Source organism: Crinia signifera, chromosome 2 (assembly GCF_055691185.1).
Source record: "Crinia signifera chromosome 2, ASM5569118v1, whole genome shotgun sequence".
Classification (NCBI taxonomy): Eukaryota; Metazoa; Chordata; class Amphibia; order Anura; family Myobatrachidae; genus Crinia; species Crinia signifera.
The window spans coordinates 319,482,546-319,554,634 of NC_139218.1; the positions used below are offsets into that span (position 1 = coordinate 319,482,546).

At 46.8% G+C, this 72,089-nt stretch overlaps 2 protein-coding genes across 2 annotated transcripts in view; both read left to right on the forward strand.

Annotated features, from left to right (window-relative positions):
• Nucleotides 1-1,813: 1,813 nt before the first annotated feature.
• DNAJC22 (DnaJ heat shock protein family (Hsp40) member C22) lies at nucleotides 1,814-26,283 on the forward strand. The gene is made up of 2 exons (XM_083169105.1): nucleotides 1,814-2,787; nucleotides 23,359-26,283. The coding sequence occupies exons 1-2, from the start codon at nucleotides 1,945-1,947 to the stop codon at nucleotides 23,542-23,544; spliced, it is 1,029 nt and encodes a 342-aa protein (XP_083025231.1). The 5' UTR covers nucleotides 1,814-1,944; the 3' UTR covers nucleotides 23,545-26,283.
• A 39,800-nt stretch (nucleotides 26,284-66,083) lies between these two features.
• The window catches only part of SPATS2 (spermatogenesis associated serine rich 2), an 84,848-nt gene continuing 78,842 nt past the window's right edge, over nucleotides 66,084-72,089 (forward strand). Inside the window, exon 1 of the mRNA XM_083169107.1 lies at nucleotides 66,084-66,231. The gene's annotated coding sequence lies outside the window, so the exon portion shown is untranslated. The remainder of the gene's footprint in view (nucleotides 66,232-72,089) is intronic.

The window sequence follows — 72,089 nt, forward strand, 5'->3', positions numbered from 1 at the left end:
TTGGAGCACTGTATCAATATCCTACTTAGATTTGGTCATTTACATAGAAGAAAGCCAAATGAGTGTAATTACTGCTGGAAGGTGCCCTGGAGGAGAAAACAACCACTGGTCGTCGCAGAGTTCCGTGTACCGCTGAGCCCCTGTTCCGGACGGGAGTCTTATTGGACAGAGTTGGACCTGCATATCCCCATCTGACCGTGCTGTTTTTGCCCCTGTGGAAAACCACCCATGCTGTTTTTATTGTCTGCAGATTGTAAGTGTGGATCTGTATTAAAATCTATTTTAAATCAAGGTTAACCTGCACATCTCAGTGTATTCTGTTTGTCACCCTTGTCGCACTATCCGTGTGGAAGGGTGTATATTGTTTCAGGTTGCCCTGAATGTGAACATTTCACAAAGATGTATTATAAATGGTGATATAATATCCCTTTTTTCTTGTTGGTTATACACTGAGCGCTAATTACTATTCACCACCCTGTTTGTCTTCCAAGTACTTTGAGGCAATCTATTGGATGTGTGCCTTTCTGGTGTATTGTTTAGCTGCACTGTGTATTTAATTGCGCACCAATCATTGTCAAAAAATTCTGTTTTCCACAGCCACAGGCCAGGCAGAGAGCAGTGACTGTCAGGCAGAGAATGAGAGAGAGAGTATTGGGCAGCCCGCCGGTCTTCAGAGCAGGTCCGCAGCCAATCAGGAGCAGCAGTGGTGGCTTCTGATTGGCTGCCTGACTGCAAGCACTGATTGGCTTGTGAGCAACACGAGATTTCAAATAGCCAGGAACCTGCTCTAAATATTGCTTGGCTGCCCACTCTGCTTGGCAATGAGCATTTAACTCCCCCTTGGCAATAAGGCTTTAACTCCCCTGTTGCAAGGAGCATGTATTCCCCATAGGCAACGAGCATGTAATCCCCCTAGGCAAAGAGCATGTAATCCCCGTGGCATAGAGAATGAAAACACCTTGGCATTGAGCATGAAACCCCCTTGGCATTGAGCATGAAGCCCCTGGCATCGAGCATGAAGCCCCTGGCATAGGAGCAAGCAATACCTAGCAATGAGCATGTAGGTAAGCGGCACTTATGTAATGGGCATCACGGTGTGGCGTAATGGGTATCATGGTGTGTGGCACAATGTGTAATGGGCATTACAGTATGTGGAAAAAGGTACAGTATAATGGGCATTATAGTGTGCGTAATCCTGGCGCAGTGTGTCTATGGGGTTCTACCTGGTGCAGTGTGTCGAAGAGGCTCTAGCTGGCACAGTGTATATAAGTGGCACTACAGTCTGGTGTAATGTGAATTGGTACTATGATGTGGCCACACCCTAGATTTTCCACATGCTTGCCTGCGCCTACTGTCCCTATTTTTAAGTATCAAATAATAGTCGACCAACATTGTAGCTCCTCCCACAATATTCACATGAGCGGCGCTAAAATCTATGCTTACCAAAAAAATTAGGCTTGGGCCGGTCCTGTGTATGAAGTATGAAATTAAAAATATTTACAGGTTTTAGGTGTTCCACAGCCAGTTTTGAGAATTCTATCAAATGTTCTACATTACTAAACTGTCCTGAGTTACATCTGAAGCCAAGCCATTATAAGGTGAGTGAGTAAATATGTAGGTATGTGAGACAACAGAATGTCACTGATTACAGGTTAGATGCTATTGGTATATAGATATAAAGAATGATTTGCATGTCCTGTATGGTGATTTATCAATGTGTGTTTGGGGGCAGGGCTAGTCATAGCAAGATGTGACCTTTGGGACAATCACTCCATGTGTTCCGTGCTGTGTAGAGCAAAGTCTGTGTGCATGTCTGAGTAAGGCAGATTAGCATGAGCTACTGCAGATCGCACAGTACGGCAGCGTGACTCCTCTTCTACACAAAGCAACATGCCCAAAGAACTCATTCTCCGCAAGTAACATGGTGAAGTGTAGTTTTCTATAATGGGAAAACGACTAATAGTGGCATATGGTCTATGGGCCATAGGTGGCCCCATGGGTCTACACCACATATACCTGGGCCGAGACAGCCACGCCATGCTGTTGATGCTTACTTTGGGAGGATTTGGTATGGGATGGATGTGGGACTTCTGGAAGATTCCTGGACTTGTATCACAATTCAATAAAAAGGATGAAAAATCAAATGAAGAGAAAGAAGGAAAGCCGCCTGCAAGTCCCTCTCGCTTTATGGCGCAAGTAACTACTGGCATTTATTTTGGTCTAGCGGCAGCCATTGGACTATCTAACCTCACCAGTTATTACATGGTAGCATTGCCACTTGCTGTTACTTTGGGGGTGCATCTTGTGGCAAGTGTGGGTGAGCAAACCTCTAACCTGAAGAACACACTTGTAGCTGCATTCCTGACATCACCAATATTTTATGGCCGACCAATTTCTATGATCCCAATCAGCCTCTCTGCAAGCATCTCCTCCCAGCAGAACAGATATTACCGGCGGCAGCAACGAAAGCATGAAAACCTCAGCGTGCGTCTGTATCGTATTGGGCTAGCTTACCTGGCTTTTACTGGCCCACTAGCCTACAGTGTCCTGCTTAACACCAGCCGCACTGTCAGCTATGTAGCTGGGTGCATTGGATCCTTGCTTGATTGGCTGAGCATTTTCCCCAGTGTTAGTGCATTGATGGAGCGATTTCTCCTCCTACCATACAGGGTTTGGGGACTTTTCTTCGGCGGAGGGGGCTTCCAGGACAAATACTACAAAGAGTGGGAAAAGATTTATGAGTTTGTTGCCAGCTTCCAGAATGAAAAGGAAGAGATGGCCTGCAAGGTAAGTAGTGATCTTTGCATTCAATCTTTCCTTCATTTTATAGCATTTTTGATTATAAATGACTTAACCCTTTGAGTGCTAAGGGAATTTGTCAAAATAGGTGTGAAAATTGCCAAGCAAACTGTTTTATTAAACCCCTTAAACCCCTTTTAGTGCCAAAGTCGCTGTGAGAGAGCCTCAAAATATGTTAGAAATGACAGCGCCACTCACAGCGACTGGTCTTTTTTGGGTGCAATATTTCACCAAACTTCAATGAATTGACTTGGCCGTATTTGTATTTATTTATACTAAAAGAAGCGATGCTGGCCTTTTTTTAAGTTATTTTGAGGATCGTTCACAGCATTGTTGGCACTCAAAGGGTTAAGCAGAAAATAACCAACAGTAGTGGTGTATTTAAATGATACTGAAAGTGTGAGTTTGCACCTTATCTTTCTGATCGTCAGCAAACATTATCACAAGAAGTCATTACAGCTCTGAGACAATAAACTTTGTAATTGCATGTGTTTTATATGTATATAGGGGGTGATTCAGGTTGGTTCTGATATTTCTGAATTCGGTCCGGGAACCGATGATGCAGGTTTGCGCATGCATAGCGGCAAAAATACGCATGTGCAGATCCGCTGTGCAAACATCCTTCAGCAAGTATCAGACTCACCGAGGTGTTCGCACAGAGCGGGATGGGCAGGGGGCCCAGAAAAATGGTGGGTGTGCCCAGAAAAATGCTTGCTATCCCCATGAAAATGCAGGCGTGTCAAAGCCTGCATGGGGTGGGCAGCTGACGCCACATGACATCAGCGCCCATGTCCGACTCAAATACAAGTCAATCTACATTACTTTTTATTTATGAACGAGTAAAAAATTGTTTGATGGTCGCCACATGCGATTGGATGTGTAAGCATACAAATCTATTTGCATGCCGGCGCAGACATTCGCATGCAGGCACGGACATTCACGGGCCGGGTGCAGGGGTTCACAGGCAGCATTTACCAACTCACTAAGCAGCGAAAGAACGCTACTTAGCAAGCGGGTCTGAATCAGGTTCATAATTCAGTCCATGCGTTTTGTGCAAAAGTTTAAAAATACAGAAAACAATACAAGAATTTGGTGAAATATGAGGATAGATGAGACACAAATCATCAATGTAACAGAAGCAAATTGAATTTGGTAAAACCATTTTGCACAGCAGGAGGGAGGAGTGCAAAATTAAAATACGCTTTAAGCTGTGAAGTGCCCAGTGGTGTCACTAGGGTGCCGGCCACACTGGGTGAGATCACCTGAGGGGGGAAACCAGAATGGAAGAGATGTTCTGCTATTATGGTGTCATCCTCTCAGATTGTGTCGCCGTGCCACTGGGACCAGGGAGAGGCTAGGGGCTGCCGGAGCAGTGGGAAAGCCCCCAGTTTGATAGGTACAAGGAGGTCGCAGATGTCTCAACACATGGCAACACTACTAGGTGTGTCCAACCTTATTTCTACAGTTCCCTGCTTGGCTCCACACCCTAACTGCTTGCAATGAGAGGTGCTACCTTGCTAATACTTAGTATAGTACTAGAAGAAAAAAGGGATACAGGTGCACCATACACTCATTACTACTCAAAAGAACAATATATATATTACAATTAATATTAATACTTCTCTTCTAGCATCTCTGAGGTCCTTCCGGGTTTCATGAGCCTCCTGGATGATTTGGTAGAGTAGGCAAGTTTTCAGCAGCCCCTTTTTTGGTGTGACAGTTACCGCAACATAGAGGAAAAATTTGCAAGAAATAATCAGGCGCTTAGAAAGTAGCTGGAGTTCTAAATTAAGAAGCTGATCAATACGTTGTAGTCAGTCCCCACCTGAGAAAAGACGACAACAGTCACGCGCAAGGCATGTGAGCAGTGCTAAAACATAAAAAAAACAGTGGCAAGTGTTTGGCACGATATTAAATGTTACTTTCACTAAAATATAAGACAACATAAAAATCAAACATAAAAATCAAATACGTATGTGCGTAGGGGACGGACCCCTGCGATGGCGGTCGCCATCTTGGATCGGATTATAGGCTGAAATCCCTATAGGGAGGTGAAGAAAGGAAGTCCAGCTTTGCTGGACGACTCCAAGTGATTCCAAGAAGAAGGGGAGGCACTGGAGGTAGGAGAAACACTAGGGGGCACGGCTGAAGGAAGAAAAAGGCTACTTTTTTAGCTTCCTTCCCCGCTGCAACAAGTCTCTTCCTGCTCCTTGTGCTGGTTCCATTTCTCTCCAATGCTGCGGAGCTGAAGCAAGGCTGAAAGCAAGGCTTTTTCATACAGTACAGAGAAAAGTTTCTCCTTGGGCAGCGCTGTCCCCGCTGATCGCAGAGGATCATTGCAGCAAGCAGATAAGTACATAGTATATGCAATTGCCTGACATTGTGCACTGTGGTTTTATCATGACTGAAGGCTGTAGTCCTGCTGCTGTGGGGGAGGGAGCGCCTGCCTTGTTAGTAAACTGCAAGTTTTTTGGTATTAAATTGACATGTGAACAGGTGGATCAGGGGGATTTGTGCCCCTCATGTGAGTCTGTGCCCAGTGGAGCACAAGCCCAGAGGCCTGAGCAGTTTGAAACTGCGTGGGCAGCTGCGTTGGGGAGGTCTATGAATGCCCTGGTGATGGCTTTAAATAGGCAGAGAGATGACCTAGTTAAATCTCCTGGCCCTTTTTCATCCTCACAGACTTCTGGGGGTTCTGTATCCCCATCACAGGGGGACCCAATAATGTTACAGTTCATGCAGGACACTGCTCAGAGCATCCAAAAAATGAATGCATTTATGGAACAGTTTGCCAAGTCCTCTGAAAGTAATTCTCCTAGACACCCTTTATCTCCACCTCCCCTGTTAAATTTAGACTCAGATGAGGAGGGTGTGTGTGCAGAGGATACCATTTGGAACCAGTCAGAGGAAGTTAAAGCCTCTGTTCCTGGAATTGAGGATTTGATTCTTGCGGTTAAACAGACGTTGAACTTGTCTGAGGAGGATAAAGTGCCTACGCTTTGTGATACGGTGACGTTTCCCTCGATGAGGGCATGGTTTTCTTGCTACGTGAGGCATGGAAATCTCCTGTCAAAAAGCTCCTTATGTCAAAGAGGTTTGCTAACATGTATCCAATGCCAGAGGAACATGTAAAATTATGGGACAAAGTCTCTTTAGTAGATGCACGTGTGGCCAGGTTGTCAAAAGCCACGGCATTGCCAGTTTAAGGCGGTGCAGCCTTTAAAGATCCAGTGGACAAAAAGGTGGAAGGATGTCTTAGGGCGGTATTTGAAGGGGTGGGTTTTACACTTCGCCCTATTATTGCCTCTGCTTGGGTATTCAAGGCCATGATTAAATGGGCTGAGGCCTTAGGAAATCAGCTCCAGGCTGATTCGGAAGCATTCACACTGGCTGAAAAGCTCAGGTGTGCAGCGGAATATACCTGTGAGGCTGGGAAAGAAGGGGCTAGAATGGCATCAAAAGTATCAGCCACTTCGGTAGCTGCAAGGAGAGCCCTCTGGCTTAAAGCTTGGGAGGCAGACAGCGAATCCAAGAAGTCTCTTGAGACATTGGCCTTTAAGGGAGAGCTCCTTTTTGGAGCAGAGCTAGAATCCATCATAAATCAGGCCACATAAATCAGGGAAGAGTAACTTTCTTCCCACTACTTCAAAAGATTCAGGAGCCAAGTTTGGGGCTTTTAAGCCATCCTTTTTCTCCTCCTTTTAGTGGGGGGGGTTCTAACAGAGGACAGGCAGGAAGAGGAGAGTTCCCAGCCAGTAAGGGAAGGGCCACAAGATCCTGTTTCGGGGCTTTCGCTAAGAAACATGTGTCCAAAGTAGAGGCTAAGTCCTCGGCATGACGGGGTGGAGACTCCCCGTTCTGGACTCAGAGTGGGGGGGTCGCCTCCTGCTGTTTCGGGACAAGTGGTCTTGCCACTTCGGATCCCTGGGTTTATTCCATCATTTCCCAGGGTTACAAGATAAATCTCAGGGGGCCTCCTCCAAGAAGATTTCTCCCTACTCCTTTACCATGAGAAGCTCGCATGTGACAAGCACTAGTGGGAGCAGCAACATCACTTATAGAGAAAGGGGAAGTGGCCCGGTACCTCAGGAGGAAAGGAAGAAAGGATTTTATTCAATTATTTTCCTGGTTCCCAAACCAGATGGATCATTCTAAATTTAAAGTCTTTAAACCTGTATCTATGGGTAGATCATTTTCGCATGGAATATATGCGATCAGTGCTAAGCATAGAATCAGGAGAATTTCTGGCGTCGGTGGACTTCCAAGATGCATATTTGCATGTGCCTATCTTCAGGGAACATCAGTTGTTACTACGGTTCGCGATAGGGGAGACCCATTTGCAGTTCCAGGCTCTGCCTTTTGGTCTGGCCACAAAAGTGATGGCTGTCATGGCAGCGGCCCTCAGGCTGAAAGGTATAGTATTATCCCTTACCTCAATGACCTCCTGTTCAAGGCGGAGTCAGCGGAGAAGTTACAGGATCATTTGGCAGTTGCAACAAAGTTCTTTCAAGATCAAGGGTGGTTGTTGAACCTCCCGAAGTCTAATTTGATGCCCACGCAGAGACTTTAGTTTCTGGGGGTGATTTTGGACACACACTTGCATCGAGTGTTCCTGCCAGAATCCAAGGCAGCGGACATTCGTCGCTTGGTACTATTGATCCTGCCGTCTCCAAACCGGACAGTTTGGCAGGTGTGAAGCTATTAGGCAAGATGGTAGCAACCTTCGAGACACTGCAGTTTGCACGGTTTCACTCAAGGATTTTTTCAGTGGAACATTCTCTCTTGTTGGTCAGGGAACTCAAAGACCATGAAGCAAGAAAGGATGTTACTGTCTCTGGAGACAAGGGAGTCTCTGCTCTGGTGGTCGATCTGGAGACGCTGCAGTTAGGGCCTTCCCTTCGCTCGTGGAAGTGGCTTGTCACAACTGACGCCCCAGTTTCAGGGGCTGGGGGGGCGGTGGTCCTACATCTGAGGTTGCAGGATCTGTGGTCCAGGGAAGAATCCAGACTCCCATCCAATACATTGGAACTCTGTGCGGTTTGGAACACCCTTCAACAGGCAGAGGATTTCATGAAGGGATCACCAGTGCGTGTACAGTCGGACAATGCCATGGCTGTGGCGTACTTAAATCATCAGGGCGGGACTCGCAGCAGGATGGCATTGCTGTAGGTCACGAGAATTTTCAAGTGGGCAGAGGTGAACATTCCTGCTCTGTGGGCCGTGTTCATTCCGGGGATCTGCAATATAGAAGCGGATATCCTCAGCAGAGAGGAGCTGCTGGAGGGGGAGTGGGAGCTTCATCAGGAAGTCTTTCAGGAGACAGTGTCTCACTAAGGGCTCCCAGAGATAGACCTGATGGCATCCAGGAACAACTGTCAGGTTCCCAGCTTCTGCTCTTGGACCTGGGATCCGACCACTTGGGCAGTGGATGCCATGACAGTTCCATGACATTTCAACCTGGCCTATGTGTTCCCTCTGTTCCCCATGATTCCGCGGGTACTAGAGAGAGAGTGAGGTCCCAGAAAGTGCAAACTATTCTGATTGCACCGGACTGGCCCAGGAGGTCATGGTATTCGGACATACTGCGGTTGTCGACGGACTATTGGCGCCTTCCTATTCGACCAGACTTTCTCAAACAAGGACCATTTCTACACCTGGACCTAGCTGGGCTCAATTTGACAGCCTGGCTTATGAAACTGCCCTATTAAGAAAGAAGAGGTTTTCGGAAGCAGTCATCCAGACTATGCTCAGGGCTCTTAAGCCTGTGTCAGTAGCTAATTATCATCGTAGATGTGTCGGCAAAAAAGTCCACAATTCATCGGCGGGGGCCGGTCCGGATCAGAGTCTTAGACCAATGGACAATTTAAGTTGAGCAATAATTTTCCCCGTTCTTGACTAGTTTCTCCCTCGTGGTATAGTGAGGGTTTCCCTTTTACAGGGAGTCATGAGAATTAAACCCCCGTATAGGCAGCCGGTGGTGCCTTGGGATTTGTTTTTGTTACAGAATCCTCCTTTTGAACCATTAAGGTCTGCTGACCTTAAATTTGTTTCTTGGGCATTCCTTTCTGTGCTTTCTATTTTTAGATTTGTGTGTGCTCCTGGAGGGGCCCAAGTAGGGGCCCACTCTGCTGCTTTGGTCAGGGCCCATAAAGGTGTTAAGATGGACCTGCATTTCACTTGTGTGGGGTGAGTCCATTAACTTTTTTCTACATATTGTGTAGCTGACAACCTGAAATCTGGATCCTATATTGCAGTGGTCCTCAAACTATTTTGCTCTGGGACCCCATCAGACAATAAAAATAATTTCACGACCCCAGCAAGTGACTGCAGAAGGTCATCACATCACGTGTGTGGTCAGCAGACAGCACATACATGGCAGCATTGTGGAGGCACAAAATGGTGGGAGGAGTCTAAAATAACAGACAATTCAACAAATTTTTCAGACTACTCGAATCACTGACTGAGATTAGAAGTCATCACCCTGATGGTCAGCAACATGGAGTCGTGACCCCATGCTGAGACGGCCAAGACCCACAGTTTGAGAACCGCTGCTGTAGTGTATACACCACTTACATTGCTATTGGTAGACTGCATTCTGTTATTTCATTCGGTACTTGTTTCCTAGCACGGCCACACCAATTTACATCGGGGTGGTCGTGTCGGAAAAATCGCGTGGATCGCATCGCATGCGATTTGGTCGCATGCGATGCGATCGACGCGACCGACCCGATTTTTTGATTGAATGAAATGTAAATCGGGTCCCTGGGACCCGATTTTACATTGGATTCAATGTAAAATATTCCCAACCCCCCCAAATTTCACGGCGTAAACCCCACCCCACGATAGACGCCAACCCGAAGCGTGGCGAGCGCAGCGAGCCCCGCGAGGGGACGCGTATACCTGTGAAGTTATACGCGTCCCCTCGCGGGGCTCGCTGCGCTCGCCACGCTTCGGGCTCGGTGGCTCGCTGCGCTCGCCACACTATTCTATTCTCAACTCCACGCCGACGTGGATAGTAGGGGAATGAAAAGGTCGGAGGACGCGCACCGCCGCCCCTCACGAGCTCTCTGCGCTCGCCACGCTTCGGGTTGGCGTCTATCGTGGGGTGATGACGGGGACATCTATAATGTGAAATGGGTCATATTGGCCCATTTCACATTTTTCACATTTTCTCACGATTTCAATGTTAAAAAATATTTTAACATTGAAGCCTATGGAAAAATCGGGGGCATCGCGTCGGTCGCGTCGGGACCAATGTTAATGGTCCCGACCGACGCGATGCCCCCAATATTTTACCTTTCCCGACACGATCCTCACGATTTCAATGTTAAAATATTTTTTAACATTGAAGCCTATGGAAAAATCGGGGGCATCGCGTCGGTCGCGTCGGGACCAATGTTAATGGTCCTGACCGACGCGATGCCCCCGATATTGTGCCTTAGCCGGCAAAATGGACCTGATTTCAAAGGAAATCGGGTCCATCGTGTGGATCGTGTACCTTAACTTAAAGGTACACGATCCACAAGATTGTGGCCGTGCTAGGAAACAAGTACCTTTCATTCTTCATTTATACACAAAACTAAGGGCAAGCGGTATGGCCACTGCCAAAACTACACCCTTATGCAGTTCACAGAAGTGCCTGGAGAGGGAGCCCACTGCTTAGGAAGGTGAAGGATGCCCATCTTTTTGCTCCCATTCTTGTTGTGTGACATCAGAACTTCAAGGACATCTTTGAATAAGGGGATGTAGGCATTCAGAATACAGACATCACTGAGGATGCCAACACCAGCATCATAGAAACATAGAAACATAGAATTTGACGGCAGATAAGAACCACTTGGCCCATCTAGTCTGCCCCTTTTTTTAAACATGTTACCTCAAACCATATTTGATCCTTATTTTTTGTAAGGATATCAATATGCTTATCCCAAGCATGTTTAAATTGTACTACTTTATTTGCGTCTACCACCTCTGATGGTAGGCTATTCCACTTATCTACTACTCTTTCTGTGAAGTAATTCTTCCTCACATTTCCCCTGAATCTTCCTCCCTCTAGTTTCAGTGCATGTCCTCGTGTTCTGTTGCTCCTCTTCCTGTGAAGAATGTCTCCCACCCAGGGGCGGATTGGGATGTAAAACCAGCCCGGGAAATTTATGGAAGCAGCCCTGGGGGCGGGGTCTGCTGAGGGGGTGGAGTCTGTCAAGTGGGGGCGGATCACTACTAATAGAATCTGATTCAGAGTTGCATGCAGTTGCGGCCTTCCTTGTATTTTTTGATGCAGTTGCAAATGCGACTTTATGCTAATGCTGCTACGCTGCCACCATTGGCTGCATTATTGAAACTTTCACCAGCCCTATTCTAGGTGCAGATGATCCATCTCAGTATAGCCTCCAATGCGTGCAAATCAGCTTCTCTGTATGCAACCACTATCAGCAACTCGCCCATCAGCAACTCTGTACGGACACCATAACATTGGCCACCAAATACATAAATAAAAAGCATTGACCCCACAGGAAAAAAAACCTGACCAACAACAGGAAATAAAGAAAATAAAAACATATGCCCCCACACAAAAAAACACACCGGCCCCCAAAGAAAAAAACAAACATTGGCCCAAACAGAAAACAATACACGTTGGTGGCCCCAACAGGAGAAAACATTAAACGCTAGGCCCCACAGCAATAACATAAGAAACACATTGGGCTCCACAACAGCAAAACGAATCATTGAGAGGTGCCAAAAATAGAAAACAGCTATGACATTTTACAATATCTATCTACATAATATCACAACGGCTCACACATATATAATCTATGGACTGCTGCACACCAGTCTGATTGAAGGGTGCAAATGAAGATTCAAATCATGGTGCATAAAAACCATGATTTGGTTCAATTCCATGTAAAAGACACAAATAGAGCTGAAAGCTTTGCAGTTTACCGAGTCAGCCACAATGAGGGCCAATATGCAGAACACCGTAATGCCCATTACACATTATGCCACACCGTAATGCCCATTACACATTATGTCACAACGTAATGCCCATTACACATTATGCCACACCGTAATGCCCATTACACATTATGCCATGACGTAATGCCCATTACACATTAGGCCACAACGTAATGCCCATTACACAATATGCTGCACACTTTAATGCCCATATGACATTATGCCACACATTATGCTATGCATAATGCCCCAAGTACTGCTTATACACGTAATGCCACCAGTAGTGCCCTTTACACAATGCCTCATTAGTGCAATTGGTCCATACACACTGTACAATTTTGTTTGACCAATTTCTTCATTTTGGCCCTTCTGAACGAAATTGGTCAAAATATCTAGTATGTTGAAGTATTGCCTAGGGTGCTGAGAAGTCTTACACCAGCCCTGCTTATACTAGATATAATGCCCGCAGTAGTAGAACCCTTACACACACATAATGTTCACAGTAGCGGCTCGGTTTACACATAATGCCCACTGTTGGCCACAGTAGCAGCATTGCTTATACATAATGCCCACTGTTAGCCAAAATAGTAGACAGTAGCAGCGCTGCGTAACTCCCGCACCAGTTGCTGACAGTAGCAGCGCTGAGTAACTCCCGCACCAGTTGCTGACAGTAGTAGCACTGTGTAACACCAACACCAGTCACTGACAGTAGCAGCACTGTGTAACACCCGCACCAGTTGCTGACAGTAGCAGCACTGCGTAACACCCGCACCAGTTGCTGACAGTAGTAGCACTGTGTAACTCCCGCACCAGTTGCTGACAGTAGTAGCACTGCGTAACACCAACACCAGTCGCTGACAGTAGCAGCACTGTGTAACACCTGCACCAGTTGCTGACAGTAGTAGCACTGCGTAACTCCCGCACCAGTTGCTCACAGTAGTAGCACTGCGTAACACCAACACCAGTCGCTGACAGTAGCAGCACTGTGTAACACCCGCACCAGTTGCTGACAGTAGTAGCACTGCGTAACTCCCGCACCAGTTGCTCACAGTAGTAGCACTGCGTAACACCAACACCAGTCGCTGACAATAGTAGCACTACATAACACGTAACTCACCATATGCCGACAGTAGTAGTGCTGGATAATGCCCTTTACCAGTTGCCGACAATACTAGCCCTGGGTAACACCCGTACCAGTTGCCGACAGTAGTGACGCTACATAATGCCCATACCAGTTGCCGACAGTAGTGACGCTGCATAATGCCCTCACCAGCTGCTGACAATCGTAGCACCGCATAACACACTCACCATTTGCCAACAGTAGTAGCCCTGCTTAATGCCCATACCAGTTGCTGACAATACTAGCCCTGGGTAACACCCGTACCAGTTGCCGACAGTAGTGACGCTGCATAATGCCCACAACAGTTGCCGACAGTAGTGACGCTGCATAATGCCCACACCATTTGCCGACAGTAGTGATGCTGCATAACGTCCACACCAGTTGCCGACAGTAGTGACGCTGCATAATGCCCACACCAGTTGCCGACAGTAGTGACGCTGCATAATGCCCACACCAGTTTCCGACAGTAGTGACGCTGCATAATGCCCTCACCAGTTGCCGATAGTAGTGACGCTGCATAATGCCCACACCAGTTGCCGACAGTAGTGACGCTGCATAATGCCCACACCAGTTGCAGACAGTAGTGACGCTGCATAATGCCCTCACCAGTTGCCGATAGCAGTGACGCTGCTTAACACCCACACCAGTTACCGACAGTAGTGACGCTGCATAATGCCCACACCAGTTGCCGACAGTAGTGACGCTGCATAATGCCCACACCAGTTTCCGACAGTAGTGACGCTGCATAATGCCCTCACCAGTTGCCGATAGTAGTGACGCTGCTTAACGCCCACACCAGTTGCCGACAGTAGTGACGCTGCATAATGCCCACACCAGTTTCCGACAGTAGTGACGCTGCATAATGCCCTCACCAGTTGCCGATAGTAGTGACGCTGCTTAACGCCCACACCAGTTGCCGACAGTAGTGACGCTGCATAATGCCCACACCAGTTTCCGACAGTAGTGACGCTGCATAATGCCCTCACCAGTTGCCGATAGTAGTGACGCTGCTTAACGCCCACACCAGTTGCCGACAGTAGTGACGCTGCATAATGCCCACACCAGTTTCCGACAGTAGTGACGCTGCATAATGCCCACACCAGTTGCCGACAGTAGTGACGCTGCATAATGCCCTCACCAGTTGCCGATAGTAGTGACGCTGCTTAACGCCCACACCAGTTGCCGACAGTAGTGACGCTACTAATAGAATCTGATTCAGAGTTGCATGCAGTTGCGGCCTTCCTTGTATTTTTTGATGCAGTTGCAAATGCGACTTTATGCTAATGCTGCTACGCTGCCACCATTGGCTGCATTATTGAAACTTTCACCAGCCCTATTCTAGGTGCAGATGATCCATCTCAGTATAGCCTCCAATGCGTGCAAATCAGCTTCTCTGTATGCAACCACTATCAGCAACTCGCCCATCAGCAACTCTGTACGGACACCATAACATTGGCCACCAAATACATAAATAAAAAGCATTGACCCCACAGGAAAAAAAACCTGACCAACAACAGGAAATAAAGAAAATAAAAACATATGCCCCCACACAAAAAAACACACCGGCCCCCAAAGAAAAAAACAAACATTGGCCCAAACAGAAAACAATACACGTTGGTGGCCCCAACAGGAGAAAACATTAAACGCTAGGCCCCACAGCAATAACATAAGAAACACATTGGGCTCCACAACAGCAAAACGAATCATTGAGAGGTGCCAAAAATAGAAAACAGCTATGACATTTTACAATATCTATCTACATAATATCACAACGGCTCACACATATATAATCTATGGACTGCTGCACACCAGTCTGATTGAAGGGTGCAAATGAAGATTCAAATCATGGTGCATAAAAACCATGATTTGGTTCAATTCCATGTAAAAGACACAAATAGAGCTGAAAGCTTTGCAGTTTACCGAGTCAGCCACAATGAGGGCCAATATGCAGAACACCGTAATGCCCATTACACATTATGCCACACCGTAATGCCCATTACACATTATGTCACAACGTAATGCCCATTACACATTATGCCACACCGTAATGCCCATTACACATTATGCCATGACGTAATGCCCATTACACATTAGGCCACAACGTAATGCCCATTACACAATATGCTGCACACTTTAATGCCCATATGACATTATGCCACACATTATGCTATGCATAATGCCCCAAGTACTGCTTATACACGTAATGCCACCAGTAGTGCCCTTTACACAATGCCTCATTAGTGCAATTGGTCCATACACACTGTACAATTTTGTTTGACCAATTTCTTCATTTTGGCCCTTCTGAACGAAATTGGTCAAAATATCTAGTATGTTGAAGTATTGCCTAGGGTGCTGAGAAGTCTTACACCAGCCCTGCTTATACTAGATATAATGCCCGCAGTAGTAGAACCCTTACACACACATAATGTTCACAGTAGCGGCTCGGTTTACACATAATGCCCACTGTTGGCCACAGTAGCAGCATTGCTTATACATAATGCCCACTGTTAGCCAAAATAGTAGACAGTAGCAGCGCTGCGTAACTCCCGCACCAGTTGCTGACAGTAGCAGCGCTGAGTAACTCCCGCACCAGTTGCTGACAGTAGTAGCACTGTGTAACACCAACACCAGTCACTGACAGTAGCAGCACTGTGTAACACCCGCACCAGTTGCTGACAGTAGCAGCACTGCGTAACACCCGCACCAGTTGCTGACAGTAGTAGCACTGTGTAACTCCCGCACCAGTTGCTGACAGTAGTAGCACTGCGTAACACCAACACCAGTCGCTGACAGTAGCAGCACTGTGTAACACCTGCACCAGTTGCTGACAGTAGTAGCACTGCGTAACTCCCGCACCAGTTGCTCACAGTAGTAGCACTGCGTAACACCAACACCAGTCGCTGACAGTAGCAGCACTGTGTAACACCCGCACCAGTTGCTGACAGTAGTAGCACTGCGTAACTCCCGCACCAGTTGCTCACAGTAGTAGCACTGCGTAACACCAACACCAGTCGCTGACAATAGTAGCACTACATAACACGTAACTCACCATATGCCGACAGTAGTAGTGCTGGATAATGCCCTTTACCAGTTGCCGACAATACTAGCCCTGGGTAACACCCGTACCAGTTGCCGACAGTAGTGACGCTACATAATGCCCATACCAGTTGCCGACAGTAGTGACGCTGCATAATGCCCTCACCAGCTGCTGACAATCGTAGCACCGCATAACACACTCACCATTTGCCAACAGTAGTAGCCCTGCTTAATGCCCATACCAGTTGCTGACAATACTAGCCCTGGGTAACACCCGTACCAGTTGCCGACAGTAGTGACGCTGCATAATGCCCACAACAGTTGCCGACAGTAGTGACGCTGCATAATGCCCACACCATTTGCCGACAGTAGTGATGCTGCATAACGTCCACACCAGTTGCCGACAGTAGTGACGCTGCATAATGCCCACACCAGTTGCCGACAGTAGTGACGCTGCATAATGCCCACACCAGTTTCCGACAGTAGTGACGCTGCATAATGCCCTCACCAGTTGCCGATAGTAGTGACGCTGCATAATGCCCACACCAGTTGCCGACAGTAGTGACGCTGCATAATGCCCACACCAGTTGCAGACAGTAGTGACGCTGCATAATGCCCTCACCAGTTGCCGATAGCAGTGACGCTGCTTAACACCCACACCAGTTACCGACAGTAGTGACGCTGCATAATGCCCACACCAGTTGCCGACAGTAGTGACGCTGCATAATGCCCACACCAGTTTCCGACAGTAGTGACGCTGCATAATGCCCTCACCAGTTGCCGATAGTAGTGACGCTGCTTAACGCCCACACCAGTTGCCGACAGTAGTGACGCTGCATAATGCCCACACCAGTTTCCGACAGTAGTGACGCTGCATAATGCCCTCACCAGTTGCCGATAGTAGTGACGCTGCTTAACGCCCACACCAGTTGCCGACAGTAGTGACGCTGCATAATGCCCACACCAGTTTCCGACAGTAGTGACGCTGCATAATGCCCTCACCAGTTGCCGATAGTAGTGACGCTGCTTAACGCCCACACCAGTTGCCGACAGTAGTGACGCTGCATAATGCCCACACCAGTTTCCGACAGTAGTGACGCTGCATAATGCCCACACCAGTTGCCGACAGTAGTGACGCTGCATAATGCCCTCACCAGTTGCCGATAGTAGTGACGCTGCTTAACGCCCACACCAGTTGCCGACAGTAGTGACGCTGCGTAACGCCCGCACCAGTTGCTGACAATAGTAGCACCGCATAACACACTTACCATTTGCCGACAGTAGTGGCACTGCGTAACGCCCGCACCAGTTGCCGACAGTAGTAACGCCTGCTCCATTTGCCAACAGTTGTAGCGCTGCGTAATGCCCACACCAGTTTCTGACAGTAGTAGCGCTGTGTAATGCCCACACCAGTTTCTGACAGTAGCAGCACTGCGTAATGTCCACACCAGTTTCTGACAGTAGTAGCGCTGCGTAATGCCCACACCAGTTTCTGACAGTAGCAGCGCTGCGTAATGTCCACACCAGTTTCTGACAGTAGTAGCGCTTCGTAATGCCCACACCAGTTTCTGACAGTAGCAGCACTGCGTAATGCCCACACCAGTTTCTGACAGTAGCAGCGCTGCGTAATGCCCACACCAGTTTCTGACAGTAGTAGCGCTGTGTAATGCCCACACCAGTTTCTGACAGTAGTAGCGCTGCGTAATGCCCACACCAGTTTCTGACAGTAGTAGCCCTGCTTAATGCCCACAAAAGTTGTGACAATACTAGCCCTGGGTAACACCCGCACCAGTTGCCGAGAGTAGTAGTGCTGCGTATAGCCCACACCAGTTGCTGACAGTAGCAGTGCTGCGTAATGCCCGAACCAGTTGCTGACAGTAGTGACGCTGCATACACCCGCACCAGTTGCCGACAGTAGTGACACTGCATAATGCCCTCACCACTTGCTGACAATAGTAGCACCGCGTAACACACTCACCAGTTGCCGACAGTAGTGACGCTGCTTAATACCCACACCAGTTGCCGACAGTAGTGACGCCGCATAATGCCCACACCAGTTGCCGACAGTAGGGACGCCGCATAATGCACTCACCAGTTGCCGACAGTAGGGATGCCGCATAATGCACTCACCAGTTGCCGACAGCAGGGACACCGCATAATGCCCACACCAGTTGCCGACAGTAGTGACGCCACATAATGCCCACACCAGTTGCCGACAGTAGTGACGCCGCATAATGCCCACACCAGTTGCCAACAGTAGTGACGCCGCATAATACCCACACCAGTTGCCAACAGTGCTGTGTAACGCCAGCACCACCACTTTATTTACCTCAAAAGCTGGCTGGCTGGCTGTGGATCTACTTCTTTCAAATTCTTTCATTAACTGTGCTCCCGTCTAGCTCTGCCCAATTACACTCGTGTAGCTCCGCCCCTTTCCAGCCGTGTAGCTCCGCCCCCTTTCCAGGATCCACTGTATGACTGATGTGGTGACATCAAAGGGGGTTGGGAGCCAGGAGGGAGCTCAGCTCTGTCTGTGCTGCTGGCGCTGCTGCAATCAGTGACACAGTGTACTGGCAGCCGGCAGCCCCAGAGCCTGATGTACAGCAGGGAGAGCGCATCTCACGGCTGGCGCCTCCCTGCACACAGGTACTGCACACTGACAGACAGAACCGCGGGAGCAGCTGAGTGCGTCCGCACATGCGCACCAGCTCTCCCGCGGCCATTTTTAATGCTGTAAGAGCCGGTGCTGGGCTTGCCGCAGCCATATTTCTTTTGGGAAAAATGCTGCGGCCGCTAGCTGCAAAGATGGCGGCCGTGCGGTCCGCGGCCCAGCAAGGGGGTGAGCAGCCGCTTAATCTCTATTATGGGCCGGCCCACCGGGAAATGTCCCGGTTTCCCGGCAGGCCAATCCGCCCCTGCTCCCACCTGTACCTTGTTAAAACCCTTGATATATTTGAAAGTTTCTATCATGTCCCCCCTTTCCCTTCTCTGCTCTAAAGTATACATATTAAGATCTTTTAGTCTTTCCTGGTACGTTTTGTGATGTAGGCCATGCACCATTTTAGTTGCTCTTCTTTGTACAGTCTCTAATGTATTTATATACTTCTGGAGATATGGCATCCAGAACTGAACACAATACTCTAGGTGAGGTCGTACCAATGACCTATACAGTGGAATTATTACTTCTTTCTTTCTACTGCTGATACCTCTCCCTATGCAACCAAGCATCTGACTTGCCTTCTTCATTGCTTTGTTACATTGCCTACCTGCTTTTTAGTCCCCTGAAATAGTGACACCTAGATCCCTCTCTTCCTCAGTAGTTTCCATTATAGTGCCATTTATACTATATTGAGTCTTTGGATTTCTGAGACCCAAGTGCATGATTTTGCATTTTTTGGCATTAAACTGTAGTTGCCATTCTCTTGACCATTTCTCTAATCTACCTAGATCCTCAATCATTTGTTTTACCCCTCCTGGTGTGTCTACCCTGTTGCATACCTTTGTGTCATCTGCAAAAAGGCACATGTTACCCTCAATTCCATTTGCAATATCACCAATAAAGATATTAAAAAGCACCGGTCCAAGTACAGATCCCTGGGGTACTCCACTTGTAACCTTTCCCTCCTTTGACTGTACTCCATTTACTACAACTCTCTGTTTTCTGTCCTGCAACCACGCTCTTATCCATTCAACTATCTTAGAATCCAATCCCAAGCTTTCAAGTTTATTTAACAGTCTGCGATGTGGGACAGTGTCAAAAGCTTTACTAAAGTCTAGATAAGCTACATCTACAGCCCTACCTTGATCTATTACTTTAGTCACAAAGTCAAAAAAGTCAATAAGATTTGTTTGACATGATCTTCCCCCAGTAAACCCATGCTGTTTTGGATCCTGTAAATTGCTGGTTTTGAGATATTCTACAACTCTTTGTTTTAAGAGTGTTTCCATCAATTTCCCTACTACTGATATGTAAGGCTCACTGGTTGATAGTTGCTTACCTCTTCCTTGCTTCCACTTTTGTGCAGTGGGACTACATTCTCTGTTTTCCAGTCCTCTGGGATTACTCCAGTAGCTAGTGACTGGTTGAATAATTCTGTTATTGGTTTTACCAGCTCCCCTTTAAGCTCTTTTAGTATCCTTGGATGTATCCCATCTGGCCCCATTGATTTATCCTCAAACAAATATAAGTATGCAGGCAGGTCAGCTCTAGGCCGGAGGTGGGGAGTTATGGTTTAGGCATTAGCGGCAGGCTAAAGGTGTGTACACACGGCAGGATATGCCGTACGATGCGAGTCCCGATGCGATCTGATCGCATCGGGACTCGCATCGTACGGCATGCATGGAGGAGAACAATTTACACTATATAGTGCAGATCTGCACTATATAGTGTTGCCTGCCCTCTCTATCTGGCTGCCGATTTGTGCTCACACGGGAGCGCGCATCGGGCTCGCAAGCCCTAAAAAAGCATGCGATTTGCATGCGATATGGCTTCCGAAGTTCCCTATATCGGGAACATCGGAAGCCAAATCTAACCGTCTGTACACACTATTAGGGTTAGGCTGCAGAAGGAAAGGGATGTTATGGTTAGGCTCCAAGGAGGGAGGTTATGTTAAGGCTGCAGGGAGGGGGGCAGGAGGAAGGTAAGTATACTTACCAACCCCTGTTGGGATTCCCTCTATCAGGATGCTGTCATCGGTAATCTATCCGCTCATCTGTATGTATTTTTGGAAGTAACATATGAAAGCATTGACATGAGATTTAGCAAACTGCAAGCCATATTACATAGGGGAAATGGTTGCTTTCTCTTCTGTAAAATCCTTAGATATATCTGCCCTCTTTACTTCTTTAGTATATCGTGTTTAAAGGATCATGCTCCAGAAGAGGAAATCCTTGCTTCAATTGGGATCACACTGCTCTTTACTCTGATTAGCCATACCATGGGTTTCACACTGACTGCACAGACATGAAAAGGAAATAGAGCATACAGAAAGAGGATTAAAACATATACTGTATTTTCTATATTTCTTCATCCAACTCCTGAAGATTGAACGCACGTCTTAAGGCCCACACACACTGGGTGATGCAGCTGAAAGCAGCTCTGTTTTGTCGTTTGAACTGCTTTCAACTCAAAAGTCGCCCAGTGTGTACAGGGCAGCAATGAGAGGTGTGCGCTCTCGCATCATCGCCGGAGGCCACCGTTCATCTGCATTTTTACCAACAGACTGAACAGCTTTCTATAGCATGCTGATATGGAAAGCCATTCACCCTGTGAATATAGCTGGCCTGGGGGAAATCACTGAGTGTGTATGCACTGAGCGATTTTCAGGCCAGTGATTTTCACATCATCGCTGGGCAAAATCACTCAGTGTGTATGCATCTTAAGTGTCTATAAATATTTTACATTTATAAACTTAACCTCAACATTTTAAATATCCTCAACATATTGGTGTACATTGTATTTTATCAGTACAGCATACGGTTATTCTTAGTTACTTTTAAGGCCACTCCTATAACAAAAGGCTGCCAGGGCTGTAACTATGCTCGTTAGCAGCACCATCCACTTCCACCTGCAATTAGCTTTATTTGTGCCATGCCAGCTGCAGTGGTACCCAGTGGTAATAGTAGTGGTGAGCCCAGGTCCTACTCTGATGGGTGCACTGCTACTAATATACATTACAGTGGGCAGCAGGTGATCATTTGATAGCCCTCAGCACCAGTGAATGAACCCAGGGGCCTGCTCTGATGCCTAAAGCCACGGGCTCCCGCTGGCTGCTCTAATTGTGCCTGGCTCTTCTCCATCCACTGCTGCATCTGTTTGCCTCCTTACACCTTCTGCCAGGGCTCCTTACCCCTCCCACTGTTAAACTCAGGGTCCAAGCTCCTGAGGGGATCTGTGGGTCCCTCAGCAGGCCCAGGACTCTCCCCTGCTCCTGGTAGTGGACATCTTGAAGCCTGCATTCTTGGCGCCTCCTAGCAGGTGTGCCCGCAGCAGTCACTGGGTCCCCTACAACCACCTGCACTCAGATAGCCCAGTGTTTTGCATATTCCCTGTTCCTTTAACTGCTTACTGCTGCCAGGCGACAGCCTGTTCCCTAGACACTGCATGGTCTGAGGTGGCCAACAATTATTTCCCCTTACTGAGAGGCATGAAATGGGGAGCGGATATTTAAAGATGTATGGCACAAGGACACTTCTAAAGTGTGGCATAGTGTGTAAAGGACATTACTGTAAGGCATTATGCATATAAAGGGCACTACTACACTGTGGCATTATGTGTATAAGGTGCATTACTGCAGTATTTTGTAAAAATATATAAGGTGTACTACCTTATAATGTGCTATAAAAGGGCATTACTGCTTTGTGTCATATTGTGAACAATGACCTCTACTGTTTGGCATAATGTGCATAAGGGGTACTACTGTGTGATATAATGAGAATAAGGGACACTACTGTGTAGCATAACGTGTATAAGAGGTATTATTGTGTGATGTAATGTAAATAAGGGTCATTTCTGTGTGGTGTAACAGAAATAAGGAGCACTTCTGTGCAGTGTCATGTTTATAAGGGATACTATTGTGCGGTTAATATGAATATAGACCTTTTTGGTCTTTCCATGTTTAAAGTGTGGGGGCACCAATGCTCATTCTAGCACAGGGCACCAAAATGTTTAGTTAGGATGCTACAGGTATAGGAGTTACACCATTGTGTGGACATATTGTGCAGCACATCTGACACTCTGGGGACAAATTATGGTCATGTGGAAATTTAGCTCCCGGCTATGGACCTGATTCTGAGAAGAACACGGACTCTTCCACAACTACATATTATACTAATGCCAAGGCCAATTTAATTTCAAATTGGAAAGCCCACTTGCAGCATCTTGAGATGGTGCTTTTCCACCACTGTATGTTAGGTGCTGTTTCTCCATCAATGTATGACGTCCTGTGTAAAAGGTCAAGGACAAATCACCACGTCCCCTGATGTTTGCTTTTTTTTTGCTTTTGCTATGTGGTGCCTTGTACACTATGTAGACAACAAAACAGTAATGATCCCAGGAAGCCTGTTTTATCTGGGGAGAACATGTCATTGAGAGCCCTGTTTATTAGCTATTCTTCGTACCAGCGGCTGCACAGCAGGATAAATGTGAGGTACAAAAGAAGATTCTCAGGGAGAGAGCACCCTTTACCCTTTCCTGGCCTTTCAAGTCAGGAAATATGCTGCTCCCTCCCGGCTCTGAAGAGAACACAGTGCAAAAATCAGAGTTTGAATGAAGTCTATATAACAATAGTAAAATGAATCTATTGAGGTTCCACGTATGAACCAATTGAAATATCACAATGATAAACTAAAAATGCATCAGGCAAGCAATATAACAATGTATCCATTTATGATACAAATGTCCTTATTTCTGCTCATACTCATTTTATGCTTTGTTGTGCTTTTCAATCCAGGTTTTAGGAGTAAGCTCGGGCGCGACGCTGGAAGAAATAAATCGGCATTACCGAGATCTGGTAAAGCTTTGGCACCCAGATCACAACCGGCACAAACCTGCAGAGGCAGAAGAGCATTTTATTGAGATACAAGCAGCTTATGAAACTCTCACTCGGATTCGGAAGATGAAGACACATGGACAGTGAAAATAGTATATTGTATAACACTGAATACCCGCTCTCAAATATACCCGCGGGGTAAATGTACAGTAATAGCATCTGAAAATCTAGCTAGTTTCTGCCAAGTTTACAGTTAGCTTCAAGTCACAAAGTTTAATAGTATGTGATTAGAGGAAAAGTCACCAGAGATGTGTAGGTCGGATTTACCTGTCTGTCGCATGGACCAAAACATGTGACAGCCAATAGCCAATAAGATCCCGTTTTTGAGATCTGGGTAAATCCTGACCTGCACATCTCTGGCAGAAATACACTAAAATCAGTCTCAACTGAATTCTAGTCACTGTCAAAATAAATTTAATGTCAACATACAAGTTATCAGATGTCACAGAATGTGACTTGCTATCTGACCAGGCATGACTTAACAAAGTGCCACTACTTCATAGTTCACACCTATTTTGACAAATTCCCCTGGCACTGAAAGGGTTAAGAGGCCAAAAAATAAATATTGTTGTGAGCCATAGTTATTTAATTATTGAATTATTGAGGCAATAATGTTACAAAATAGGAAAATTTTAAATTATGAGGTTAGTCATATTTTTTTCTTTACCAAGTTCATATTAATGATTGAAGTCCATCCATGCTGGCACTTGTAGTGCCACAAATTTGTAATATAATTTATCATTCTATCATTTATTAATATGGTTTTAATTAACATACAAATGCAGTGGTGGCTCTTACCATTATGGAGGAGGGGGCTGCCTTTGCAGCAGCCCCAGGAGGCTTGACAGGGTTCCCGGGTTCCAGCGCATGCGCAGTATGGTCCTTGGTACTGCGCATGCGCAGAACCCATTTTGGGGGCTGCCGCGCATTTGCGCAGAGAGAGGCATCCCGGAGGGAGGGAACACCTCACGATTGGATGCATTGAGTGACTGGCAGGTCAGACTTCCAATAGGAAGTCACTGCCAGTCACAGTGAAGCCAGAGCAGTCTCACAGACTGCATCTGGCTTCACTTTAGGCAGAGACAGTGGCGGATTTTACCTGGGGGGGGGGGGGGGCTGCAGCCCATAGGTAAAAACCGCCTCTGTACAAATGTTATTGTCTGCAGAATTTAAAGTGTTATCAATTTACATTATTGCTCCCAATAGTACAATCTTTCATTTTGGCTCATCAATATTTGTATTATTTTTGGAGACCCTTAATTGAATATTAGTGACGGACCCATATGTTGGATAGGGGCTACCTGGGCAGAATGTGCAAGCAGTTGCTGGCCTCTCTGGACCTGAAATGTATTGTGCATGTGCAAAGTAAGTATCATGAGCCGGCTACTTCCCCTAGAAGCCAGATAAAACTGCCGGACAGGCTAATCATAGTCAGGACTGGCAGTCCCAGGAGGAGGTGCGGCAATGTGAATAGCAAAGAGCTTTTCAATTGGAAACCTCAAAACTGGCAGACCACTGACTGGGAGCGTACCGGGAGAGGGGGGCAGTTTTAATGGGGTGAAAGCAGTCATATAATTAATGTCACTCCTTATTATGTCCTGTTCCATCAGATAGCTCAACATGCATGTCTCTGGACAAAACCATTTTTTTCAGGCATAGATATTCACACTAATCATCAATTACATCTGGTGACTTTAAACTAAAAGATGCAGGAATCACCCCACAATTTCCAGTAAACGTAAACTTGACAAAAGTACGTAACCTACTACACTCCACTATGTGTAGGCAACTTTATATCCTCAGGCTGTCTATTAACTACAAGGGCCAATATCCCTATATATAGCAGCTGTAACCCCGGCCATGTTTCTCCTAACTCGGTATTTTAAACCAAGTAAATGTATTCAAAATGCAATGCACAGGGTTGACCCGCTTAATGCTTTAACCCCACAAATGGTTTATGTCTCCCTGCCTGCCTCCGTCCCCCGGCTCCCTGCAGCGATAAAATTCACCAGCCGGGGCAGCGAGCCCCTGCTGCATTGAATAGGGTGACAGGGAGGGCTGGCAGCAAATGCTGCAGCCCTCCTGAACTCTGCGAATGTGCAGCGAATCCTAAACAGGATTCGCTGCACATGGAGAATGAAAACATTGAATACTCCCCTAAGTTTTGCTGGGCGCAAAGTGGGGAAATTGGCCATATTTATCATATATTCTGGTCTTGCCCATCCATTACAACCTATTGGAAGGACGTATTTGACCTAGTTAAGCAGGTTCTAGATATTTCATTACCACCCACCCCCTCAGCAGCATTGTTAAATATATTCCCGGATAATATCCCATCTCATAAGAGATATGTTCTTGGTCATATTTTCATTGCAGCGCGCTCAACCCTAGCTCAGTGCTGGAAACAGTCTGCTACACACCCCCCCCCCCCCCCCCCAGCTCTTAAAAGTCATCCAGAAAATCAACTTTAACTACTGTACACTATGGAAACAGTTGTGTGCTGGTCTTACTGGCACAAATATGTTACGGATGGAGAAGGCTCTCAACTTTTTCCTAAATCCTCCCCTTGCGATCCCCGCCAATTCAGTCTCAATGAGAGAGATTCACCTCCTCCAAACTCTGTATAATCCCCCAATGTACTACTCTGCTGCCCACTTATACTTCCACCTGCAAAACCTGTAATCCATACAGCTGTTTACTTAATACTGTCACACTTGATATTTGTCTAATTATGTCCACTATCACCTATGTTTACGGTCTTCATGGGGTGTATATGATATGGCGTTTTTGCTTGACTGTTTATATGTCTATGGAATCTAAGTTCAACCCCCCAACCATGTTTCCCCTACCTCCCCACATCTTCTTTTTTTCTGTACCCCTCCCCTTAAAACTTGTTGAAAAAATGTTTTTCAATAAAAAAAAATGATGTTAAACAAAATATACAATGCACAGCAAGATATGAATTGTGTAAATGCCTGTATAAACAACAGAGCAGGAAATGGTATTTGGTTTTGAATAATGTGTGCGTAGGTGTTGTTGTAGGCAGCCACCAGCATATGACTCAACCTACAGTATGACCAGCCCAAATCCTTAACCAGTGGTGTTGGTTTATTGAAGTATGGTAAACATTAGAGTAAACAGGAATAGGCCAAAGTCTGTGTATACAGAATATATGCATCAAGCTCTCTACAGGACATAAAGCGCTCTCTTGGGCAACCCCATCCTCTCCAGCATCAGGGCTACTAGAACTTGTTGAAAATAATTTGCAAAGGCTCAGGAATATTCAAAATAGCAGTAATATAGGTTTTGTTTAGTCTGTCACTGCCTCTTTAAGACACTGTGCCCGCCCCTATAGCGAGTGGGCACACAGAAACTGACACCATAAGTAAAGGGTTAGGGTTGCAGGCAGTGCGCCAGCCTTGATCCTGAAAGAGATAGCTGGACTCCAGGTTCCGTGCATGAAAGTAATATAGCTTAAACTTTGTTCTGCTCATAATGTTCTTCCAAGCCAAGACATTTTGGCCAATGTTTTAGTGTTTTGAAATCTGAACAGTGTGATAAAAAGGGCTGATTGCCTCTCTACAAAAGGGCACCACAGAGTAAACATCAGGATAGTGTGATAAAACCAGGCCTCTGAAGTTCCTCTCTCCCCTTCATTGGTCCAAGAAGGTTATTCAGACCTTATTCGCAAGCCTAACAATTATTGGACCACTGCCCATGCGTCTAGGTCGTAGCATGCATTCTCGAAGCCTTACAGAGATGAAAAAACAGTGGTGAATCTATTCGCAATCCATTCTCCATGGAAAGCCACCATTTCAGGGTGGTAACCTGATGTTTTTTTGGGTGTGAGAGAAAAATGCATGTATGCGCAGGAGTTTTCAGGGAAATCTGCTCTGCCGTCGTTCAGCCTGTTGCTGAGTTGTGGAAGGGTCAGAGTCGCACAGACCGGGAAATTATTAGATGATGAGTGAGTTGAGAATTGATTTGCAGATCAGCGATCCATTCGCAAGTCATTCGTTAAACTCCACACAGGCATAAGCATTCATCCACACTTACACCACTTATCTATGAAATAACTACATGGACAACTGAATTGGGCTTAAAGGGGACGGCTTATTTATTTTGAGCAGGGCGGCCTATTTGAAAGTAACTCTAACTAAGGTGGCGGGCAAAGAACAGTATAGCAATAAAATCTGCTAGTAAAAATAAAAAAATAATGAAAATAATAAACTCCGGATCTAAGGGCCTACTGCCCTTTTGCCTAGGACCGGCCAACTGCCAGCGTCCTTGGCAACATAAAAATTTATATGCGGACTTCCCAAAGGGCCATCTGCCCTTAAGGCCAGGGGTTGACCATCTGCCTCTGCCCCTGACCTCGCATATAACACTAAGGCAGAGCTCGCCACTCTGCCCGAGCAAGAAAAAATTGGGCCACCTGCCCTGACACACAAGCTGTCCGCAAAAATGGGCCTATCCGAAGCTAAAACATTTGTTAAGGTCCAGATGTGGGCCCATCTGGATCGGTGATGCCCACATTTCGACACCAACCACCAGCTAAATGTAATACCGCTAGAAATTAAAATCCCGTTCTTTCCGCCAAAATCAGCCGACAACAACTAACTACAGCTGAAAAAAAAAACTATCTAAATTTTAAATGTAAAATTATTGGGGCGGGAGGGCAACGACTCCAGAAGAAAGAGGCAGAAACTGCTGGAAACAGGGATCATCTATCCAGCAATCCACGCCTCTGACTACAAACCACCCTATCAACATTCCTTATGCAAATCAAGCACCCTGCCAATCAAGCAAGCCAAACCCCAGTCCAACTCAAGTGTGCAAGCTAAGGATTTCTGCCAGACCCGATGAGTTTATGCTGTTTTAGCCAGATAAGCTGTCTTCTACAGTCTAGACTTGAACGGGCAGGATTTCACTCTGTCTGGGCAGCAGCTATCTGATCACAGTTCTCTGCGAGATTGTAAAACAGCGATCAGGTCTGAATTAGGCCCCAAATTATTCAAGCTTTCCCATACCTCCCAACAGTCCCGATTTCAGCGGGACAGTCCCGATTATCAGGGCCTGTCCCGCTGTCCCACCCGCGGGCGGCAGTGTCCCGCGGTGAGGGGGGGCTGTTGGGAGTCCCCCCTGTCGGCTGCTAAGCAGCGGGGAATAAACGCTGTGCGCACAGCGTCTATTCCCACAGCCAGGGGGCTGGGGGCATGGCTAGAGGCTCACAGAGCCTCTGGGTCATGCCCCCATAGCGGCAAAATGGGGGCGTGGCCTCACGGAAGAGCTGCGAGTGTAGGCCACGCCCCTGAAATTAGGCCCCCCCGGCGCGTCCCGCTAATTTCCTGTATATTCTGTACACCTTACAGCTAACAATTTTTTTTTTTTAGGCTAAAAGGTTGCACCGAGGTAGCTGAATGACTAAGCTAAGCAACAGAAGGGGGCGGCACAAACACTGGACTGATATGGCACACTTAGCAGCACCCCTAGACTGATATGGCACACTTAGCAGCACCCCTAGACTGATATGGCACATTGGGGCAGATGTATTAAGCCTTAACAAGAGATAAATCCAAGGGTGATAAGGAGAGATAAGGTGTCTACTGCATTATTGTGATGAACCTTTTCTTCTAACTTAAACCTTGATTACCCTTAGAAGTAAATCACACGGACACGTGACCTGAAATAACGACACGGACAACCACTGCATAAGTTTAAAAGGTCAAGGGTATTTATTGTGGTATGACCCTATTGAAAAGGGATGGCCTGGAGAGCGCTTGGAGACCAGCCAGTCATAAAACGTTAACAATGGCGGCGACTAAAACGCCCCAACTTGTAACCAGGGCGATGAACCGCCCCCATTGGATTCAAAGCCAGCCTGCGCTGTGACTGTCTTGACGCCCCTCCAAATGCATGGTGAGGACAGTTCTAAAAGTGTCCTATGTCCCCCCTCGTGGGCAGGACTCACCAGCATTCCTGGCAGAGGGTGGCAATACCTCACAGTGACCTCCTGTACTTCAAACTTGACTGCTGATCGAGAGCGCCCTCCCGCCAATTAAGATTGAAATTAATGAGAGCCAAATTTGGGTGAAGGCCGAAAAGGCCAGGTGGTAGTTTAGAACAAGGGAGGGAGGGTGGGAATCCAGACTCAAGAGGAAGATGGATCACCTGACTACCCTTTATATACCTCTAGCTAAGCTACCACCCCTTCCACACCTGATTGGCTACCCCACTACACTGCACCTCTATGGTTAAGTGAACTCTGATTTCTAGCTTTTGTCATACCATCCCAAAATGCACAGACTCTTATATTCCCTCATGCCTATACAGCCCTCGCTTTCTCTAAACGTCCAACCAATCACCTCCTTACTGACTTTTTTCAAACACAGGCTGTAACATGGCAGTTAGCAGATGATTGGCTGGGCGTTTATCTCTCACCCTTGGATTTATCTCTTGTTAAGGCTTAATACATCTGTCCCACTGGGCAGCACCTCTGGACTGATATGGCACATTGGGCAGCACCCCTAGACTGATATGGCACACTTAGCCACAGGCCTGAACTGATATGGCACACTTAGCCACAGGCCTGAACTGATACAGTATGGCACACTTAGCCACAGGCCTGAACTGATATGGCACACTTAGCCACAGGCCTGAACTAATATGGCACACTTAGCCACAGGCCTGAACTGATATGGCACACTTAGCAGAACCCGTGGACAAATATGGCCCACTGGGCAGTACCCCATGACTGACGGGCCAGCCCTTGAGCCTGGTGCTGGTTGTAGAAATTCTGGGGATCCCCTACTTACTGTACATTGTTACCTGAAATTCTAGAGCCAGGACCGGCTCTTTGAGCCCGGGGCTGGTTATGGCCGTGGGGGGGCATGCTGTTGTTTTTTTATTATTTATTTTTAAAAAAATGTTTACATTGCAGCCTGCACGGATCTGACTGACCCATACAGGCTACCAACTCGTATTTGTATTTAGTGGCCATATATACGAAATAAATACGTAAATACAAATAAGGTGGCATACGGCCACCTATGCCATCAGGATAATACGAATCAGTAAATACGACAGATTAGTAAACCTGCCCTATTTACAATCTGTATTTTCCCGGAAATACGTCCAATGCCAGTCGTATGAATTCGTACCCTCAGTCATATTTCAGCAGCTTAGTAAATTTCCCCCCCAGTGTCAAAATAAGTGTATAAAAATATTATACTGTGGTCTGATCAGGAGTGTCACATTACGTGTATGGACACACTGGGGTATGGAACAAAAAATATATTTTTTATTTTTGGTTATAATTTTTCTGACTTTTTTGACTGTCTTGTAAATCTTTATTTCTACTTTTTTTTACATTTTTTAATTAGGTACTCTTTACTTAGAAGGGCGCCCACGATTTTGATCGTGGGCATCGTTAGTAAAAAATCTCGGGCATCTCGGGCATTAAATGCACTAAAAAATCGGGTGCGATCAACCGACGAGATGCCCGAGATTTCCCATAGGGAACAATGTTAAATGTCTCAATTTACCCAATTTTCCTGTTCAATGCCTCAATTGACCCGATTTTTCCATAGGAAACAATGTTAAATGGGCCACAGAGGCCAAATAGGCACCCTGAAGTGTATAATGGCCACCCGAATTGTTAACGCCACCCCACGATCAACGTCAACCCGATGCGTGGCGAGCGCAGCGAGCCCGCGAGGGGCGGAGGTACGCGTCCTACGACCTTTTCATACCCCCATTATCCACGTCGGCGTGGAGTTGAGAATAGAAAGTGTGGCGAGCGCAGCGAGCCACCGAGCCCGAAGCGTGGCGAGCGCAGCGAGCCCCGCGAGGGTACGCGGACAGCTGTGAAGCCCGCGAGGGGACGCGGATACCTGTGAAGGTATCCGCGTCCCCTCGCGGGGCTCGCTGCGCTCGCCACGCTTCGGGCTCGGTGGCTCGCTGCGCTCGCCACACTTTCTATTCTCAACTCCACGCCGACGTGGATAGTGGGGGTATGAAAAGGTCGTAGGACGCGTACCGCCGCCCCTCGCGGGCTCGCTGCGCTCGCCACGCTTCGGGTTCACGTTGATCGTGGGGTGGCGTTAACAATTCGGGTGGCCATTATTCACTTCAGGGTGCCTATTTGGCCTCTGTGGCCCATTTAACATTGTTTCCTATGGAAAAATTGGGTCAATTGAGGCATTGAACAGGAAAATCGGGTCAATTGAGACATTTAACATTGTTCCCTATGGGAAATCTCGGGCATCTCGTCTGTCGCATCGCACCTGATTTTTTAGTGCATTCAATGCCCGAGATGGCCGAGATGGGCGCCCTTCTAAGTAAAGAGTACCTTTAATTATTATACTATGGGACAGGATACGGTCATTGGGTCACCAGCATTTTGGTCGACAGTCATTTGGTCGACACTATTAGGTTGACATGCATTTAGGTCGACATGAGTCTAGGTCAACATGCAGGGGTTAGGTCGACAAGGTCATTAGGTCAACAGGGTAATTAGGGTAATATTTGGGAACCATCCACTAGATCAGTGGTTCCCAACCTGTGGGGGTACGCATCCACCCGCTCGGGGGTACGCAGTGGCCCGGCCTGTAATGGCGGCCGCGGCAGTCAGACGCGCCGCCAGCGGAGGAGAGTGCATTGCGCATCTCCCGGAATCCGGGGGTCTAAAAAAAAGCCTCCAGGCTCCCCCAACCCGCTGCAGCCTCTCTGCGCTCCCCCCTCAGTGCGTGCCGCCGTCCCCCGGTGCATGCTGGATGTTGTAGTCATCCCTCCCTCCCCGGCTTTTACTTCCTGTTGGCTTGATGTCTGTGGAAGCCGACAGGTTGAGCGGACACGGCGCCAACCTAATCAGCGGCGGGATAGGACCAGCGGGAAGGACGGAAGCAGCACCATCAGCGCTATCAGTTAGGTTAGAGTGCACTGTGGGAGGGTACGGGAGGCTGATTGCCTCTCTACAAAAGGGCACCACAGAGTAAACATCAGGATAGTGTGATAAAACCAGGCCTCTGAAGTTCCTCTCTCCCCTTCATTGGTCCAAGAAGGTTATTCAGACCTTATTCGCAAGCCTAACAATTATTGGACCACTGCCCATGCGTCTAGGTCGTAGCATGCATTCTCGAAGCCTTACAGAGATGAAAAAACAGTGGTGAATCTATTCGCAATCCATTCTCCATGGAAAGCCACCATTTCAGGGTGGTAACCTGATGTTTTTTTGGGTGTGAGAGAAAAATGCATGTATGCGCAGGAGTTTTCAGGGAAATCTGCTCTGCCGTCGTTCAGCCTGTTGCTGAGTTGTGGAAGGGTCAGAGTCGCACAGACCGGGAAATTATTAGATGATGAGTGAGTTGAGAATTGATTTGCAGATCAGCGATCCATTCGCAAGTCATTCGTTAAACTCCACACAGGCATAAGCATTCATCCACACTTACACCACTTATCTATGAAATAACTACACGGACAACTGAATTGGGCTTAAAGGGGACGGCTTATTTATTTTGAGCAGGGCGGCCTATTTGAAAGTAACTCTAACTAAGGTGGCGGGCAAAGAACAGTATAGCAATAAAATCTGCTAGTAAAAATAAAAAAATAATGAAAATAATAAACTCCGGATCTAAGGGCCTACTGCCCTTTTGCCTAGGACCGGCCAACTGCCAGCGTCCTTGGCAACATAAAAATTTATATGCGGACTTCCCAAAGGGCCATCTGCCCTTAAGGCCAGGGGTTGACCATCTGCCTCTGCCCCTGACCTCGCATATAACACTAAGGCAGAGCTCGCCACTCTGCCCGAGCAAGAAAAAATTGGGCCACCTGCCCTGACACACAAGCTGTCCGCAAAAATGGGCCTATCCGAAGCTAAAACATTTGTTAAGGTCCAGATGTGGGCCCATCTGGATCGGTGATGCCCACATTTCGACACCAACCACCAGCTAAATGTAATACCGCTAGAAATTAAACTCCTGTTCTTTCCGCCAAAATCAGCCGACAACAACTAACTACAGCTGAAAAAAAAAACTATCTAAATTTTAAATGTAAAATTATTGGGGCGGGAGGGCAACGACTCCAGAAGAAAGAGGCAGAAACTGCTGGAAACAGGGATCATCTATCCAGCAATCCACGCCTCTGACTACAAACCACCCTATCAACATTCCTTATGCAAATCAAGCACCCTGCCAATCAAGCAAGCCAAACCCCAGTCCAACTCAAGTGTGCAAGCTAAGGATTTCTGCCAGACCCGATGAGTTTATGCTGTTTTAGCCAGATAAGCTGTCTTCTACAGTCTAGACTTGAACGGGCAGGATTTCACTCTGTCTGGGCAGCAGCTATCTGATCACAGTTCTCTGCGAGATTGTAAAACAGCGATCAGGTCTGAATTAGGCCCCAAATTATTCAAGCTTTCCCATACCTCCCAACAGTCCCGATTTCAGCGGGACAGTCCCGATTATCAGGGCCTGTCCCGCTGTCCCACCCGCGGGCGGCAGTGTCCCGCGGTGAGGGGGGGCTGTTGGGAGTCCCCCCTGTCGGCTGCTAAGCAGCGGGGAATAAACGCTGTGCGCATGCGCACAGCGTCTATTCCCACAGCCAGGGGGCTGGGGGCATGGCTAGAGTCTCACAGAGCCTCTGGGTCATGCCCCCATAGCGGCAAAATGGGGGCGTGGCCTCACGGAAGAGCTGCGAGTGTAGGCCACGCCCCTGAAATTAGGCCCCCCCGGCGCGCAGCAGCTGCGTCCCGCTAATTTCCTGTATATTCTGTACACCTTACAGCTAACAATATTATTTTTAGGCCAAAAGGTTGCACCGAGGTAGCTGAATGACTAAGCTAAGCAACAGAAGGGGGCGGCACAAACACTGGACTGATATGGCACACTTAGCAGCACCCCTAGACTGATATGGCACACTTAGCAGCACCCCTAGACTGATATGGCACATTGGGGCAGATGTATTAAGCCTTAACAAGAGATAAATCCAAGGGTGATAAGGAGAGATAAGGTGTCTACTGCATTATTGTGATGAACCTTTTCTTCTAACTTAAACCTTGATTACCCTTAGAAGTAAATCACACGGACACGTGACCTGAAATAACGACACGGACAACCACTGCATAAGTTTAAAAGGTCAAGGGTATTTATTGTGGTATGACCCTATTGAAAAGGGATGGCCTGTAGAGCGCTTGGAGACCAGCCAGTCATAAAACGTTAACAATGGCGGCGACTAAAACGCCCCAACTTGTAACCAGGGCGATGAACCGCCCCCATTGGATTCAAAGCCAGCCTGCGCTGTGACTGTCTTGACGCCCCTCCAAATGCATGGTGAGGACAGTTCTAAAAGTGTCCTATGTCCCCCCTCGTGGGCAGGACTCACCAGCATTCCTGGCAGAGGGTGGCAATACCTCACAGTGACCTCCTGTACTTCAAACTTGACTGCTGATCGAGAGCGCCCTCCCGCCAATTAAGATTGAAATTAATGAGAGCCAAATTTGGGTGAAGGCCGAAAAGGCCAGGTGGTAGTTTAGAACAAGGGAGGGAGGGTGGGAATCCAGACTCAAGAGGAAGATGGATCACCTGACTACCCTTTATATACCTCTAGCTAAGCTACCACCCCTTCCACACCTGATTGGCTACCCCACTACACTGCACCTCTATGGTTAAGTGAACTCTGATTTCTAGCTTTTGTCATACCATCCCAAAATGCACAGACTCTTATATTCCCTCATGCCTATACAGCCCTCGCTTTCTCTAAACGTCCAACCAATCACCTCCTTACTGACTTTTTTCAAACACAGGCTGTAACATGGCAGTTAGCAGATGATTGGCTGGGCGTTTATCTCTCACCCTTGGATTTATCTCTTGTTAAGGCTTAATACATCTGTCCCACTGGGCAGCACCTCTGGACTGATATGGCACATTGGGCAGCACCCCTAGACTGATATGGCACACTTAGCCACAGGCCTGAACTGATATGGCACACTTAGCCACAGGCCTGAACTGATACAGTATGGCACACTTAGCCACAGGCCTGAACTGATATGGCACACTTAGCCACAGGCCTGAACTAATATGGCACACTTAGCCACAGGCCTGAACTGATATGGCACACTTAGCAGAACCCGTGGACAAATATGGCCCACTGGGCAGTACCCCATGACTGACGGGCCAGCCCTTGAGCCTGGTGCTGGTTGTAGAAATTCTGGGGATCCCCTACTTACTGTACATTGTTACCTGAAATTCTAGAGCCAGGACCGGCTCTTTGAGCCCGGGGCTGGTTATGGCCGTGGGGGGGCATGCTGTTGTTTTTTTATTATTTATTTTTAAAAAAATGTTTACATTGCAGCCTGCACGGATCTGACTGACCCATACAGGCTACCAACTCGTATTTGTATTTAGTGGCCATATATACGAAATAAATACATAAATACAAATAAGGTGGCATACGGCCACCTATGCCATCAGGATAATACGAATCAGTAAATACGACAGATTAGTAAACCTGCCCTATTTACAATCTGTATTTTCCCGGAAATACGTCCAATGCCAGTCGTATGAATTCGTACCCTCAGTCATATTTCAGCAGCTTAGTAAATTTCCCCCCCAGTGTCAAAATAAGTGTATAAAAATATTATACTGTGGTCTGATCAGGAGTGTCACATTACGTGTATGGACACACTGGGGTATGGAACAAAAAATATATTTTTTATTTTTGGTTATAATTTTTCTGACTTTTTTGACTGTCTTGTAAATCTTTATTTCTACTTTTTTTTACATTTTTTAATTAGGTACTCTTTACTTAGAAGGGCGCCCACGATTTTGATCGTGGGCATCGTTAGTAAAAAATCTCGGGCATCTCGGGCATTAAATGCACTAAAAAATCGGGTGCGATCAACCGACGAGATGCCCGAGATTTCCCATAGGGAACAATGTTAAATGTCTCAATTTACCCAATTTTCCTGTTCAATGCCTCAATTGACCCGATTTTTCCATAGGAAACAATGTTAAATGGGCCACAGAGGCCAAATAGGCACCCTGAAGTGTATAATGGCCACCCGAATTGTTAACGCCACCCCACGATCAACGTCAACCCGATGCGTGGCGAGCGCAGCGAGCCCGCGAGGGGCGGAGGTACGCGTCCTACGACCTTTTCATACCCCCATTATCCACATCGGCGTGGAGTTGAGAATAGAAAGTGTGGCGAGCGCAGCGAGCCACCGAGCCCGAAGCGTGGCGAGCGCAGCGAGCCCCGCGAGGGTACGCGGACAGCTGTGAAGCCCGCGAGGGGACGCGGATACCTGTGAAGGTATCCGCGTCCCCTCGCGGGGCTCGCTGCGCTCGCCACGCTTCGGGCTCGGTGGCTCGCTGCGCTCGCCACACTTTCTATTCTCAACTCCACGCCGACGTGGATAGTGGGGGTATGAAAAGGTCGTAGGACGCGTACCGCCGCCCCTCGCGGGCTCGCTGCGCTCGCCACGCTTCGGGTTGACGTTGATCGTGGGGTGGCGTTAACAATTCGGGTGGCCATTATTCACTTCAGGGTGCCTATTTGGCCTCTGTGGCCCATTTAACATTGTTTCCTATGGAAAAATTGGGTCAATTGAGGCATTGAACAGGAAAATCGGGTCAATTGAGACATTTAACATTGTTCCCTATGGGAAATCTCGGGCATCTCGTCTGTCGCATCGCACCTGATTTTTTAGTGCATTCAATGCCCGAGATGGCCGAGATGGGCGCCCTTCTAAGTAAAGAGTACCTTTAATTATTATACTATGGGACAGGATACGGTCATTGGGTCACCAGCATTTTGGTCGACAGTCATTTGGTCGACACTATTAGGTTGACATGCATTTAGGTCGACATGAGTCTAGGTCAACATGCAGGGGTTAGGTCGACAAGGTCATTAGGTCATCAGGGTAATTAGGGTAATATTTGGGAACCATCCACTAGATCAGTGGTTCCCAACCTGTGGGGGTACGCATCCACCCGCTCGGGGGTACGCAGTGGCCCGGCCTGTAATGGCGGCCGCGGCAGTCAGACGCGCCGCCAGCGGAGGAGAGTGCATTGCGCATCTCCCGGAATCCGGGGGTCTAAAAAAAAGCCTCCAGGCTCCCCCAACCCGCTGCAGCCTCTCTGCGCTCCCCCCTCAGTGCGTGCCGCCGTCCCCCGGTGCATGCTGGATGTTGTAGTCATCCCTCCCTCCCCGGCTTTTACTTCCTGTTGGCTTGATGTCTGTGGAAGCCGACAGGTTGAGCGGACACGGCGCCAACCTAGTCAGCGGCGGGATAGGACCAGCGGGAAGGACGGAAGCAGCACCATCAGCGCTATCAGTTAGGTTAGAGTGCACTGTGGGAGGGTACGGGACGCCAGCCCCCCGTACCACCGACCTGTATCTGAAACTGTGACTTTACCCCCAGCTATCGCTACCCCACCGCCCCCATTGTGCTGCCTGACAACACAAGTTCTACATATCTGCCTTTAAGGTATCTGTTCTACTGGGACAGGTTAGCGGGGGTGGGGTTGGGTAGGTTACACTTTTACTGGGGATGGCAGCGAGTAGAGAGATATACACACAGGGATACCTCTCTCTCTCCCCCTCTCGCTCACTCTCTCTCTCCCCCTCCCCCTCTCTCTCCCCCTCTTCCTCTCTCCCCCTCAGTGGCGTAACTATAAATTTTGCTCCCCCCTGCTAAAAAAATTGTGCCCCCCCCCCCCTCCCACACACAAATATATATGTATATATATATATATGTATATATATATATATATATATATATATAATAACAACAGAAAGAGAAAAGACATGGGAGAGCGGGACAGCAGAAAGAGCGGAGAGAGAGAGAGAGAGAGGACAGCAGAGAGAGGACAGTGGAGAGAGAGATAAGGACAGCAGAGAGAGAGAGAGATAAGGACAGCAGAGAGAGAGAGATAAGGACAGCCGAGAGAGAGATAAAGACAGCCGAGAGAGAGATAAAGACAGCCGAGAGAGAGATAAGGACATCAGAGAGAGATGAGGACATCAGAGAGAGATGAGGACATCAGAGAGAGATGAGGACATCAGAGAGAGAGATAAAGACAGCAGAGAGATAAAGACAGCAGAGAGATAAAGACAGCAGAGAGAGAGATAAGGACAGCAGAGAGAGATAAGGACAGCAGAGAGAGATAAAGACAGCAGAGAGAGATATAAGGACAGCAATCATCATTTAGACAATCAGTGTACCGTAGAGGCAGCGGCCATTGTCCCGTGGAGGCTGCAGTGGGAAGCTGGGCATCACATTAGGGAGTGCAGGGCAGCAGCGATGGTGGGTCATGTGGACGGTGGAGGCATCAGCGGTGGGTTACACGGAGGCTGCAGTGGCAGGTCCAGAGCTGGGGAGCGGGCGAGCAGACCTTCCGGCGCCCTCCCTACGCCCCTGCTCCTGTGCCCCCTTCTCCTTCAGCAAGTGGCTGTGGGTCCCGGCTGCATCTTCTCCTGCCTCCTGTACTCTGCCGGCTCGGGATGTGACTTGCTGGCATCACACCGCGCTCTCCCCCGCCCTGCGCTGTACTGACTCAGGAGGAGTACAGCGCAGGGCGGGGGAGAGCATGGTGTGACGCCAGCACGTCACATCGTGAGCCGGCCAGAGCATTGATATGGGTGGGCTGAGCCAGCCACCAGCTGACTCGACGGGCGGTGGGTGCGCAAGATTTTCCGTTAAAGAAAGTGCTGGATGCCAGCGCCCACACAGACAGCGCTGCCACTCGCTCCCCCAAGCGGTGGCGGTGGCTGCCTTAGTGTAGTTACGCCCCTGCTCCCCCTCTCTCTCTCTCTCTCTCTCTCCCCCCCCCCACACCCTTCAAATGAGGCCACACCCCTTTTTAGGTCACGCCCCCTAAAAATTTTTGCAAGGGGGTACTCATAAATGAAAATCCTAATCAAGGGGGATGGGAGACAAAAAAGGTTGGGAACCACTGCACTAGATCGTGGTGGGAGAATAAAATAGTGTTCCGAGTGTAGCGAGGTACTGTGCCCGAAGCATGGCGAGCGCAGCGAGTGCTAAGTTTCAGTGTCCATGTTGACTGTGTCGACATTCGGGACAAAATTTTTTGAAAAACCCCATGTTGACCTTTTGACTGTCGACCTTTTGACTGTGGACCTAACCCATGTTGACCTATTGAGCCTGTCAACCTAGACTTGTGTCGACCTACCTGCATGTCAACCTAATAGTGTCGACCAACATGCTGGTGACCTAATGATCCACACCCTCTGGGACAGATGGACAGTGTACAGGTGCGTTGGCTGCACTGAAGCATAGCACAGCCTCTGGGTGGACAGAGTGGTTGACCTGCAGTCCTGCAATCAGTTAGCTCCCTCTCCCCAAGTGGGATCCACTCCTGTGCATGACTGGGAATGACATCACAGCCGTGCGTAGAGGGGGGGGTTCCACTCATTATCGAAAGGAAATCCCCACCCCCATGTTCATCGCTGTGTAAGCTAAGACTTAGCACTATGATGGCTGTGAAGAGATACAGGGGGAGATTCTCTAAGCGAAAAATGCGGTAAAAACCCCGTTATCGGGGTTTTTACCGCATTTTGGGATGCTGTAAGCATCCCCCGCCGGGTTACCGCGGCGGGGGGCATCGCCAGAAAAATCTGGCGATGCCCCATAGAAGCCAATTGGCTTCTACTGCAACCCTCCGCCGCCCCGGTCCAACCCGCATCGCCCCCTCCCCCCTCACCTGTGTCCGGGCAGCACAGAGCTGTGCTGCCCGGACCTGTGACCTCCTCCCTGCACTGATCCTCTTCCGGGTGCAGGGAGGAGGAGAGCCCGGCGCAGCAGCAGCAGCGCCGGGTGTGTGAGGGAGGGGGAGCCGCCGGGACCTGCTGGGACCCGGCGACTCTCACCGCAAAGGACAGCTCTTAACGCAAGAGCTGTCCTTTGTCTTAATTATCGCATATGTTACAACATATGCGATAATTAAATATGCGATGGGCTGCGAAGGGGGGGCGGAGATTCTTAGAGAATCTCCCCCTAAGGCCGCTGATGACGTCAGCAGCCGCCCCTCCCAGAAAACACTAGAGTGCCATAAATGCAGGCTGACAATAAGCCAGGGTATGGGCTGCAATCGCAGGCCGATGCTGGCTGTTGCCATACGGAGGTCTCTCGCATGCATACTGGGGACCATGCACATGCATGGCCCTACGATAATCGCCAGGGCTGCGAATTAGCAGTCCTGTGAACAGAGCTGAATCAGCCTCACAATCATCAACCCCTGGATGGAGATAGCAGCCCATTAGGTTTAGGTTATGTCCTTGGACAACTGGACCGGCTCATTTCTAGTTTACATTAGTAAATATTTATTAGTACTTTTAGAACTGCACTGTTCTTTACAATATTAGGTACTTGTTTCCTAGCACGGCCACAATCGTGTGGATCGTGTACCTTTAAGTTAAGGTACACGATCCACACGATGGACCCGATTTCCTTTGAAATCAGGTCCATTTTGCCGGCAAAGGTACAAAATCGGGGCATCGCGTCGGTCGAGACCATTAACATTGGTCCCGACGCGACCGACGCGATGCCCCCGATTTTGCCATAGGCTTCAATGTTAAAATATTTTTTAACATTGAAATCGTGAGGATCGCGTCGGTCTTGTGCCATTATAATGGCACAAGATGAGATGGACTTGATTAAGTCCATCTCACCTTTAAAAAAAATGTGAAAAATGTGAAATGGGCCAATATGACCCATTTCACATTATAGATGTCCCCGTCGTCACCCCACGATAGGCGCCAACCCGAAGCGTGGCGAGCGCAGCGAGCCCGCGAGGGGCGGCGGTGCGCGTCCTCCGACCTTTTCATTCCCCTACTATCCACGTCGGCGTGGAGTTGAGAATAGAATAGTGTGGCGAGCGCAGCGAGCCACCGAGCCCGAAGCATGGCGAGCGCACGCGTATAACTTCACAGGTATACGCGTCCCCTCGCGGGGCTCGCTGCGCTCGCCACGCTTCGGGCTCGGTGGCTCGCTGCGCTCGCCACACTATTCTATTCTCAACTCCACGCCGACGTGGATAGTAGGGGAATGAAAAGGTCGGAGGACGCGCACCGCCGCCCCTCGCGGGCTCGCTGCACTCGCCACGCTTCGGGTTGGCGTCTATCGTGGGGTGGGGTTTACGTCGTTAAATTTGGGGGTCTAGGGAATATTTTACATTGAATCCAATGTAAAATCGGGTCCCAGGGACCCGATTTACATTTCATTCAATCAAAAAATCGGGTCGGTCGCGTCGATCGCATCGCATGCGACCAAATCGCATGCGATGCGATCGACGCGATTTTTCGGACACGACCACCCCGATGTAAATCGGTGTGGCCGTGCTATGAAACAAGTACCCAATATTACTTCTTTCAGAAAGCTGCAGATTTATTTTACAGTGTGTGTTTTTTATGTCAGAATAAACATTTTTGAAGCAGTAAAGATTATTTATATTATTTATTGCTGATGGTTCCAGTTACTGTTTATAGAGGAATGTCGACAAAAATGTGCTTTTGTTTCTTGTGTAAATTGACACGAATGTTGGTATTCTGTGCTTGTAATGTGGAAAACAGGACATTCCTCCCGATAGAGTTAGCATACTTTTTCCAGTGTGGTCTCTGTACAGTATTGTTCAGGGTTGCCTACCCTCCCGGAATGGTCGGGAGTCTCCCGATCGTGGCATTTAAATGCTGCAATCCGTGGGTCTCAGAGAAGGGGGCAGAGCTAAAATCGTGTAATTTTAGCCCCGCCCCCTCCACGGAGATACGCTAATTCACCTGATTACCGCCATGGGGCGGGGTTAGTGACGTCACGCTCAAGCCCCGCCCCCAAACAGCTGCTGAACCTCTCCTCTCCGGGCTTCTCCCGGAGAGGAGAATATTAAAGTCGGCAACCCTGCTATTGTTTGCTTTATACTGGTATTATTTAAATTTATAGACAGCGACAAGTGCTATTAGTGTTTTTGGCTGCAGATGTTGTAGTTCTCATATTCTAGAAGATATTTGTGCTTTACTGCTTTTACATTGTTATATATGGCTAAAGCTGAGTACACACAGGAAATTTGATCTGTCCACTTTGTCTGGTGGGAACAAATATCTGGCAACGTATGGGAGCAAATGGCAGTCGACTATTTGCTCCCAAATACTGGAAAACTGATAAAAAATGATTGTTTTTGGATAAATATGTTAAATCAAAAGGCTTTAACCCAGTGGTGTAACAATAGCCCCGCAAACCCCGCGGCGGCGGGGAGGCGCTGAGCAAAGTGTGGGTGCCGGGGGTCTGCGGGGCTATTGTTCCGCTCCTGCCTTACCCTAGTTGCCGTTTGACGGCGCCTCTAACCGGACACGCAGATCTCTTCTCTGCGATTACCTGTCCCGGCGCTTCTACTGGCTCAGCTCCTGCTATTATGAAAATTCTCATTCACAAGATGTCCGCCCCCTTATAGCAGACAGTTTTTTTGGATGCTAGAGGAGGCCGCCACCTCCTCTAGCATCCAAAAAAAACAGTATGCTGTAAGGCGGTGGACATTTTCTCTGGGAGATTTTTAATTTTTCATAATAGCAGGAGCTGAGCCAGGAGAAGCGCCGGGACCAGTCAAGAGGTGGCGGCGGAGGCGGCAAGCAGCAACGGGGATAAGGGGTTTGGGTGTGTTAACTTATCTGGGTGGGGGGGGGAATTCCCAGGGGGGGGGGGGCGGGGGCGCTATATTTGTAGTTACACCACTGTTTTAACCAATTTGTCTAAGTAACTATTGTCTGTTTTTCAGACAATAATCCATTTGCTTCCATACATTATCAGATTGTTCCTACCATAGATTGGAGAGATACATATTTAGGTGTGTACCCAGCTTAAGTATAGTAAGTTGTTTGATTTGTTTTTGCATTGATAATTCTACATTTTAAATGGGGTTTGGTCATACAGTATAAATTAATTTAGCATTTCTAGTAAGTTATTTCTGAAATAATTATTAGTTTACTATCTTCAGCCTATCTCCACATGAGAGTAATGTGGAGGATCCAGACTAGGCAGTGGCATAGGTTCGCCCCAGTTGCCTGGAGGCAAGATAAATATTTGTGTGTACACACACACACAGCACCTTATATAAATATATGTATGTAAGCATGTGTGCAAGTATGTATGTATGTTATGTTTAAAATAAAGAGAGTGTGATATCTATGGTCCTACTAGAAGGGGAAGTCAGCTACAGAAGCGATATTGAAGGCTTTCAATTAACTGATTTAAATTTGCAGGGGAGGAAAGGCGCCCCCTTTGGAGCAGGAGCCTGGTGGCAGATGACTCCATTGCCTCCCAGAGTTACGCCTCTGAAACCAGGAGCAGTAGGAACTCTAACAATTAACATGGAGTATAATTGAAGTTCTTAGCACACATTTGCGCAAATATGTTGGCCCATCCACCGCATCCAGGTGAACTTCATTAGATTGGTCCCTAACATTTCTAATACTAGCACATTATATAAATGAAGGTAAGGCTCCTTCATTTTGGCACTGGCACCCCTCCCATCTACCCTCAGGTGTTTTAATTAGCACAGGTTCCTACATTGCTGACTACATGTTAATATGGGCTCTATTTGAAGGTAAGACCTGGATACATTTATATAATGTGCTAGTATTAGAAATATTAGGGACCCATCTAATGAAGTTCACCTGGACGCGGTGGATGGGCCGACATATTTGCGCAAATGTGTGCTAAGAACTTTAATTATACTCCATGTTAATTGTTAGAGTTTATCAAAATGATTTTTACTATCAGTGCTCTTAGCACCTACAGTGTGCATCAGTATTGTTCTTTTTTTCCCTGTAGGGTGAGAAAACACTCCAAGGCATACAGTTAAGGTTCTTTCGGCCCGGCATCTATGCCTCCATTAAGAGGTATTGTCAGTAATGTCCAGTGTGCCAGAAGACCACGGCCAGAGTTTAGGGCTCCATTGGTACCCGTCCCTATCATTTCCGTGCCGTTTGAGTGGATTGCTATAGATCTGATAGGGCCAGCGGAAAAGACTGCTCAAGGGCACCAATAAATATTGTTGGTAGTTTATTATGCCACCAAGTACCCGGAGGCTATACCCCTGCGTAATATAAAATGACCATTTCCAGAGAGCTACTAACCATATATACCCACTTAGGAATACATAAAGAGGTCTTAACGGACCATGGTACCCCCTTTGTTATGCTGGTTGTTAAAAGTAGACAGGATTACCACCTCAGTGTACCACCCGTAAACAGATGGCCTTGTACAAAGGTTTAATCAAACCCTTAAGCAAATGATAAAAGGTCTTAATTCACGGTACTGTGTGAAACCTGATAGCCACGGCAACCAGCGACGGCCGCCCATAGAGCATTACTGGGACAGCTCCTGCACTAACCAATCAGCACAGCCTGCAGGATGCAGAAATTGGGATCCTCGTTATGCCACACGCGGCTGTGTGAATTGTCTGTGGCGTGTCCTCCGGCTTCTGTATCACTATACCTGGCTCTGTGTGAGTCCATAGAGAGGACTAAGTAAGTCCCTTACTTAGTTACTGAAAGGCTGTGTTATTGTATATGTGTTTTAATCAATTAAATGTGAACTCTCCCTCTCTTTTTATTATATATATAAAATGTGTAAGTATAATTAATAATAATTTCATACTGTGCCATCTCTATTTTTATTGTTTAGATCATTTACATTTTATGTTTTTATGGGTGGTTGTGTAGCTAGGGGCCCCACTTTGCCATGGGCCCATAATGCTGTAAAGACGGCCCTGAATATAGACAACTACTTAATGAGCTGAACTAATATTCATGAGGATGCAGCCAATCATCTATTAATAAGCAATAGGATCAACCTAGGAAAGCAATAAGCTACAACAATCTGTCCTTTCTAATACACTAAGGGGGTTATTCTGGTTGATTCGTTCGGATGTGAATTCGTATCCTTGTGAGTCAACCAAACCCTGCTTTGCGAATGGTGGCCTGGTGGCCACCTATTTACAGCGTGTGTTCGCATGTACCGGCTGCGAATGCATGTTTATGTAAAACATCCATTCGCAGCCTGCGGGTGAACACCTACATCATTCGATGGTCGTCGACCATCGATTGATGTGGAACACGCACGCATATCTAAGGTTGCTCAGAGCAACCTTAGATGCGCATGCACATTCTGAAGGAAGAGGGTGGGCAGCTGACATTCAGTAATGTCAGCTGCTGGCCCCCAGCGCCCACGTCACCGGCGGATCATGTTGCTCTGAATGTCAATTGCAACTGCACCTCTGTGCGTACACTCAGGGCCTGATTCTGGTTCACTTGCAAAAGCAAATTCTCTCTCTAATGGACAAAACCAGGCGCACTGCAGGTGGGACAGAGTTACATTTGGGTGTTATTTTTTTCTGTGCAGTGTGAATACTAACTGCTTTATTTTTACACTGCAATATAGGTATCAGTTGGTAGTTTAAACCCCATCCAAATCTAACTCTATCTGCATGTTACATCTGCGTCACCTGCGTGTGCACATGGCTTTGTCCATTAAGAGAGAGAATCTGCTTTTACACGTGAACCAGAATCAGGCCCACAGTGTAATGCCTATGCCATATCAGTTAGGTAGTTTGTCCCCAGATGGTCAAAGTGGACAAGGTCAACATAGAAAAAGGTCGGCATAAGCAAGAGGTTGACATGGCAATGGTCAACACATGAAAAGGACGCTATGAGTTTTCCTGAACTATCATACTTTATCATTCAAGTAGCTACCGACTGAGAATGGTAAAGTGTGTGGAGAAGTGGAACAAGGGACCTTATTCTGGTCCACACGCAATGCTGCAAATGTTGCAGCATTGCGTGTGGACTAAACGCCGCCCATTGCTCTCAGGTCTGCCTGCTCCCCCCCTCGAATGCCAGGCTGGCCGCACAGCTGTGAATGGATGTTTTGCCAGAATATCCATTCGCAGCCTATGGGGCGACACCCACATAATTTGATGCTCAACAACCGAATGATGTGGTGCACACATGCATATCTAAGTGACTCTCAGCTCCCTATATGTGTGCACCCTCTAGAGGAACAGGACGAGCAGATGACATCCGGTGAGCTGCCCATCCCCCACACCCATGTCACCGGGCGATTTGCATGGGAATGCCCAGTGTTCCCATGGGTGAATCCCCCATCCCGCCGTCCCCCTGCAGTCTTGGGTGCGTGCGCCCAGCGAACACCCTGTTCACCTTGGCTGCATGCACCTTGTGCATGCACATACGCATAAATGAGCATTTAAAAACCATTGTGGTCGCATGCGAGCATGTAGACCAGAATATGCCCCAAGGTTCATTGCCCGAAGCATGGCGAGCGAAACAGAACTAATTTGGGGTCCATGTGATGAAATCTAAAATTGACACCTAAAAAACATGAAAAATGAATTTCAACGTTTCATGTGTCCACCATTTATATTTAACCTGTCGCCTCTCTTGACCTTTTGTCTACGTTGACCTTCTATATTTTGACCATTTTGTGTTGATGTATTGCCTGTCAGCCTAGACTCTGTACACCCTTTATACCGTAACCATCAGATTATAGGGATATCCCTGAATGTGCAGTAGCAATAAACCGCTCATCTTCGCGAACATGGGCATAGCGGGCACCTCAGAATCAAGTTCTTCATCTATTTTCCCTCCTCTACACATAACGTAAAAAGCAGATATACAGCAAAAATACATACAGGGTAAAGATAATTCTTTAAAAATAACTTTGGGGGTGATTCGGACTTGCTCATAGCGGGCCGAATAAGTTCCTCCGGCCGATGGTGGGGGTGTGTGCATACGAAACTATGTGCATGTGCAAACCCCCTGAGCAAACGCCTTTGGTGGCGTTCTCACATGCTGGGGCATTTGCACCGGTATGGGAGGGAGGGGGGCAGGCAGGGGGGAAAGCAGTGGAACTCCCAGCGTTTTATGGGTGTTTCCACAAAAAGGTTGGGCATACCCCTGCAGATGCAGGCTTGTCTATGCCGGCTTGGGACGGGGGCCCATCCCGAATTTGGCCGTCTCCGGCCAGGATAGAGTTTAGACTGACTTTCATATGCGAAGGGGGAAAGAATAATTTAATTGTGAACGACCATGAAATGATTATTCGCCTGTGCGGCCACATGTGAGTGGATGTGTGAGAGTACACATCCACTGGCGTGCAAATGAGGGGATTCACTCGGCAGGGGAGGCGGCCGATCAGCAGGGCAGCGTTTACCCGCTCTCTAGGCAGTGAATATCCAGGTCTGAATCAGACCCTTCCTTTCATAACTGTACAGAGATGTTTGTGTCATAAAATAAAATACTGATGGTGGAGTCTCACAATAGAGATATCTGCAGTACTGTAATGTAATATCTGCAGTACTGTAATGTAATATCTGCAGTACTGCAATGTAATATCTGCAGTACTGTAATGTAATATCTGCAGTACGTAATGTGTAGGTAAGTTGGAATTTAGCCAAAGATCATTTACATGGGCGTATGATTAACTTGTCAAGATTGTTTTTATAATATATAAATTCAGTGCAACAAATCTTTCTAATGGTTTCATTATAACTAGATGTATCTAGACTGATTAATTTATTCATATTCCTGATACTATGACTAATTCTAATCTGTTCTGATTTACATCACAAGGCGTCTGTTCCAAAGGGCGCATTCAAACATTATTCAATGCTTCGCTGATGGTTATCATTTTGAGGCTCTAAAGGTTCCAGGAAAAAATACCTGCAATATAATAGCTAGCCAGGTGAGGAAATGTCTTTTACTAGTAATCCCGTTCGAAGCACATGCTTCAAAAGCTAGCAGATGTAGTTTTACTTACTGCCAGCAGATGGCCCTGTAAGCCCACTCAAAGCAAATGCTTCCAAAGCTAGTAGATGTAGTTTCACTTGCTGCCAACAGATGGCAGGGGTTCGGAGTCACACGGACACATATATATATATATATAAAGATAATCATATAATAGCTAGCTAAGGGAGGAAATATCACCTACTGTATAACAACTATAGAGGTGAGGAAATATCACCTATAATATAATAGCTAGCCAGGTGAGGAAATATCACCTATAGTATAATAGCTAGCCAGGTGAGGAAATATCACCTATAGTATAATAGCAAGCCAGGTGAGGAAATATCTCCTATAGTATAATAGCTGGCCAGGTGAGGAAATATCACCTATAGTATAATAGCTAGCCAGGTGAGGAAATATCACCTATAGTATAATAGCTAGCCAGGTGAGGAAATATCACCTATAGTATAATAGCTAGCCAGGTGAGGAAATATCTCCTATAGTATAATAGCTAGCCAGGTGAGGAAATATCACCTATAGTATAATAGCTAGCCAGGTGAGGAAATAACACATATAGTATAATAGCTAACCAGGTGAGGAAATATCTCCTATAGTATAATAGCTAGCCAGGTGAGGAAATATCACCTATAGTATAATAGCTAGCCAGGTGAGGAAATATCTCCTATAGTATAATAGCTGGCAAGGTGAGGAAAAATCACCTATAGTATAATAGCTAGCCAGGTGAGGAAATATCTCCTCTAGTATAATAGCTAGCCAGGTGAGGAAATATCACCTATAGTACAATAGCTAGCCAGGTAGGGAAATATATCCTATAGTATAATAGCTAGCCAGGTGAGGAAATATCTCCTATAGTATAATAGCTAGCCAGGTGAGGAAATATCACCTATAGTATAATAGCTAGCCAGGTGAGGAAATATCTCCTATAGTATAATAGTTGGCCAGGTGAGGAAATATCTCCTATAGTATAATAGCTAGCCAGGTGAGGAAATATCACCTATAGTATAATAGCTAGCCAGGTGAGGAAATATCTCCTATAGTATAATAGTTGGCCAGGTGAGGAAATAACACCTATAGTATAATAGCTGGCCAGGTGAGGAAATAACACATATAGTATAATAGCTAACCAGGTGAGGAAATATCTCCTATAGTATAATAGCTAGCCAGGCGAGGAAATATCACCTATAGTATAATAGCTAGCCAGGTGAGGAAATATCACCTATAGTATAATAGCTAACCAGGTGAGGAAATATCTCCTATAGCATAATAGCTAGCCAGGTGAGGAAAAATCACCTATAGTATAATAGCTAGCCAGGTGAGGAAATATCTCCTATAGTATAATAGCTAGCCAGGTGAGGAAATATATCCTATAGTATAATAGCTAGCCAGGTGAGGAAATATCACCTATAGTATAATAGCTAGCCAGGTGAGGAAATATCACCTATAGCATAATAGCTAACCAGGTGAGGAAATATCTCCTATAGCATAATAGCTAGCCAGGTGAGGAAATATCACCTATAGTATAATAGCTAGCCAGGTGAGGAAATATCTCCTATAGTATAATAGCTAGCCAGGTGAGGAAATATCTCCTATAGTATAATAGCTAGCCAGGTGAGGAAATATCACCTATAGTATAATAGCTAGCCAGGTGAGGAAATATCTCCTATAGTATAATAGTTGGCCAGGTGAGGAAATATCTCCTATAGTATAATAGCTAGCCAGGTGAGGAAATATCACCTATAGTATAATAGCTAGCCAGGTGAGGAATATCTCCTATAGTATAATAGTTGGCCAGGTGAGGAAATAACACCTATAGTATAATAGCTAGCCAGGTGAGGAAATAACACATATAGTATAATAGCTAACCAGGTGAGGAAATATCTCCTATAGTATAATAGCTAGCCAGGCGAGGAAATATCACCTATAGTATAATAGCTAGCCAGGTGAGGAAATATCACCTATAGTATAATAGCTAGCCAGGTGAGGAAATATCACCTATAGTATAATAGCTAGCCAGGTGAGGAAATATCTCCTATAGTATAATAGCTAGCCAGGTGAGGAAATATCACCTATAGTATAATAGCTAGCCAGGTGAGGAAATATCTCCTATAGTATAATAGCTGGCCAGGTGAGGAAATATCTCCTATAGTATAATAGCTGGCCAGGTGAGGAAATATCTCCTATAGTATAATAGCTAGCCAGGTGAGGAAATATCTCCTATAGTATAATAGCTAGCCAGGTGAGGAAATATCACCTATAATATAATAGCTAGCCAGGTGAGGACATGACACATATAGTATAATAGCTAACCAGGTGAGGAAATATCTCCTATAGTATAATAGCTAGCCAGGCGAGGAAATATCACCTATAGTAGAATAGCTAGCCATGTGAGGAAATATCACCTATAGTATAATAGCTAGCCAGGTGAGGAAATAACACCTATAGTATAATAGCTAGCCAGGCGAGGAAATATCTCCTATAGTATAATAGCTAACCAGGTGAGGAAATATCTCCTATAGTATAATAGCTAGCCAGGTGAGGAAATAACACCTATAGTATAATAGCTAGCCAGGTGAGGAAATATCTCCTATAGTATAATAGCTGGCCAGGTGGGGAAATATCTCCTATAGTATAATAGCTGGCCAGGTGAGGAAATATCTCCTATAGTATAATAGCTAACCAGGTGGCGAAATATCTCCTATAGTATAATAGCTAGCCTGGTGAGGAAATATCTCCTATAGTATAATAGCTAACCAGGTGAGGAAATATCTCCTATAGTATAATAGCTGGCCAGGTGGGGAAATATCACCTATAGTATAATAGCTAACCAGGTGGCGAAATATCTCCTATAGTATAATAGCTAGCCTGGTGAGGAAATATCACCTATAGTATGATAGCTAGCCAGGTGAGGAAATATCTCCTATAGTATAATAGCTGGCCAGGTGGGGAAATATCTCCTATAGTATAATAGCTGGCCAGGTGGGGAAATATCTCCTATAGTACAATAGCTAGCCAGGTGGCGAAATATCTCCTATATTATAATAGCTAGCCTGGTGAGGAAATATCACCTATAGTATGATAGCTAGCCAGGTGAGGAAATATCACCTATAGTATGATAGCTAGCCAGGTGAGGAAATATCACCTATAGTATGATAGCTAGCCAGGTGAGGAAATATCTCCTATAGTATAATAGCTAGCCAGGTGAGGAAATATCACCTGTAGTATGATAGCTAGCCAGGTGAGGAAATAACACCTATAGTACTGTATAATAGCTAGCCAGGTGAGGAAATATCACCTACAGTATAATAGTTAGCCAGGTGAGGAAATATCACCTATAGTATAACAGTTAGCCAGGTGAGGAAATAACACCTATAATACTGTATAATAGCTAGCCAGGTGAGGACATATCACCTATAGTATAATAGCTAGCCAGGTGAGGAAATATCTCCTATAGTATAATAGCTAGCCAGGCGAGGATATATCACCTATAGTATAAAAGCTAGCCAGGTGGGGAAATATCTCCTATAGTATAATAGCTAGCCAGGTGGCAAAATATCTCCTATAGTATAATAGCTAGCCAGGTGGCAAAATATCACCTATAGTATGATAGCTAACCACAGGGGCGGATTGGGAAATAAAAGTGGCCCTGGAAAATTTCTGAAAGTGGCCTCATGTGGGCGGCAACAAATCAATAAAGGGTGGAGCCAACATAACAGTAGGTGGGATTATTACATCACTAAGATAAATTGTTGACAGGCAAAACTAATGCCACCCACCGTAATGCCCACTACACATCATGTTAGGGATAGTGCGCGCCGCAGGCGCGCGCCAAAAATTCACACATTGTGGCTTTTTGCTTTGTTTACTTCAAATTTAATGCCCATTACACACTGTAGTGCCCATTACACATTCACACACATGATACCCATTACACATTATACCACACAGGGCGGTGGGGAGGGGGCTGTAAGATGCAGGGCAGTGGGGAGGGGGCTGTGAGACGCAGGGCGGTGGGGAGGGGGTTGTGAGACGCAGGGCGGTGGGGAGGGGGTTGTGAGACGCAGGGCGGAGGGGAGTGGGTTGAGTGATGCAGGGCGGTGGGGAGGGGGTTGAGAGACGCAGGGCAGTGGGGAGGGGGCTGTGAGACGCAGTGGGGAGGGGGCTGTGAGACGCAGGGCAGTGGGGAGGGGGCTGTGAGACGCTGGGCGGTGGGGAGGGGGTTGTGAGACGCTGGGCGGTGGGGAGGGGGTTGTGAGACACAGGGCGGAGGGGAGGGGGTTGAGAGACGCAGGGCGGTGGGGAGGGGGTTGTGAGACGCAGGGCGGAGGGGGTTGAGAGACGCTGGGCGGTGGGGAGGGGGTTGAGAGACGCAGGGCGGTGGGGAGGGGGTTGAGAGACTCAGGGCGTGGGGAGGGGGTTTGAGACGCAGGGCGGTGGGGAGGGGGTTGTGAGACGCAGGGCGGTGGGGAGGGGGTTTTGAGACGCAGGGCGGAGGGGAGGGGGTTGAGAGACGCAGGGCGGTGGGGAGGGGGTTGAGAGACGCAGGGCGGTGGGGAGGGGGTTGAGAGACGCAGGGCGGTGGGGAGGGGGTTGAGGGACACAGGGAGGTGGGGAGGGGGTTGAGGGACGCAGGGCGGTGGGGAGGGGGTTAAGAGACGCAGGGCGGTGGGGAGGGGGTTGTGAGATGCAGGACAGAAGGGTGGGAGTAGGGAGATGCAGGGCTGGATGGAGAGGGGGGAGGGGTAGAGGGACACAGGGTGGTAGGGAGGGGACACATATATGTAAGGAGGGGGTGGAGAGATGCAAACACAGAGTCTGATAAATGACACCTCATGGCCTGGGGCAATCTGCACCTAGCAGCAGTACATTGTCACTTTATCTGTGATGAAGAACAGACATCACTTTCCACAGCCAATACTCTCAGCACCAGAATAAACAACAAAGGAGGACAGCTCACCAGTTCACAAAGTAGTTAGTTGACATGCCAATAAAACCCTAAATTATATCACTATATCCATTATCAGCAGCCTCTGACCTGTTAATCTTCATACCGTACTAGCATGCTCCTCTATCGCACAATCCTCCTTCAGGATGTCCGACAGTCTGACAGTGACTGGCTGTGGCTTCGTACGTGCAGGGCAGCAGGGAAGGGGGGATCCAGCGCTGCTGTCTCTGGAGAGATGTGCTCTGGGCTCATCTCCCCATGCCTGCGCTTTTCCACAGGTGTCCACTCGCAAGTTCTGCAGTGCAGGCTGGTGAAGCTGCCCACAGTGTGTGGCCGGCTGTGAAGCCCGCCACCCATCGTGCCCAAACCCATGCGGGGTCCGCAGTTTAGAATGCGGGAGTGTTTACATTTCTCAAGTGTATGTTTTGAGCACTTCCTCCATGGGGGTTGGCAGTCGGCCCGGGTGGCAGCTTTAAAGCCTAGGGGGGGCGAACTCCCCCTTTATCCGTCCTGACTCCACATGTCCCCCAGGCGCCCGTGCACATGCGCGGCACTGTGACTGCACATTTTTTTTTAAAAAGGGGGGACTTCAGCATGCCGGGCGGAAAGCATTCGGCCCCTTTAATCCCCTGCGGCCTGCCTGTAGCGCTCCGCCGCTCAGCTGTATATTTTGTGCTGTGTGCTCAGTGCTGCCCCTGCTGCCTGCAACTTGAAATTCGGCCTCAGTAGCATCGGCCTCCCGGGAAAGTTCCCGGTAATTATAATGGCCAATCCGCCCCTGGCTAACCAGGTGAGGAAATATCTCCTATAGTATAATAGCTAGCCATGTGAGGAAATAACACCTATAGTATAATAGCTAACCAGGTGAGGAAATATCTCCTATAGTATAATAGCTAGCCAGGTGAGGAAATATCTCCTATAGTATAATAGCTAGCCAGGTGAGGAAATATCTCCTATAGTATAATAGCTAGCCAGGTGAGGAAATATCTCCTATAGTATAATAGTTAGCCAGGTGAGGACATAACTCCTATAGGATAATAGCTAGCCAGGTGAGGAAATATCACCTATAGTATAATAGCTAGCCAGGTGAGGAAATATCTCCTATAGTATAATAGCTAGCCAGGTGAGGAAATATCACCTATAGTATAATAGCTAGCCAGGTGAGGAAATAACACCTATAGTACTGTATAATAGCTAGCCAGGTGAGGACATATCAACTATAGTATAATAGTTAGCCAGGTGAGGAAATATCACCTATAGTATAACAGTTAGCCAGGTGAGGAAATAACACCTATAATACTGTATAATAGCTAGCCAGGTGAGGACATATCAACTATAGTATAATAGCTAGCCAGGTGAGGAAATATCTCCTATAGTATAATAGCTAGCCAGGCGAGGAAATATCACCTATAGTATAATAGCTAGCCAGGTGAGGAAATAACACCTATAGTATAATAGCTAACCAGGTGAGGAAATATCTCCTATAGTATAATAGCTAGCCAGGCGAGGAAATATCACCTATAGTATAATAGCTAGCCATGTGAGGAAATAACATCTATAGTATAATAGCTAACCAGGTGAGGAAATATCTCCTATAGTATAATAGCTAGCCAGGTGAGGAAATATCTCCTATAGTATAATAGTTAGCCAGGTGAGGAAATATCTCCTATAGTATAATAGCTAGCCAGGTGAGGAAATATCTCCTATAGTATAATAGCTAGCCAGGCGAGGATATATCACCTATAGTATAATAGCTAGCCAGGTGGGGAAATATCTCCTATAGTATATTAGCTAGCCAGGTGGCAAAATATCACCTATAGTATGATAGCTAGCCAGGTGAGGAAATATCTCCTATAGTATAATAGCTAGCCATGTGAGGAAATAACACCTATAGTATAATAGCTAACCAGGTGAGGAAATAACACCTATAGTATAATAGCTAGCCAGGTGAGGAAATATCTCCTATAGTATAATAGCTAGCCAGGTGAGGAAATATCTCCTATAGTATAATAGCTAGCCAGGTGAGGAAATATCTCCTATAGTATAATAGCTAGCCAGGTGAGGAAATATCTCCTATAGTATAATAGTTAGCCAGGTGAGGACATAACTCCTATAGGATAATAGCTAGCCAGGTGAGGAAATATCACCTATAGTATAATAGCTAGCCAGTTGAGGAAATATCTCCTATAGTATAATAGCTAGCCAGGTGAGGAAATATCACCTATAGTATGATAGCTAGCCCGGTGAGGAAATATCACCTATAGTATAATAGCTAGCCAGGTGAGGAAATAACACCTATAGTACTGTATAATAGCTAGCCAGGTGAGGACATATCAACTATAGTATAATAGTTAGCCAGGTGAGGAAATATCACCTATAGTATAACAGTTAGCCAGGTGAGGAAATAACACCTATAATACTGTATAATAGCTAGCCAGGTGAGGACATATCAACTATAGTATAATAGCTAGCCAGGTGAGGAAATATCTCCTATAGTATAATAGCTAGCCAGGCGAGGAAATATCACCTATAGTATAATAGCTAGCCAGGTGAGGAAATAACACCTATAGTATAATAGCTAACCAGGTGAGGAAATATCTCCTATAGTATAATAGCTAGCCAGGCGAGGAAATATCACCTATAGTATAATAGCTAGCCATGTGAGGAAATAACATCTATAGTATAATAGCTAACCAGGTGAGGAAATATCTCCTATAGTATAATAGCTAGCCAGGTGAGGAAATATCTCCTATAGTATAATAGTTAGCCAGGTGAGGAAATATCTCCTATAGTATAATAGCTAGCCAGGTGAGGAAATATCTCCTATAGTATAATAGTTAGCCAGGTAAGGACATAACTCCTATAGGATAATAGCTAGCCAAGTGGGGAAATATCACCTATAGTATAATACTTAGCCAGGTGAGGAAATATCACCTATAGTGTAATAGCTAGCCAGGTGAGGAAATATCACCTATAGTATAATAGCTAGCCAGGTGAGGAAAATAGGATTTTAATATACCTACCGGTAAATCCTTTTCTCGTAGTCCATATGGAATACTGGGGTTCAATACTATGGGGATAGAGATCCTCCGCAGGAGAGACAGGCACATAAGATCTTTCAGTGTGGGTGCACTGGCTCCTCCCCTCTATCCTCCCTCCACTAGTCAGTTAATGAAAACTGTGCCGAAGGAGAGCAAAGTATATGAGGAGTAATCGAGTAAATGTGGTGAGATTCATACTAGCACACCGTCACAAAAATAACAAAATACCGTAGGTGAAGAAATCTATAATAATAACCTATGGTGAACACCGTAACTGAAATATTTAATAAATATATATCTGTTAGAATAATAGGTGTAGAGGTGCGCTTCGATGTGTTTCACCAACAACACATTAACTTAAAATCGAAAATGTTTATTCCAAACAATAAAACGTATAAAATACAACGAACTGAAGTTTTCCGATGATTGTCTTCACAAAGGTGTATGAATTCCTGGTTTGACCATAGATGTAGTTGGTCTGAGATACCCTACGCGTTTCGTCCCTAAGGGACTTCTTCAGGGGTAATACACGTGATCAATCAGTTTGGACAGTTTTTACTCGTATATGAGGGAAACTTCTCTGGTGTTCACGTTTAAATAATGGCCGGAGCTGGTACTCGTAAGTCATGAAACAGCTGATATTCAAATATCATGATGTCATGAATATTGGCATTATCAGGGGTGAAACAATAATAGAACACCTCTCCGGCTGTGTCCTTTTCAATTCTGCGATACACTCAATATCAATGTGCAGTGGGGTGTTCGCAGTCCAGTGGCTGCGAACACCCCAAAAAAAGTCCCATGGCGCAGTGGGCGGCACAAAAGGGCGTTGAATTCTTAACACCCCATGAAGAAAAGTCTGGACCTCAGGTAAGGATACCAGTTTTCTCTGAAAAAACACCGACAGGGCCGATACCTGGACCTTTAAGGACCCCAGCCGGAGCCCCAAGTCCAAACCTGCTTGCAGGAACCGCCAGAAGTTACCCAGTTTAAAATCCGCAGGTGGTAGGGCATTTCCCTCACACCAGGCCACATATCTCCTCCAAATGTGGTGATAATGGGAGGCCGTTACCGGTTTTCTGGCTTGGGTCATGGTTGTTATGACCGAGGAATCCAAACCCTGCCGCTCAACCTCCAGGCCGTTAAACGAAGCCGAGGTAAGTCCTGGTAACCGAACGGCCCTTGAAGAAGGTCTTCTCTGAGGGGCAGATGCCAAGGGTCTTCCACCAGCATGGCCTGAAGATCCCCGAACCAGGCTCGCCGAGGCCAATCTGGTGCCACCAGGATTGCCTCTGCTCCTTGGTGTCTTATAGACTTTCGCCAGTAGTGGTAACGGGGGAAAGAGATATACCAGCCGGTATTCCCAAGGCCAAGTTAGTGCATCCACTGCCTCTGCACAAGGATCCCTTGTCTGAGAGCAGTACCTGGTTACCTTGTGGTTTCTTCGAGAGGCCATGAGGTCTATCTGTGGAGTACCCCACAGATCCGCAATGGCAGTGAACACCTGGTGTAATTCCCATTCCCCGGGATGGAGGTTGTGGCGGCTGAGAAAATCCGCCTCCCAGTTGTCCACTCCCGGCATGAATATGGCGGACAATGCCAGAACGATTTGTTCCGCCCAAGAGATGATCCTGGCAGCTTCTCTCATGCATGGCATGCTCCTTGTTCCACCCTGCCTGTTTATGTAGGCAACCGTGGTCGCATTGTCGGACTGCACCTGCACAGCCCTGCCCTGGAGCAGAGGAGCAGCCTTCAACAGGGCATAGTAAACCGCCTTCAATTCCAGCCTGTTGATATGGAGCTTGGCTTCCAACAGGGACCATCTGCCCTGAAGATGGACACCCTGAACCACGGCCACCCCATCCTCTCAGGCTGGCATCCGTGGTCAACAGAAGCCAATCCTGGATTTGAAAGGAACGGCCGGCCAGTAGATTTGTCGACTCCAACCACCATTGGAGCGACAGAATTGTGGTTACAGAGAGTGCTATCAGCCTGCGCATCTGGCTGGGGCACCCCAACCACTTCGTCAGGATATCCAGCTGGAATGTCCTTGAGTGAAATCTGGCATACTGTATGGCCTCGAAGGATGACACCATCTTGCCCATCAGCCTCAAGCAGAGGTGAACCGACACCTGTGGGCCCGCCAACACCTCTACCACCAGTTGCTGGATTGCAGCCACCTTCTCCGGTGGAAGGAATACCTTCTGTTCTGCTGTGTCCAGGATCATGCCCAGGAACAGCATCCTTTGACTTGGGACCAGGGATGATTTCTTCAGGTTCAAAATCCACCCGTGGTCCGAGAGGATCCTCCTGGTCAGCTGAATAGCACTGCCACAGGCTCCTGCCGACCCTGCCTTGATCAGCAGGTCGTCGATGTACGGAATGACATTCACCTGATGCTGCCGTAGAAGGGACATCATCTCCGCCATGATCTTCGTGAAGATGCGTGGAGCCGTGGACAGGCCGAAAGGGCAACGCCCGGAAGTGATAACGTTCCCTTCCCAGTGCAAACCCCAGAAACATTTGGTGTGGGGGCCAAATGGGGACGTGTAGATAGGCGTCCTTGATGTCTATGGAAGCCAGGAACTCCCCTGGCTCGAGACTGGCGATGACCGAATGGAGGGACTCCATTCTGAATTTGAACACCCACAGGTACGGGTTCAAATCCTTCAGGTTCAGAATGGGCCTCACTGACCCATCTGGCTTGGGCACCAGGAAGAGGTTCGAGTAGTAACCCTACCCCTGCTCCTGCACTGGAACCAGCAGGATTACCCTGGACTAGAGCAGTCCCTGGATTGCCCCATGTAGGAGAATCCGGTCCTCCGCTGCTGCGTGGAAGGCCGATTTGAAGAACCTTCTGGGAGGCGGTCTGACGAACTCCAGCCTGTAGCCCTGTGAAATAAGAGTCCTGGCCCAGGAATCTAGGCACGAGGCATCCCACACCTGGCTGAAGTACGACAGACGACCCCCCACCTCGAGAGGATCCCGTGGTGGGGAGATCCCGTCATGCTGAAAGCTTGGAGGCAGCTGCAGTGGCAGCACGGTCCTGTGTGCCAGAGGGGTTAGGTTCCCGGAACTTACCCCGTCCACCTCTGTTGGCATTGGACGCACCTCTGGCCCTGGAGCGGAACCGAGTCCCGCGAAAGGACTGCTGGGTAGGCAAGGTAAATGGACGTTTTGGCGCAGGAGGGGCTGATGGAAGAAAAGTGGACTTACCAGCCGTAGCCTTGGAGATCCACTCATCCAGCTCACTCCCAAAAAGCCTCTCCCCTGAGAAGGGGATACTCTCCACACTGCGTTTGGAGTCCACGTCCGCCACCCACTGTCGCAGCCACAGGGCCCTCCGGGCTGAGACCGCCATTGCAGAGTTGCGGGCATTTATGGCCCCCAATTCCTTCTGGGCCTCGCATAGGACCTTTGCCGTGTCCTGAATGTGACGCAGATTTTCACCTATCTGCGCCACCTTTTCTGAGGCTGGCTAGACTGGCTGGGAAAAGGAGTGATGATATCCACCCTAGCTGACAAGATGGCTAAATCCTTCTGCACTCTCTGAGTCTGCTTTGTATTAGCAGCTAGCTGGGATGAGACTGAGTCTAACAGCGTTTTAATGCTGCTGGCCCATGCGGGCTCATTATCTCCCTGTGACACCCCACTATATTGTGGGGGCACACCACTAGCCAGAGGGGTAGTCCCACTAGGCTGTGGAGACATACATAATATATAAGAAACTGTTAATAATAAATAAATAACTAACCCCTATCTATGTGATATGATGGAAACTTTCTCTGATAGTTATATTTTAGTCTCCACAATGCTTAGATAGGGGTGATTCAGGTTAGATCGGTAAGCTGGGAAATTCGCAGCTTACCGAATGCTGAAAGGACGCTCTCCGCCCATCTGCCACCATGCAAATGTCCACCCAGGCATGCAAATGAATATATACATTGACACATCCATTCGCATGCGGGCCTACAGGCAAAGAATCATTTGATGGGCGTCGACCATTTAATGATTTTTCACCCGTTTGCAGATAAAAACCAGTCTCATGTGACTTTTATCTGAAACGTAGATGGCCAAACTGGGGGCGGGCGCTGACGTCATGTGACATCAGCCACCCGCCCCAGGCAGGCATCGATCAGCCCATATGCATTCCAGGGGAACGCCCAGCCTTTTCACGGAGACGCCCATAAAATGATAGGCATTCCCCTGCCCAAGCCCGATCCCCATCCCCTTCCCACCCCTGTACAAATGCCCAACAAGCGTAATACTCGCTGAAGGCGTTTGCATATCAGGTCTGCTCTGCATATGTATTTTTCACCTACACGCATGCGCAGACCCACAAAATCGGTTCCCGGACCAAATTTGACTTAACCTGAATCACCCCCATGGTTCACAGGTTTGCAGGAAAAATAAGGATCCTTAAAACGCTACTTATAACTAGCATACTGTATATTGCATTGATATGACACAATAGTATATGATACTTTAAGTGCCCATGTAGTGTTGTGTATAGAGCTCTCTGTGTGATCCACTGCAGAATGGGATTGACTGTCTGATTACATTGCTGATAAATTGTCCTATTATTGTCTTATTATTTAAATTAGCAATAATGGTCATCCATTTAAGCAAAGTTCCCAAAGTGTTTGCCAAGAGACTCTTGCAGGGGTGCCTTGCACTGGTGATTCAGGAACAACAAAAACATTTATGGTCAAAGTGTTTGGGAAAACTTGTGCTAGTGGCTGCAAATCATAAAATATGGGGACAATAGGAGCCCAACTATCCACTACCACATTACGGAACATAAGGGTACCAAGTATGCATAAGTTACATATATATATATATATATATATATACATATATACAACAGTCAGAACCGGCACAACAGGACTTAGGGAAAGCCAAGTGTAAGTAGCGTGCCCCGGTGCCAGCAATAGGAACCTTGCAGCCCCTTGTAGATACACAATGGAAGAATGGGCACTCAGGGACTCTCAGTGGGTGAAGGTGGACTGGTTTATTCAGTCAATAGTGCTATTGACTGAATAAACCAGTCCACCTTCACCCACTAAGAGTCCCTGAGTGTCCATTCTTCCATTGTGTGTGTGTATATATATATATATATATATATATATATATATATTTGTTTTTTTTATTATTTATCAAGCAAACTTTGAAACTATGGGTGGCTTGAAAAAAATGCTGAAACTTTAGTGGGCTGTGATTGAAGAAAGTTTGGGAACCACTGGCATTGCATGTGGTGCTTGGTCAAGTCCCCGATACGCACACTTGGTTTACCAATGGGTGAAATTTAATAGGATGAGAGATTCAGAAAGTGAGAGATTTGGTAAGAAATCTCCAGTTTTTTTAAAGCGGCAATCATTTACACTGCTAAACTAGTTTGATTTCAAAGTTCAAATGATTGCCGTTTTAAAAAAAACTGGATCAAATTTCTCACTTTCTGAATCTCTCATCCTATTAAATCTCACCCAGAATATCACTTCATGTCACAAGGGGGCATTGTTTTCATGAATTGCAGCAGTAACCTGTAAGCAGTAGCAAATAAAGGGGGGATTCAGTGTGTGAGTTGGAAAATTGGCACAAATCTATTCAATGTAGCCGTTTCTGATCACATTGATGTCTGTCAGGTTGCACTGTCTAAAAAGCCATCCATCTGAGGTGTATTATTGTCTTTTTTGAAAGATATTCCTTTATTATTTATTACTTTTACCTAGTTTCAACAGTGTATTTCAAGTTAGAAACCACTGAAATAATAAATACTATTAAGCTTAGAACTTTTTATTCACTTTTCCATTTTTCTTTATCATGCAACCTGGAGCGCATGCAAGACTGAGAGACATACCCCACAACTGCCTATGACTTGGGTAAATGTCCTGTCAAATCAGACTGTCCTGCACAGGTGTGCATAGCCCCTTTTATTAGGGGGAGCACCATTGGAGGGGTGTGTCTATCAACGCATACTGGGTATCAATACAAACTAAACAGATGGAGACTTATTTATGTATATGGGCAGAATGAGTCTCCCCCCCCCCCCCCCTCATATACACACAGTAGCAAATGGGGACAGGGCACACAACAAAAATTTATATCGTAATGCCCATTACACATTAGGTCACACTCTGTAATGTCCATTAAACTTTATGCCACACTCTGTAATGCCTATTACACATGATACCAAAACACCGTAATGCCCATTACATATTATGCCACATGCTGTAATGCCCATTACACATTATACCACACACTGTAATGCCAATTACACATTAGAACACATGCTTTCATGCCTATTACATATTATGCCATATAAGTGCTGGGTGGAGAGCGGTGGGCAATCCGCCCAATTCCGTTGATACATCACATGCAATGTATCAAATGCAATCCCTGTTCCCTGCTGTTAAGAGGGGGTCCAACCTGGAGATCATACTGTATGTGCAGATCGGAAGTGAGACACATGATATTTGGGATGATTTCTCATGAAATCGGGCACAAATCGCATAGTGCATGGGGGCTGCCACATCTTAAATATGATCATACAATCCTTAGATGTTTAATGTCCCTCCCTCACACCACGCACCCTATATATATATGTAATTCACTTTTCCTGCCCCATACCTAATAAAATACATTTAATGATACCTCCCCCTCCCCCATGCTTTGATAAACTGACCCCCATAAAGCATAGGCAGCTTCCTAAACCTCCGGCTCCTGGTGTCTCTATCATTACCTACTGCTGAGTCTGTCTGCGGTGAAGCCTGTTGCTGCCACATGGATGGTGACGGGGTTGGCACTTGTGTCATGACAGCGTGGCCACGCTGCAGAGAAACAGACTGTGCGCCGCAGCATCGCGTGTGTGGGCGGGCCGGGGATTCGGAGAGTTTGCCAGCATGGGGGCCAGCGCCGCAGCCAATACCTGCTCTGGCCAGTGCTATTTCATGTAGGCAGCTCAGCTCAGAAGAGCCACTGCTGCCATCAGGCACCCTATTCCGCCGGTAAAAAATGGTAGTGCATGCAATCGTGAGGGGGATCATTAGGAGGTGCCTGTGCAGCCCCGTGTGCACACCTATGCTGTTCTTCTACCAATGGGAACATTGGGCAGTGCGGCTGCAGCCGTCTCTGGGGTGCATACAGTATTCTAGGTCCGTGCTGGGGGTCCCAATGTTACAAACTTAAAAAGAAAAAAAAAACATCACAATACTAATTTGATAGTTCCGGTTGATCTATTTAGTGTCTAGCTAGACAGTCAATAGGTCAACACCAAAAAGTCGACATGCAATAGGTCAAAAGGTTGACATTAAAAGGGGTGACATGAGTTTTTAACAATTATTTGCATTTTTTGGAGCCATGTGGACTACAATTGAGAATGGGTGTGCTGAGTGAACCGAGCCATGTAAGGGTATACGTTACAATAATTAGAGGCCCATATCAACAGGTGTCGACATTGACACCAAAAGTGCCCATACACTTGTGCGAACGAATTCGATGCGACATCGAAGTGCAATGTCCATCGAACCCAATCAAATCTTGTGGGGCCTAAAGTGCCTCCTTTACAGCACCTGATGGCACATCGAGTGCTGGAAGAGTGCGGGCAGAGGGTGGCGTTGTAAGATAGTGTAAGAAGTAGCGCTAGTGGGTGGAGGGGGTCAGCAGTGGAAACACTGAGCTATCTCAGCCAATCAGAGGGCTGCCCAGTGTTTAAACAATTCTGCTGCCACAGTAGCGCTAGAGGGTGCTGTAACATTTTTTCCCCATAGGATAATATGGTACCCGTCAATTCCGACCCCCACCCCATTCCGACGGCTGCCAGTTCCCCAACTGGCATCACAGAAGCTTGTGGTTGATCTCATTCAATTCCAAATCGCTGGGCCTTCAATATGATACCTGGTCCATATCAGTCAATCAGTTCCAGAGATATTGCATGTAAACCGATTTTTTTATTTTTGAAATGTAATTTCATGGCTGTTCATGTTCTTTGAGGGCAGATTAATCTGGAGTCAAACGTTTCAGTTTCACTGGACCAAAATCATTCGAAGCCCACACAAAAGTTCTTCAATATGATACTTGTCTCATGTAAATGGGTCAGTTGGTTCCGAATATATAGCCGGTTAAATGCAGGGACTAGGATGGTGTAAAAGGGGCCAACCTGGGAATGCATTTTCTGGTGTGAAAGGGGTATTATTTCAAATAGCTGGGACCTGTAGTGCTCTGAATACAGCCAGGCTCTGCCACTGTCAGTGGCTATCACTTCTGCCTGGCGGCGGCTGTCCCCCATTTACCGTGAGCATGTATTCCCCTTGGCAATGAGCATGTAATCCCACATGGCAACGAGCATGGAACCTCATGCAACGAGCATGGAACCTCTGGCAATGAGCATGGAACCCTTGGCAATGAGCATGTAGATAAACAGCACTTATGTAGCATAATTTGTAATAGACATTATGGTGTTTGGCATAATACATAATGGACATAATGGCATGTAACGTGTAATGGACATTATGGTGTAAATGTTTAATGCGCGCCTTTGGTGGACAATGTCCCTGTTTATGAAGCGTATTGTGAATTTTGGCTTAATCTGTGTGACATTATGTGAATTCTTGGTCAATCCGTGTGGCATTATGTGAATTTTGTCTCAATCCGTGTGGCATTATGTGAATTTTGGCTCAATCCGTGTGGCATTATGGGAATTTTGGCTCAATTCATGTGGCACTATGTGAATTTTGGCTCAATCCGTATGGCATTTTATAAATTTTGCTCAATCCATGTGGCATTATGTGAATTTTGACACAATCCACGTGGTATTATGCAAATTTTGGCTCAATCCATTTGGCATTATGTGAATTTTGGCTCGATCCGTGCGGCATTATGTGAATTTTGACACAATCCATGTGGCATTATGTGAATTTTGGCTCATTCCATTTGGCATCATGTGTAAGGGGAAAGTATAATGGGATCTAGTATTTTGTTGCATAATGTGTAGAAGATGTATAAGGTGTGGTACACTACACTCAAGGACACGCCCCCTGTTGAGTGGCCACACTCCCTTTTCCGGAGTGCGCCTTCGGCGCGCACACAACTACATCCTTCACTTTTGTCACCATGGTGGGCCTGCATACTTTAAATGCCAGGGCCTATTTTTAATCCCATTCCCACCCTCTCTCTGACGCTCTCTTAGCATGTACACTGGCGCCACTAACACTGCCCCTCCCCCACCTCTTTTATCATGGTGCCCCCCCTGTCATTTTATCCTGGATCCGCCCCTGAATGATTGCATGCAATATCTCACAAGTGTATGGGCAGCATTATGATGACCTTTTCATATGTAGACCTTTTGCTGTCGACCTATTGACTGTCTATCAAATAAGAGATATGAAGCTTGGACAGTGAAACATATTATCTGTAGCAATATTCAATTTACCTGTAACCTTACTACTGTATACAGGCATACTGTTTCTGAAGTCCATGTTGAGGTTATATATTATAACAATAGTTCTACATTCCAGTTTCCTTCAGGATATGCACAACTCTCTCTCCTGTGGAGGAAACTACAGCTCCTGTTTCCATTTGTTTCCTCTGGAAAAGAATATATAATGCTTACTATATGACTGCCCTTCGGCTCACTTCGGTTCCATCCGGCAATTTCCGTATCTGCTCGGAAATCCTCGTCTATTTCCGGACACATCATCCAATCCCATCTTTCCTTGCAATCGTCGTGGTACTGCGACTTCTTTTTTTTTTATGTCTGTCACGCCCACTGTGCGTTACGTAATGCTGAATTTCTATTGGTGGTCCGTGTTTCCCCGCCTCATGATAGAAGTAGCGCTCCGCCCACATCTCCTCCCAGTTTGAGAAGAAAAAAAAACCCTCCAGCAGCACCAGGCTTATTCGCTGAGGACTCGGACCCGGCACCGGCCCTCCTCCCCGGACCCAGCGGACACTGCGGGGCGAGTAACGGTATGGCTCAGTGCGTATTGAATGGGATGACGGGGCGGCCGCATTGAGAGGGGCGCTCGCACTCCGGCCTCTCAGACCCTGCAGCTCCCCCTCTCCGACTAATCACGGCTATTCAATTGTGCTAGCCGTGGCCTGAGCCTCTCCCGCAGCGCTGCCACTGGGGCAGGGATCTTGGTCTGTCTGGCCGAGGGCTAACTGCCGTGTGCACGGGCTGGTGCTGGGGGAGAGCGGTGGGGATGCTGGAGGGAGTGGGGGAGGAGGAGGAAGGGCAGGGGATGCTGCAGGGCAGGATGAAGGTGCAGAGCCGTGGTCCTATAGCTGGTGGCGTGGCTGTATCACCCAGGCAGAGGTTTATGTAGTAGTGGGAGGGGGACCTGGCTGTACACGTACTAGATGCCTGTGTGACAGCTCTGATATACATGGGCTGCTGCTGCTAGCTGTGTGCCCGGCGGGCAATATACATGCCTGCTGCAGACGTCTGCAGGAGGGACCTGGGGCTCATCAGCAGCCAGATACATGAGGTGCTATTTCCAGCACAGGGTAATCCCTATCACTGACGTCCTCCTAATACAGTGACACTAATGTGACAGGGCAGTCACCATGCAGGGCTGCATGCCATGCCCAATAACCACCCATTATATGTAGATTTATTTTTTATTATTTGATCATTTGAGTCCATGTTTCTAAAATGTGACAGATGTAATCTAGCATACTAAAATTGACAATATCTGGTTTAAACTTATTCTGATAAATCTAGGCTTAATTAGTCTACAAGTTTAATTTTATGAGATTCTGATAAAGTAAAGAACTTATTACATATATAATGCATCTGTGACTGTACATTCATCAGCCTGACTGTTTAGTATACTGTTTTGTTTCTCTTGCCAACTGGAAAATTTGTCTCACTCGCCAAATTGTACCCCTTTTCTATCCATCCCTTGTCCAACAAATCAAAAAAAAAAAAGCTTGGCTGCCACAAATAGACAGGTACTCCCCCATCTTTGCGGCTACAGCTCACACTATGGAACTGACGTAGGAATATTTGCTTACCACCCTCCTGTGTCCACGCCACCATCTATTACCTTTAGTAAAGTTGAGGCGACCAAACAATGATGCTATTCTGAAAGTAGCTAATGTAACTGGGGTAACCTGTGGCCGCAAAGATGAAGTACCAATAGACAATAAATAAAATGATGGTCCCCATACACTAGTGGGTATGGCATAATGTACCAGCAGTTGGGATTCCGATGGTCGTTTCTTGACATCAGAATCCCGACTGTCAGGAGCCCGCCAGGCAGGCGAGCACATTGCAGGCTAACCACGCCGTGAGCTTGGTTGCAAGCTCGGCTTGCCACCTATTCTATTCTCCATCCATGGGGGAAAATAGCCCGTGTAAGTCAGGCTCCTGACTGCCTGGAGAAAGGGCCATCAGAATATGACTGTTGGTGAGTCATCCGGCACCCAGTATGAGGTATTGCATGCGATACCCCAGCAACTGACTTAGCAGCAGGATTGCATGAGAGAGATTGTATGCGGTCATTTTGCATTTGACGTATCGCATGTGATCCCATTCACCACTATGGGAAAGCCTAAATCCTTTATTGCAGCACTGACAATCTCCAGATCTAGGGAGTGATTCTAATTGATTAGGTAAGGATAACGATGTCACAGATGTTGGCAAAATGTGCCAAATCCTATTATTGTCCACAATAGTTTCATGGTTGCTATTTAATAGTTTCATTTGTGTCATTAAACATCCCACAAATTATGCAGAATTTCTTTATAGTAGTCTCTATTACAACTATGCTCGAGTGATTTATCAATGTGTAGGATTTAGTTCAGTACTGATGCTTAAAAAAAGTTGGTACTCTTTACTTAGAAGGGCGCCCATCTCGGCCATCTCGGGCATTGAATGCACTAAAAAATCAGGTGCGATGCGACAGACGAGATGCACGAGATTTCCCATAGGGAACAATGTTAAATGTCTCAATTGACCCGATTTTCCTGTTCAATGCCTCAATTGACCCGATTTAAAAAATGTTAAATGGGCCACAGAGGCCAAATAGGCACCCTGAAGTGAATAATGGCCACCCGAATTGTTAACGCCACCCCACGATCAACGTCAACCCGAAGCGTGGCGAGTGCAGCGGTACGCGTCCTACGACCTTTTCATACCCCCACTATCCACGTCGGCGTGGAGTTGAGAATAGAAAGTGTGGCGAGCGCACGCGGATACCTTCACAGGTATCCGCGTCCCCTCGCGGGCTTCACAGCTGTCCGCGTACCCTCGCGGGGCTCGCTGCGCTCGCCACGCTTCGGGCTCGGTGGCTCGCTGCGCTCGCCACACTTTCTATTCTCAACTCCACGCCGACGTGGATAGTGAGGGTATGAAAAGGTCATAGGACGCGTACCGCCGCCCCTCGCGGGCTCGCTGCGCTCGCCACGCATCGGGTTGACGTTGATCGTGGGGTGGCGTTAACAATTCGGGTGGCCATTATACACTTCAGGGTGCCTATTTGGCCTCTGTGGCCCATTTAACATTGTTTCCTATGGAAAAATCGGGTCAATTGAGGCATTGAACAGGAAAATTGGGTCAATTGAGACATTTAACATTGTTCCCTATGGGAAATCTCGGGCATCTCGTCGGTTGATCGCACCCGATTTTTTTTAGTGCATTCAATGCCCGAGATGCCCGAGATTTTTTACTAACGATGCCCACGATCAAAATCGTGGGCGCCCTTCTAAGTAAAGAGTACCAAAAAGTTAATACTCTTGTCCTAGATATCATTTTACCTTCAACACTGAACTTTTGTTTCCATTTGGAGTATAAAAAATATGCCTTGCAATTATCCCGGTGAGGTCATGGCTTAGCTGTCTGCTGGACACTGGAAATATTAACCAGTAAATATTTCCCAACATCACTTTACAGATGGGCTATTTAAGGAAACTCATGCAAATATAAACTTTGTTTCTGCATGTTCTGAAACCTCTCAGTCGTTCTGAAATTAAAGGGATCTGAGAAACATGTGCTCCCACCATGTACATTTTGTTGTAAGCATCTGAAGTTAATGTTAAGTATCATTCTGTATATGTTGCAGTACATATACTGTGGATTGTTGCACATCTAGTACAGGATAAGAGCTGCTGATCAGATAATTGATTGTATCCTAGAAAATGAGGCTTTTCTGATTGTGTCCCCTCTACTATAGGAATTAATGTGCTTTAAGCCCTGTACACATGCATCCCTTTTTTTTTTTTTTTTTTGATTCGATTTTGCCTATAGAAGCAAAATTGAATCGAATCCTAAACAAAATCAAATGGTTTTTGTGTCCGTTTCGATCTACATTCGATGCGATGTGCGCTCCCGTTTTCACAAAATCGAACAGAAAAATCTACTGTGCAGCCAAGGAAGTATCGAATTCGATCTAGTAAATCGAATGTGTACAATGTACCATGAATGTATATCGAATTCGATATCTAATGCAAAATCAAATGGAAAGATCTAATGCCAGATGTAATACAAAATCGAATCAAAAGCAAATCGATTGTGTGTACAGGGCTTTAGATTTGAAAGCAGGGCCAGCACATCATTATGCATATGCCTAGGATGTCAGGAGTTAGGGAATGCCGTAAACACTGAATGAGTGACATCACTCATCTATTAATTATATTGCCTCTGCAGCACTCACGCAAGGTGCATTGGTGGCTGGCATACGGTTGGTAAATCAATGGGTTATCCTTTGATGGTACTGCTGATGGGTGGAGACTCTGGACCAAAGAGAGCATGGGGGTGGAGTTTTGTGGCAATGTCGTGTGTGTGTGTGTGGGGGGGGGGGGGGGGTTTTGAGCTAAGCTTAATATTCTTGCACCTTGAGGGTGGGGGGATCTTTACTTGTATATCATTGATGGTGGAAACCATCGATGAATTATCAATGTGTGATGGCCATCCCTAGGCTGACACAAAGGAGCATTCTGTTGGGAGTTTAGCGCTTAGTTATGTTGTCCCAAAGGTACTCCTATCAGGCTGCCCTGATCCCACGACCCGTCAGAAGCACCCACCGATGATAGGCGATCCGTCAGACGATCGGGGAGATGAAACCTGTTAAAAAGTTCCTAAATCCATGATTCCTACCCAGATAATGGGGGTCAGGATTTTTAGACATGCTTCATATCTTTGATCCCCCCTTTGCAGCCGTCAGCGGATTGAGGGATTGCCGCAATACATCATAGATGTATGGGCACCTTGAGGTGGTGTAGTAATGAATCCCGATGTGATGATAACCTATCTCTTTGGACCAAATTAAACCAAGTGCTTACTTGGAGATATTTTAAGAGGTTTGTTTGTTTTTTATTTTGTATATCTCCTGTTTTTGGATTCTCTACAACAGGGATGGGGAACCCATTGCCCTCAGCTGTTGAACATCCCAGCATGTCCTGGAACAGTTTTAGCATGACCAAATAGCAAAATTGTAGCAGGGCATGCTGGGATGTGTAGTTCAACAACAGCTGGATGGCATCCCTGCTCTGCAAAGACCTTTATATTTTTCTTATGTTACAAAATAGAAATTGGGAAGACTGCTTCTGCATCACTCATCCTTTGTGTGACTTTAGGTAAATCCTCCTCATTTCCCTATGACTCTGTTTATCTACCTGTTAGTCTTGTAATAAACCCTTTGCTGCCTCATTATGCTGAGAACTGCCACGCAGGCAAGGACTACAGAAATGGGCGGCTGAGCTTTTGAGCTGTAAACTCTATTGGAATAGAGCAGTGCAATTTAACTCCATATTTTTATATTCCTTTTTCTAATGCAGTTTGCTAATGTTTTTCAGTATGACTTTTTTTATTAAATTTTTTTTCCTGTCCGTTTGCAAGTCTTCTTTACAGTGTTCAATACCTGATGGCAATTCCAGTTGATGCCAGGTTAAGAAAAGTTCCTTTAACGTTTGAACTTCTCTAGGCCTTTTGACACAGCTGGGATTATTTTCAGGTAGACTGGCTAGTTCTAGACAAGCCTTCTTTGTGCAGCTGGGCAGTCAGTGCCTCTGGTTTCAGCTTTCTCACTCAGTCAGACAGGAGCGATGTGTTCCCAGTCATGGTTATTGAATGGGAGTTTAGGGGCAGAAGGCTGAGGGGGAGAAAATCCCCCCTCCTCTTAACCCATTCTAAAGAATGAGCTTGGACTTTCAGCTGTATATTCTTTGGAACTTGCATTTTACCAAGTCGGATTACTGGCTGTGTTATCCAAGTTCTATTATGTGATTGCAGTTTTATACCATTCGGCAGTACCTATTTTCTAATCATTGTGGCATCTTTATAATTAATATAGTACATGCGGTTTTCAAATGGTATCCTCTGTGCATGTCTTCTGGGGTGGTACCCAATATTGCATTAAATGGTTGTGTAGGTAATGACCGGTTCTTTCTAATATGTTAGTGCATCAATCTGATTTGCTGACCCAATATTCGTAGGAATATAGTTAATTTGCAGATACCTTTAGTGTTCCCTCTAAGCTTCTTTTGCAGGGTGCTGCTCACTGCCCGTTTTTTAAACCTCAAAATGCACCCTGCCCTTTTTGTGCGTGCTTTCGGTATGTGTAATGGGCATTACAGTGTATGCCATCATGTGAAATGGTCATTAGTGTGTGTGGTATAATGTGTAAGAGGCATTACAGTGTGTGTCATTACGACAGAATAAGTAATGGGCATAGCAGAGTATGACAATGTTTAATGGGTGTAATCTTAGTGCAGTGTGCAATTTTTTTATTTGTTTCTGATGTAAATTTCTAGTATAAAATGTGCCCTCCCGATTTGAAACAAGTGCGCTGCCCGGTGATCGGCGTGCTAATCCTACAGTGAAC

Coding starts and splice junctions, on each gene's coding strand:
- DNAJC22 (XM_083169105.1), top strand. CDS start 1,945: ATGGGAAAACGACTAATAGTGGCATATGGTCTATGGGCCATAGGTGGC. Junction 2,788..23,358: donor AGGAAGAGATGGCCTGCAAG/GTAAGTAGTGAT, acceptor TTTTCAATCCAG/GTTTTAGGAGTAAGCTCGGG.